This window comes from Vidua macroura, chromosome 2 (assembly GCF_024509145.1).
Source record: "Vidua macroura isolate BioBank_ID:100142 chromosome 2, ASM2450914v1, whole genome shotgun sequence".
NCBI lineage: Eukaryota > Metazoa > Chordata > Aves > Passeriformes > Viduidae > Vidua > Vidua macroura.
The window spans coordinates 114,178,393-114,250,481 of record NC_071572.1 but is presented as its reverse complement, the minus strand read 5'-3'; positions in this window follow the sequence as shown (position 1 = coordinate 114,250,481).

Below are 72,089 nucleotides of genomic sequence, written 5' to 3'. Positions count from 1 at the left end.
TTTGCAAGAAATGTTCTGTCTTTCCAAAAGCCTGGAGTTAGCAAGTTAGTGTGCTGAGGGCAGGAATGTATTGTGGGCCTCAGTGAAATGAGTCTTTTCACTACCAGGATCAGCTTTTACTTAAAATAGCATCATTGTCATTCCATAGGAGGGCGGAAATAACAGCTGAGTCTCAAGAAAAATAAACAGCCATCAGCATGTTCTGCAAACAGAGATGAGAAATGTCCATTATAATCACCGTAAACATCCTGTGCATGTGTAGGGTTGCAATACAAGCAAAACAGTGTAAATGCCAAACCTCAGGTCCAGATGAAAAAAAATCAATCTCATCTTTTCCCCAAGGGTGTATTGCTGTTCTGAGTGCTGTCTCCAGGTGCCTCTCACCTTTCAGAGCTGGTTTGGTGGGGAAAGGCAGATGAGGCCCATCATGGGCTTTAGAGAACACCAGGGATGGGATCTATCCATCTGAGCCAGCTATGGGTAAAAAGGCAGCTCTGGCTTAATGCTTTACAAATCAGTGATAACCACTCACCTGTCTGAAACACTCGTTGGCATTTAGTTTGTTCTCAGGAGGACAGAAAAAGCAAAGTGTGAATAAAACACAGAGAAAGGTGAGTTTAAGAGGGATGCCAGCATGGAGACCAAGGGCACCAAGAGCATCACTGTGCTCCAACCACTGGCATTTTTTTGTACCCTACACACTCTAAATACATGAGATATATCTGATGATGCAGTATTTTACTGGTTGTGCAATATTTCAGCAACTGGCAGACACAAACTGAGCAAAAAATATCAATACACCCCAGAGATAAACACACTTCTGCACACAGAAGGGTTTTTTATCTACCCTCATTAGAATATTAGCCAAGCATAAGGGGCTGTGAGTCCAGTACCAGCACCTCAGGCTTTTACCCATTGTGAACAGGCTTTAAATAAAATCAGATTTAGGCTCCTATTCAGTTTAAAAGGTCTTTTTCCTGTGCAGCTGATGACAGGCTGTAACTGTCTCCCCCTTGGTGGATTGAAGTTGTCTCTTTGCTGCTGTTTGTCCTGTGGGACCACCAGAGAAATCCATTTTTTCCCCAAATCCCAGTCCTTTTTTATGTCCTCTTGTGTGTCCATGTTTAGGTTCCTTCTAACTATGTTCCCCAATTTAGAAACAAAAAGAATGGAAAATATTTTTCAGAAAATATGTTGTCATTGAATGTACAGGACAACTACAATTTTGGTTTCTGTTTTCTTCAATAAGATAAAAAAAAAGCCCGAACCCTAGGACATGTTCTAAGTGCTGAAATTTAGAGAAAAATGTTTCTAGATTATGGTTTTGTTTATTTAAAAGTAACAGAATCACTTTAAAAATAGGTCAAATAGAGGGAAGAAATCATTAAGTCACTTTTAAAATCACTTTATTAAACCACTGAAGAAAAGCTCAGGTACAGTATATGAATTTATATATATACACATACATATGTATATGAATTTATATATATATACATACATATATATATACACATACACATAATACTATGGTCTTTTTCATGTAGAGTTCCTCTATAATGAGTGGGCAGAAACAAACATTTTAGAATGTGATTTTCCTGATCGTTTTCTGCTTCAAGATGAGATGAATCATGTGTTATAAGCACTGATTTCTCCCCACTGAGAAAGGAGTATTTATACTCTCTATGTAGCAAAATAAGGATGAAATATTCAAATACAGATGTCTTCTGTTGGACCATGTAGAGCTAAATAGAATCCTATTCCCACGTGCTGCAAAACTTGGGAAAAAGAAATTCCTGTAGCCATAACGGCAAATTTTTATAAATCCACTAGTGTTGCAAGGCTTGCAAATCTTTTAGCACAAGCAAAAGCTCAATTTGAGTGTCAATTCACTTATTTTATAGTCTGAATGGGAATGACATGCTCCTGAAAACCTGTACCTCTCTGCAGCTGCTGAGCCCACCAGAAAACTTAATTGAGCTGCTGCATGTGACACAACTGAGAGAAATTGCAAAGAACAACTTTAACAGGAGCAGCTGCTTGTGAAGTGCTGGGTTTGCTCTGCATCGTGAGGGGATCACTGATATGAGAGTGGATGTCTTGGCTGAGCTCAACCAGAAACCATCCTTGTGTTAATTTGGATGGACAGGTTCTGCCAAGGTTCACTGTCACAATTTTCAGGACTTTGGGAGGGTTTCAGGCTCGTCCTCAATTGATCATTTTTACTCTATTGAAATCAATGACTCGTCACCACTTGTTCTCTGGTGATACTTTACTTTTTCTCCATCTCTGTAAAAACCTATGATTTCCTCTTGTTCAAAATCACTTCAGAAAGGCTATACAATTTATCTGGTTTTATTATTCAAGAATTTTGCCTCTTTTCTTCATGGAAAAGCCATACTGGAAAAATTCTATCCAAGTGCTCCTTCTGTGAATGTGCTCCATTCTTAAGAGAGGTTTTATACATTGGCCCTTTTTTTAACTGAAGCATTAAACACCAGAATAAAATCAAAGAGCACAGAATGAATAAAACTGTGAAGGACTCATAGCCAAACCAACACAGGGAGGTGGGAATATCAAGATGATGGTGGCCTGGATCTGAAAGTCAATGGCTGCTTGAGATTGCTCATTCCTAACCTTTGACATCTCTATCTGCTTTTCTTCCTGTTCTTGAGAAACTTCTGCAGCACAACAAATCAAAAAGGCATTTTGTATTACAAATTTACTCCAGACTCTGTCTTTCTTCAGGCTGTCTGCATTTCATAAAGTGAAACAAAAGAAACAAACCCCCAAACCCATCCAATTCTGTTTTGATCTTCAGGCACAGGCTCAATTATTATTAAAATGAGGTTGGTTATTAAAAAAACAGCACGCAGTATTTACACTTTTCTTTCTGGTTTGACAGACTTGTCCAATTTCTACTGAAGATTAAGGACATACATATATCTGTCCCATCAGAAATGCTTTCCTTCAAATTTATTTATATGCCACTCGTAAACTAATACTGAAAGTCATTTGAACATTCATTAATATTGTTTTCTAGAGTTTTTGGTTTTTTTTGGTTTTTTTTGTTTTTTTTTTTTTTGTTTACTCATTAAAAGAATTGTGATGCCAGATTTGTAATTTCAGAGATAATAGTCTTGTCTAGATATATTTACATTACAAGCTATAGAATTTAATTTCTCTGTGACAACACCTCAGATATAAGATATTTTTGGTCTGACAGTCACTTTTTTCTCTAATTTCACTCAGAACTTCTCACAGTTGTTTTAAACTAGTCAGTTTACGAGAATCTGAATAAAGGCATTTTAACAACTGTACCTAGGTCAGCCTGTCACTGTTTTTTTTAGCTGTTTTAGCTATTAAACTCAGTAATATTTTCTCTCTGGGTTACTGTGTTTCTCATAGGCAATCTTGGTTTCACTACCTCATTCTTGCTACCTTTTGATAGCAGCTGAAATGTTGTCCTACAACCCTCAAGAAAATATAACCAAGGAGGAAACCTGAAATTTCATTCTCATCTACAATAATTGAATACTGAAAATCCACACTCTGCATCAAAAGAATCACAATGTGCTAATAAGACTCCAAAGGGCCAGACTCCTCTGTTGAAAAAGTGTGGAAATCCTTCCTGTAAATGGTCCCTTCTGCTAATATTTCACTTACTCTTTCAAAATTTTTCACTTCACTGGAATTGGAAATACAGAAATCAGGTAGAAACAGTGGGACTGAAGCTACATTCCTATTTGCTGTAGGAATGAGAAATATTGTCCCCAATGTTTATACTGAATTAATAAAACCTTTGCAGCTGTCTTTAGTAGGAAAGGAACTTTACCTTTATTTCACCACTTTAATGAACAGCTCCAGAATAAAAATTTAGGCAAGATATACTTTTGGTATAAGTATATACCAATTTTGGTATAGGTATATACTGGAGCACTGTGTGAACACTTCTGAATAAGACAAAGTCCATCATATATTTTATCAAAATTCGTTCAACTTCTAATGGCTTAAACCAGTATTATACTTGAATTTTGCAACAGATTATTTTTGCCATTCCAAGAGAAAGTCAGGAGCATGTTCCTTCTACTCTGTTTTCATTAAAATGTTTTAAAGATCTGTTATAGAGAAGAATCACTACCTTAATCTGTATTTGGCTATTAAGGGCACCTAAAAGCATGTGAGAGCATTAGCCACAATCTTACCAAATATAAATGTTTAAAATCATTGGCCTGCATTAGGAACTTTGTGAGATTGCTAAATATGTTCCACTGTCCTGTGACACTTTTGTAAATATTTCTCTGGTTTTCATCTCAAACAGAATTGCTTCTCTATCAAGTTAGAGGCTGTATTCCCACTCACTGTTTTCTTGGGTATTTGTTCCTAACAGTATTTTTTGTTTGCTTCTGATTTATTCTTATTTATTTTGAGCTTGTGGAGCGATCCACAACTGACTTTGCTGTCAGCAGATTTCATTTGTGTGTGAATTCCTCACTCTCCTTTCATAAGCTTGATTTATGGCTTGCCTTTGAACCTATTCATTTCATCTTGTACTTAATGTGAATTTGAGACAGAGCTGTACTAATTTGTCATCTTTTGCTACATAAAGTTTTCTCCTCTGTGCTTCCCCCTTTTCATTCATTTTGAAATGTACAAAATGAATGAAAAGGGGGAAATGAAAGTCTTAGAGTAAGACTGACTAACAACTGACTGATTTCCTCTTAATATTTTTTTAATATTTAAAATTTACTTAGACTATTTGAAAAGCTAAAAATTTGTCCACCCTAAGGCTTTTTCCTGCCACGCACTTAGGAGTTGGACTTGATGAACCTTTTGGGTCCCTTCCAGCTCAGAATACTCTGTGATAATCTGTGATAATTGGGAAAATCAACTGCTAAAAAGTAATTAATACAAAGGCACCTGTTTGGCATAGCCCTGCTTATTATGTGGGAATATAAATGTAGTCAAAAGGAGGTGATTGCTAATTAATTCCATTAGAAAGAAATCTGAGTCTCTGGGCTGTGATGTAAAATACTCTTTATATCCTTGTGATGGGCTGTAGAGGCAGTTTTCTTTCTAAACTGAATTTCTTTCAAGGGTGTATTCCATTGAGTTAACCTCTGCCTTCAGCAGTCCTGAGCAAAATTTTGGCATGATTTATTCTTTAATTACTTATTTGGATGGGTTTTCTGTGAGGCTTCTTACTTGGCTAATAGTTAGATTTGAAGTTAAGTCTTAGCCACACAAGAGATTTGAACTGTAAGACAGAGCAGCCCAGAGTTTCACATTACCTTCAATACATTTAATTTAGTGAGGTTTTACAGAAATGGTTTTTCAGCAATAGAAGTTTTATCATTAAAGAAATAATAATATTTTCTTATAAAAGGCTCATTGATACACCCTTACCTTGTCCCACAAAAGATATTTGCTCAGGTGCTGCCTTCAGAAGCTGTTTTACACTTCGGCATGTGGACCTAAATAATTATTAGATATACCCTGGAGAGTGGAGAATTGCCAAGAAATAGATGAGCAATGAAAAGTAAAAGCAGGGAGAGAAGAATATGAAGTGAAGTCCAAGGTGAGAAATTTTCCAGGACAGAATGCAAGAGGGAAAAAGATTAAAAGAATGAAAATTAGTCATTATATCTTTGAAAGCTTTTGTGGGATAATAAAAGTACATGTAACAGAAAGATATTGAAATTTGAAGAGTTTTTTTTTTTTTTTTTAATTAGGATAATCCTGGTTTTACGTGGCACAGTGTTAATTTTCTTGTTGGTATCTGGTATATGGGCAATTCCATAACCCTGGAAACAAATCTTTCTGAATGGACTCTGCACAGGGAAGAAATATTGTTTCATTCATCTAAAAATTAGATATAATTATCAATATTATAAAACTTTGTACTCTGCTGCAAAACACTTTATAGAAATAGAAGTCCTTGAGAAAGGTTTGCATTGTAAGCAGATAAGCAATTAAGGAAAAAGAGTTTGTTACCATAACAGCTTCTTATTGAACCTTTTATTGAACATAAGAATCTCAGAAGCACCTTATATTTTAATGGTATTTTACAGAGTTATAAAGCAGACAGAAGAAGTGATACAGAAAACTGCTCTTCATATTTAGCTGGAAAAACTACACATTCAGCTTCTGAAAAGCAATTTTCTTTTTGCTGTATTTAATTTCTTCTTTGCCCCTTTAGAAAGCCAGCAAATATAGAGGAAAAAAAAAATTAATAAGTACTTATTTGCAACTTCCTGGCTCTGTTCCAGGTTCTTCCTTCTGTATATGGAGACAGCAAGAAGATGGTCCTGCTACTGGTCAAAAAGATATTGTGAATGTTGTAAGGGCTTCTTGGTGAATTCTTTTGTGCTAATAGGGCTGAAGGGGAGCTCTTTAACAGTTACACCCTTGGCTGGAAGAGGCAGCAGAGCTAAAACCAGAGCAGTGACAGAAAGTTCCTCACAGCAGCATGTCCTTAAAACACCGGGGAGACTGTTCTTGAGCAGCCTTGCCAGGACAGCACTGTGCATGCCCTTTAAAATGCACTGCTTGCTCACCACCTGATTGATGCCAAGGTCTGCTCTTGAAAAGCATGAAGCTCTCTGCTCCTGCATTCAGCAACCACGCACTGTTGTCCCACCACTGCTGAAGACCATGTGAAAAACCCCAAAAAGTGGTCTTTCCTAATTCCTATTAAAGAGTTCAGAACTTTGAAGCAGCCTTCTCTGAAGCCTGACAAGCGTGTGCTTTTGGTGCTCGAGCTGGGAGAGCATTCTGACTGTTTAATTTTGGGTTTTGCCCTGCTCTAGCACAGCAATGTTTGCCCTTTCTTTAGCTGGAATAACTGTGCTGGGTTATTCAGCTGCACCAGGGGAGCCTCTGGGGAGCAAAAACCCGTTTGTGTGTTTGGACAGAAATTTCCGCGAGGTACGGGAACAAAGCTGATGGGATCTGACAGTGCCCACTGGGGACACACTAAACTCATGGACAGAGGCAGGATCTGGAGTTTGGTCACAGCATAAGCAAAGAGTGTCTAAAACCATCCATCTACCACTGTGACAGTCCCCTGGAGCTGCTTCCCTTCACCTTTGTTAATCACATGCAAAGGACCGGGCTGAGACAAGCGGAGAGCTGATCTTTGCTGGCCACAAACTGATGCCTTCAAGGTTTACACTGCAGTAGCTTCAGCAGAAAATCTGTTAAGCTCATTCTCAGATTCCCTTTATTGGCATGTAGTTCATTCCTGCTATCTGTTGGATTAGCCTTTTTTTTTCTTTTTTTTTTTTTTTTTCTGTTTTTTTTTTTTTTTTTCTGTTAAATCAATCATTAACACCCTATGTTGGGTGTGAAGGACAATAGGATATTCTTACAGCCTGCACATTTTAGATATCTGGACAGCACTGATTGTGAGTGGTTCAGGTGCAGATGAGGATTTCTTTTTTTTTCTATTTTAGCTTTTCCCTTTTTTTTAAATTAGGGTCATGTATCTTATGTATGTCTTGTGAATATGTCCTGTCTGTGCCAGTCCTGCTGCAACAGGACCAGAGTAAAAGAGGGTTTAATGGTCACAGCAAAAAGAAAAAGAGATTCTGATCCCTCTGAAAGTTTTACTTTCATTACTGAGAGTGAATAAGAAGAGGAGATAGGTGGGATAAGATCAAATTTGGAGAGGGGAAAGGTTGCAACAAAAGTAGTACAGGAAAAATTCAAGAAAGGCTTTTTTACTGAAGTCCTCCATCTTGTGAAGGGTGGTGCTTGCCTGTTTATATGTAAAATTTCATTTTGCTGAAGAATGAAATATCTCTGGACTGGTTTACCCCTCATGAACCATATTAGGATGGTGGAGACGCACGTGTGTATGCATGCTATATGAATATTAGGTCAGTATATGAAAGAATCTAAATTCTGCCAGCAGTGTGACAACACACAGATAACAAACTTTGTGCTGAATCTTTATTTTTTTCTCTGTTGAACAAATTCCCTTTTCCTGCACTCTCAGTTCTTGATGGCAATGCTCAAAGATGTTCTGAGCTTCTGCTTCCTTTAATTGATTAAGAGGTGACAAATAGCATATCTCCAAGGAAGACCCAATTTAAAGGCCACATTAGTGCAGAGTCTTCAGCTCAGCACAGTATTATAATAAACTTTACTCCTTGTCTCTACTGAGAATACCCACCAGCCTTTTCAAGCTTTTTTTTCACCATCCCAAAATACAAAATTGGTAAGGCTCATGCAAGGCTTAGGACTGTTCTGGCTTGGCTTTAGCAGTTCCATGGATTCTGCTGCTCTCTCACTCCTATCCTGGCTGACAAATCTTTAGTGGTAACAGCAGCTCTCTCTCCTTGACTATTATTTCAGAAGATGATTTAAGAAAGCACTTAATAGCCTTAATGAGGACAGTAAATGATCCCAGTGGAACTGATATGCAAATATTTTTTTAGTGCCCTGCTGAATCAGGTTTGCAAGTCTTATTTCTAACCTCAGTGGCAGAACCACAATTTTCCTGCTGCTAACCACTTTCCCTCACCAAAGAGGGTTCATTTGGGAACAACTAATGCTTTCCCAATAACCTACAAGGCACTCCAGCTGAACATTTCTACACTTAGTAAATATTCAGTTGCTAAGAAGAATAATGAATCCTTAAGCGTACATAAGAATGATTTATTGCATAATGTGAATTTACAGCCCATTACGGGAAATAATTACATTCCACTAATTACAAAACTTAATAGTCACTCCAGCCTAGGAAGCAGCAGTGTGAGCAAGCAGATTTGCAGCCATGCATTCAAAAGAATGAATTACATGAGAAGCAGTTAGCTGAAAATCAGTTTGCCATTTAACCCCAGCTCAATTCAGAGATCTAATTCATGGCAAAGTTGTTTTGAATTCGTTTTTTTTTTTCCCATGGTCAACTTTTCTAAAAACTTGGAGGAAATGGGATCATTAAAGAGAATGAGAGCATATTAAGAAAGTTCATCAGCCTTCAGATTCACCATATTTCTGATAGAGTCCCTCAGGAAAGAAAAAAGACTTTTTTTGCCCTTGGTGTGGGTGGGTTTTGTAATGAGTTTGTAATAATTTACTTTCCTCTATACAGTGCAAACACAGTCCTGTGTCAGGTACTGTTGTGCACACTGGGCAGGCAGTGCAAGGCTTGGTTCTCTCCTTTGGGCTGAGGAAATGATGGGCAACTGCCAGAATCAACCCTGTAAATCTGCACAAGAAAGGGCAACAAGTCTTCCTGGAGATTTCCAGCTGAAATGTAGGCAGTACTTATTTTACTCTTTGAGCATTTATTTCACTCTGTCAGCATCTTGACAAGGCTGCACAGGGTGGTGTGGGCTGCAGGCTCTACAAGTGAGATATGGAATTTAGGAGACAGATTTTAGAGCAGGATCTGTTAAATTAAACAGGAAAATTGCCAAGGACAATTTCAGTTTGATAGAACGGCATCTAACAGGAAATGGAGCATGTTAATTGATATAAAGGTTTTGATGCTCAGTAAAGTGAATGTGATGCAAAAAGAAGAGCCACCCATTATGAGGAGTGGTTTAGCCTTCAGAGTGACTCTTGTGGGTTTTAAGAATAATTTCTTGGCAGATTATTTGTTTTGTCCTGGACTTTGGAAATTAAAACCATCTTTCACTGACCAAAAAAGTTCCAATTTAGCAAGACCCAGACAGGAACAGCAGATTGCCAGCAAATTGTCAATCAGTGTGCAAATTGTGGAGAGTGTATGGCAAAACTGTTGTTTTTGGATGCATGCACATTGCAGAAGAGGCTAAATGATAATATTGTCCAAAACTGATGAATTTTCTTGGAGAATAAGATAACTTTGAGAGGCCATTCAGTTGCCCAAGGCTTATTTAAACACAACTGCAACTTTTGTTTCCATAACTTAACAAATTCTCATCAGTGTGAAACTGGAAAAGCCATGTTTGGGCTACTAATGGGTACCAGATACATTCATGGGTTTGAAAATTCTGCTTTTAATCTTAACAAGACATAGGAGAAATGTGGTGTTTTTGTAAGTATAGAACACACAAAATATTGTTATGTATTTGTAGCCAAAGGCATTGCTTCAAAACATAACTCCCTTGACAAGTTTCAGTGGGTTTGCAAACAGCTGATCAGGGATTGAGATTTTTTTTTCTTAAAAATACTGTAAATTTAAGATTTTACCAAAGGTTGGGGTTCTTTTTTCTCTACCCACATCAAAGGAATATTATTCCAGAATGAAAACATATGTTATTAAATGCCATTTGGCCTCAGCTCTAGCCAAGCTAGTTGATGTAAATGACTTTAATCTCTCTCTCTCATCTGCTGCTTTCCTAACTTGCTTGCCATAAAATTATCAATGAAGTAGGAATGCCAAAAAATACCTACCTTTAATTCTTTGTTAATTAATCCAATTCCATCAGGTGCTAAGAATTCCAGCTCTTTTATGGAAAATGGATTTGTTTTCTTTTCTGCCTGCTAATCCACATGCAGATGGAGATAGCTGCAGTTTTCTTTCTGTGCAATTTTGGTGTTGGCTAATCATTTAAAGGAGCTTTTAAAAATGGGAGAAGCAAAAAAGATGCATCAAAACCAGGAGGGAAATCAGTTAAATGGTGGTAATTGCATGTCTGTTCAGGAAGTTCAAGCCTAACATTATCTTTTCCAGTCCATACATTTCCCAGGATTACAAACACAAGGCTGAAATTGTTCAGTTTTACCTCTGTTTACAATCTGGCTGCAGCAAATTGTAATACACTTGAATAAATATGTTATTGCTGTTGATTTAAATAAATACTTGCAAAACAAGGAGGTCAGATCCCGAGTTTTTCTAAGCAGCTAGAATACAAATGGTTCAGCAGTTCAGGACTATTCACTGATATTCACACTTCCTGTAATGACAAGCAGCCTAAATGTTGTTTCTGTGTCCTAAATGGGTGACTATCACTTACATCAAGGTTTTTTTGGCATAAAAGTTTAAACAGAAAGATTGTTACTACATTAGGTAACCTTGCCACTGACTTTCTTTTCAAACTGAAAAATAGATTTTTCTCCAGCTGCAGCAAAAGCTGCTCACCTCATTGATGGATGCATCCAGTCAACAGCTGGGGAATGATACAGTGAAGGACCATTCAAATGATTTAGCTGATATATGAGCACTGGTCTGAAATTTATGGCTGACAGAGAAAGGACTGACCAGGTTGTGAGACAGCCAGGATTTAAGTCCATGGTTTTTCTGCTGTTATCACTGCAGGATGCTGTTAATGTCAGCCTGCCACTCATGTTCTGCAGCCCTGCTACTCATGTATTTTAGAATATTTGGGCTTGGTTACGTCCTGTGCCATTGGAACTGCAGAGGTCACATGCCTTAAATATAGTATTTATTTATTATGTAGACTCTGTTTCTCCTCAGCAAGGGCTTCTCTTCAGAGTCTTTAACTTGATATCTCCTTAGATTATTAGCAAAAATGGAAAAAGTTTTTTACATAGCAAGTACCCAAGGTGACTACCCAAGGTTAAAATGGAATATTGCTGTGGTAAAGATGGATGTATAATTTACCAATGAAAGAATTGTAGGGGGGCTTGCAGTTAAGCTACCCATAAATTTCTTTGCCCCAAGACCCATCCTGTAGACTCCTTATTTATTAAACAATCAGTATATATTTCAAACTATGCTATTTGCACAACTCAGCAGATTTTTTTTTTACCCTTTCCTAAGGTCACAAACTCAGCAAAACTGAACCTTCAGCAGACCTGAGAAAGATCATTATTGGTTTTCATTCAACCTTAATTTAAGGATGGATGTGAAATTATTAGCTGGTTTCATGTCTGCTGCCAGGCAGGTGGCATCATGTGTGTGTGTGTGTGTGTGGAGGGAACCCACTCCCCTCACTGTGCCACAATAATTTCAGCAGCTTATACAATAAAACAGTTTCTGCAGGCAGTGTGTGCGCAAATGAGGAGTGCAAAGCTCTTTTAAACTTGCTAATGCACCCAGCAGCTAACTATGAATAATGATTTGCCAGGGTAAACATTAATATGCTCTTCACCTCCTGATGAAATGCCTGATGGGGCTTTGCCAGCCAGGCAGGTGTCAGTCAAATGGGGATGTGTCAGTCCCCTCTGCATCTCAGAATAGGCTGCTCCTCTGCTGCTGCTGAATTAACATCTCTGCTGGCTTTCTCTTAAAGTTCTATGTTTTCACAGAAAATTTAAAATTTTCCTCTTGAATTTTGTTTAGCTGCCCTTTCTCACAGGCACTTTTCTCTTGCATCCTGAAATGTTTGTATCCAAGCTATTGATTGTCTCAAAAATCCATTATTACCAGGGAGATCTCAGCAGCATCCCAGCTGAAGCTGACAAGCAGATGATGGATTGTTATCATTAAACACGGATACTCATATTTTAAACAGTGCCCCAAACTTTCAAGGATTCAAAGTTAGGAGAGTGGAAGACTGGAAAGATTAAAGCTTTCCATGGCTCAGAACTATGGCCAGGTAATGACTAAGTCATGAGCTCTTCAGCAGTGTTTATGAAGGCTTTGGGACTCCTTACCTTTGACTATTCTAGAAAGGGAAAGTCTCAGATCCTTTTAGTGTTGTGTAAAGTGTCATTTTTATATGTAACAACAGAGAAACAACTTCTAGTCAGGTTTAAACTTGCAAATTTCCTCCTGTTGTGTATTAAGTTCTCTTATTAGCTGGGTGTTTTAATGTTATATTGGAGTTTTAGTGTAAATATATTCTAAATTATTAACAGTAATTTCTTTAGCATGGGTCAGGAAACTAAATCATTATTTTTATAGAAGAGGAAAAAATGGTTCTAACTCTGAATGTAGCTTTACATGAAGCACTTAAACTAGAACTGTGACTATGCACAACAGTGCCAGGAACTGCATCAAGTATCCTGGTTGCTACTGAAAGAAATGTCAGCATTACATTTGGCATCAGATTTTTCATTTTCTTTTTTAACAACTGATAACCTGAGGGCTTTGAAAAGGCTTAATAATTTTCAGTTTTTATTTTGCCATGGTGATCTGATACCACTTCTTTGCACTTTGCTGCTGCAGTATTCCTAAGGCATGCTGCTAACCCACTGTAGCTGGATTTTGGACAGAGTAAGTTTTAATGAATGTTTATTTTAGGCACAAAGCCTAAAGAGGAAAAGAAAAAAAAGGCAATTTTCTTTCAGACTTTGAAAGAAAATCCACTAACTGGATTTCTCCTTCCCAGTTTTCTGCTGAATTTAGATCTGTGTAAGACATTATGGAACAGTCCTATTTAAAAAACAAGACACTTGGTGCCACTTGCTTGCTGACTTGGTTTGAGAAGCCAGGTGTCTGCTAAGGAAGGCAGGAGCCTCTCTTGAAATGGAAAACGTAAACCCTCTCCCTCTGAATTATTATAATTTTTAAATTAAGGGGCTCTCAGGCAAAGATATGGGAATAGGAATAACAGTTCTCTGCTAGGAAAATTAAAAATACAAATGCAGTAGTAGTAAAAAGAAAACAAACTCCTGCCAGAGTCAGAACAGGAGCTGACACCCTGTGTGTCAGGCTGGTGGCAGCAGTCCCATTCCATAGTGGCTCAGCCCTCCTGCAGTGCCAGCTGTGTTCTGCTGGAGCAGGATCCTGGACAAGGCTGGAATTTTCCTCTGAAGCTCCAGGGCTGCTGGAGATGGGCCTGGGTTCCCTCTGGGAATGCAGTGGGGAAGAAAACTGCTCCTCTGGGAATGCAGTGGAGAGGAAAGCTGCTTCTTTGGGAATGCAGTGGGTAAAGGCTGCTGTGGTGTTCCAGACCTTAGATTATATCCAGGTAGGAATGCTTGGCTCCTCCCCCTGGGTAGAGCATCTCCCAATGAGATGATGGACTTTTATGATATGATTTTATCAGTCATGCTGTGACACTCATGCCCATGAACAGAAGAGATCTCCTGGAGGGAGGATTGGTTGTGGAAGAGATAAAGAAAAAACTGCCCAATGAACAGAAAATAACTGCCCCACCTCTAACTGATGGGGAAAGAATACACACCCCAGCTACATCTTTCAAACTAAGACACTTGCCAAAGGGGCAAATAAGGCTGCTGATGTGGAATGGGAGAGTCTGTGTGCTCTGTGGCAGCAGCTCAGCATTTGCAGTGACACATGCCACGGTCCTGAAGAGAAAGAAACCCCTGCAAATCTGCCAAGGTGTGCGGTGTTCCAGTGGCTGGCTCAGCACCTGCACACAGCCAGCCTGCTGTGCCTGGAGAGCACCTGGGTCAGGGTGGGGCACTCAGTGCCTTAAATTGTTCAAGGATTTTCAGATTCAGTCACTGGCTGAAGTTTCCCCAGTGCGGGTATAAACACGTCCTGATAGCTCTGACTAATGGGGGCATTGACAGCTCCATGTTTAGAACTCAGCACAACCTCTGGCTTTAGCCTCCTGAACACACCCCGTGAAAGATTTTTCATCTGTGTTCCATTACCTGCCAGGCAAGACACTGTGACATTCCTCTTTGTTCCCCTGAGGTCTGTTTTCCTCTTGAAAGGACACGAGGGAAGGGGTTTTGGGGACGTGCTTTAAATGCCACACTTCATAAAGGCATCATGCTTTGATAATCTTTCTCCCAGCACCGTTTTCAAGTGAGGGCTGGTCAGGCTCCTGTCAGAGAGCCCCTGTTCATCACCAGGCGTCCCTCAGCAGGCAGCCCAGCCGTGACACCGAGGAAATAACAGCTTGCCACCTCTTCAGAGGCAGAGTCACCTTGGAGGATCTGTGCTACCTTTATTTTTCTCCCTCAAAAATGCTGTTTAGTGTACCTAAGCCTGTTATGTATTTCCTTTTTTTTTTTTTTTTTTTACTTTTCCCCCTGAGTGACTAGCAAGATGCAATTTGGTTTTGCTTACACTGCTGTCAAAAATGGAAATGGTTTGGATGCAAATTTTAACCTTAAATTGACTTGAAACAAGATGAAACTGTACAAAAGAGGATCAGCAAACACACAAAAAGAAACATAGTTTCTCTTTTTTTTATAGATGACTGCCCTATTATATATGATAAAGAATGTCATTTATTCAGACTACTTATATATTAGTAATATACAATTTATTCAGAGTAGCCATATATTAGTAAATGCTGACTTCCATTTATTTACTAAATTATTCCTTTCCACTTGTGATTTGCATCAAACTTTATCTGAGATCTTGACTTTAATCAGGAAGGCCTAAAAATAGAAATCTAAATTTGCAATTAAAGCTTACAGTCTAACAAGTGTCTGACATTTTTTGTAGGCATGATATTGCTGGAAAAAAAAAAAAAAAAGGAAAAACCAGCAGCTTATTCTAAAAGTGTTATTTTTAATTAATGAGTTATCTTTCCAGGGTCCAAATTATCCTGGATTATGGGACTGCTAGTTCTCACTCCTCATTTAGAGCCATACCTTTTGAGGAAAACAGTCCTGCCAATTTCTCAATACCTCATAAAATTCTCTACTTTAAATTACTCTCTAAACTGGTTTACTTTAATGAACTGACATGGGGAAAAAAAAATCTACCTTCAAAGCAAGCCTGTCTGCCAAGAGGATATGGCTGGAAAAAGCTGGTTTTAAGTCTTCAAACAGTTTAACCTACTCACATTAGAAACCTCTGCTTTTCTGGTTCAAAAATCTGGCAGTGAGTACTACCTCAATTATTTTATTTAAATGCTAGAAAATAGTATGAGTAACAGGTAGAAAAGCAAAGGATTTATTAGTTTTTAAATTATGCTGATATATTTCTCTGATGTCAAATAAATTAAGTTAAATTCAATTAAAATATTAAACAAATGTTATTATATTAATGTTAAATGTTTCCTTAGCAAAGCTTTCCTCAGAAATAGATCCCACGTTGCAATTTCCACATCAATATTATACCTTTGCATGTGCAGTGTCTCCCAGAAACTTCATTATTTTCAGCCCAGAGGCCTCCACTTTGGGAGAATTTTGATTCTGAAGAATGATTGATCTTCCCCATGAGAAGAAATTAGTTTATTGAAAACAAAACCAACCAACCAAACAGAAAAACAAACAAAGCACCCCAAACAGCAGCCTACTACTCTTTTCCTGTGTTTAAATTTAGTCCACATGGAGATCAAGGTACATAAACACCATCTAAGAGGTGCTGAAGCTTTTATTAAAATTTTAGATGAACATTAACAATGCAATAAATATGATAATGATCATGATGATAATAATAATTGTAATAATAATAATAATAGTAGTTGCTGGGAATGGTTTGTGCTGTACCCACGCTGCAGAGATTATTGCAATAAAAGAAGGAGTTGTAGGAATTAGTGAGCTCTTCATTATTATCATTCCAATGGCTCCTCAGTGTGCGCTTGGGAAAAAACCTCAAGCACTGTGAGAAGTTACTGTGAACACACTGCTACCTTTCCCCAAAGGTTAATAATTCATCCCTGCACATGTGAAGTACCAGAAGGCCCTAATCTGTGCTAAACTAAGGAATTTCACTTTAAATCTTCTTTTCTTTCCAGAAAAGCCTCTTGATAAAAGCACACTGGCTAAACTGCAGGCTACATTGTTTTCCCAGCTGAGTCACTGTGGTGAGACAAGGCAGAAGGAAAAATCCTGGAGGAATTCCTCGAAGGGGAAAAATATTCAAAGTGAAAATGACAATCAGAGAAGAAAAGTTTACAAAAAAAGAACCAACTGTCTTTGCCAGCACTGACCACACAACTTTGGCTGTTTGCAAGAAGAGTTTAGGACCTTTCTGAGTTTTTCTGCAAGTTTAATTTAGCAGCTTCTTTTGTAGCTAAGGTGAAGTCAGAAGAGGTCACATGTAAGCTGAGGAAGCTCACTTGCATAAATTCAGCAGCTTTTATGCAGTGACACCCCTTTTGGCATTTTAGCCTCATCATCCCTGAGGCCTGCAGGACACAGGACCATGAGCAAGCTCAAAATAAATGGAATAATTCAATATCCTCAACCTTAACCATTCTAAGATCATGACTTGCCTCCTTCCCCCTATGCTCTCTGCATAAAGCAAATTAAGTTTATTTTTTTTAACGTGGTGATATTTTTTCCCCAGCTAAATATGTGAATCCCTCCATTTGCTTTCAAAGAATGTATTTCAAAAATGTTCTCAGCTTGTTGAGCTGGAAACTTTTTTTTTTTTTTTTAATTTAAAAATGCCAGCAGAGATCCTCACAAGCATGTGAGAATTTCAGAAAACAGAATAGTCTGAACTATGAGACATTGCCACATCATTCCTGGAATGACTTCTACGTATCCTCCACTACATCCTGAAACACCAAAGGCTTTGCCTGGCTTTTATTTTCCCTTTGAATCTGTAAACATCAGGTTAAATGATTCTTATGCTGAATTCCACGTGCCTTTCCCCATTCATGGGAATAGGGAGGAGCATCCATGCCTGGAGATGAGCAGGATTTTGGGGCATAGTCCCTTGGCTATTTCTGTTCAGCCTTAGGATGGACTTTGCAAGAAAAAAAGTTGCTTTTACCAAGAAGTTTAAAGGAATGAGGGAGATTCAACCAGCTAAGCTCAGAAGGGCATGGTTAACAACAGAGCAGCTGGTGGTTATTAAAGGATTTATGACAAGGTTAAGTAGCATAGTAAAGGTGTTCAGCACAAATTTCTGTTTCTTCCTCATCTCTTAGGCCCCCCTAGCCCCAGCAGCAAGCAGGCAATAAGTAGAGTATTTTATCCTTGCAAGGAAATCACACAAACCAGAAAAAAATATTCAGGATGAACAAGGAAAAGAACAATCTAATTTTCTGTAAAAAATATTCCTTCTCCTATAATGAATATTGCACACAATTTTATCAGGCTCTAACTTGGTATACTTAGTTAGTTATAATTTGAAGTATATCAGAAATTGAGCTTTTGTTTTTTGTGGTTTTTTTTTTTTTTTGTTTTGTTTTTTTTTTTTTTTTTTTTTTTGTTTTTTTTTTTTTTTAAGAATCTGTGAAACTTAAAATGACCCAAAATTGTAAAGCTAATACACTCAGGATATGGGAATTACTCAAATCTGCAATCCTCCTTTTGGAATTGCTGAAGCCTGAAGTGACGTCCCTTTTCTAATTAGGTAGTGTCACTTCATGTCACTCCTCAGAGCTGCACTCCTTCTGCAGTATAATCAGAAATACACAAAAAAATTGGGGAATCAGTCAATGAAATCTGTTCAGGTTCTATTATAAATTCAAAACTAATGAAAATTTTCAATCTGCTGGGCAGAACTCAGCAGAGCTGAAACAGAAATCCATACCCTCACTTCATTTCTAAAGAAATTTGATGGCTTGAAGGCTTCAGCTCCTTCCCCTCTGCAAGTGTCTTCTGAAGAATCAAGTCATCCTTTTCTCCTCTCAGGGACTTTTCTATTGCTAGCAATTCCTATTCAAACCTATTCTATTGCTAGAAATTCCTATTCCTATTCCTAATCCTATTTTTGCTTTCCAAAGCTCGTTTCTTTTCCCATCCCTAATTTCTGACTGAAGGTTTGAGTTGTGATTCTTTCATTTTTGGGTTTCGTAGCAATGAGATACTGGTTTGTACATCAAACTCAGTGCTCTGAGAGGTTGGAAGTAGGAAAAGAGGCAGCTCTGCAACCTCCTGATGGAGCTTGGTGAGGTCCATGCTGAAATATGTCTGTAGTAACTGGGCTAATTACCTCTTCTACACAAAACTGCCCCATTTTAGCACCATTTGAAGCCCAGTGAACAAAAGCAGATGCATTGCTTGGAGAAACCTGGCTCTGGCAGGCAGATAAAGAGGATGAACTGATGGATCTTCACAACATCACCAATCCCTGATTCTCTGACTCACAGACCCCTCTTGCTTAATCAGTTTCATTAGTTTCAGCTGGGTTGTTATGAGGTGGCAGTTTTTTGTGCAAAATAAAATCAACAGATGTGGCTGTACTGCACAGCACACAGTATGCAGGAGGAATCCACCAGCAATATAAAATTGTCATTTAAAAATAAAATTTAAAAAGGGAAAGCTGCTAAATTTGTAAAATTAACAAAATATCTGCTGTCCAGCAGGTTAATACTGGAGGACACAAAACCTTGCAGTTCTGCTGTCCAGTGCCTCCAAGTCCTGGCATTACTCTTTGGAGAGAAACTACAGTTGCAAAAATGGATGTGGTATATAGGAAACTAATTGCTGACCACCTCTTTTCAGAAAGGAAAATGAGGCAAGTGTATAAACAACTGTGATTTTAAGGCAGAACAAACTGCTATATAATGTTTCTAATTTACATATATAAAAATTAATAGATAGTGGTTGAGCAAGGTTATTAGTATGGCAATTCTAGTACAGTAATCTAATGTACAATGGCTCTGTTCAGTCCCTGTTTTAATTTCCAGTGGAGAACTTTACTGGGAAAAATGTACTGGTATTTTCTTTAAGAAATGCACTATTTAATCCTTTGGATTTGGAGATTTCTTCAATATTCTAGACTACCTTTTTTTCATTGCATATACAACAGCTCTATTTTTTATGAGTGTTGACAGAACACCTGCATTTTGTTATTTACACAGAAAGGAAAATATAAAGAAATCAGTTTTGTCTGTGGTTTTGGCTGAGAGCTGGTTTCTAGTCTTTTTTTTTTTTTTCCCATGGAACTCTTGTTGTGCTGGGTCTTCTGCACAAGTGATTTTAGTGGCTGCTGCAGGGTGGTGAGTTGCTTGAAAAACACACAGAATGCTTCAATTAAAAAAAAAACAAAACAGATTATTCTGTTACAGTGATCACTATCAGGCTCAGTCACATCACTTAGACCTAATGGTATTATCTGAGCATAGCTCAGTGAATTGCAGGTCATAAATTCTTACTGTGCCATATAACTTGTTTATTGATGCCTGTGTTTAAAAAAGTAATGGGGATAAATAACCCAGCAAACAACATGAAAAGCAAGAAAGAACTCTTTCCTCAGATTACCAATTTTTCTGCTCTTTCTTTTAGGAAGAATTTATTTCACTTATGTTTTAAAAAAGTATTTAGAAAAGTAATCCAGTAAGAACATGAAAAACAAGAAAGCTTTCCTCAGATTACCAATTCTGCTGCTTTTTTTCTTATGAAACATTTATTTTGTTTGCCCATTTGTAAATCAAGATAATGACTGAAATGTGCTTCCAATTTTTTCAAGTTGTTAGAAACATGAAAGTTCATCCTTGCATTCCCATCATATTTAACCTGACACAAGGATTCAAAATATTAAAGGATACAGTCTGTTGGGAGTGTAAGTTATTTGGATGTTACAAACTATCTAATAATTTTTACAATGCTTTTAAGGTGAGAATGGCATCCAATTTGAGCAGTTTTTTGGAGAATGGTGGCAAATTTTGTCTCAGTGACATAAAATACTTTAGCACGAAGAAAAAACAGCACTAATACTGCAAGAGAAAGAGGTAAATTGAGACCTGTAACAACAGAAAAAACGTGAATTCCCTCTCTATTTACTGCAGGTGCTGTTTTTGACAAGCCAGCCACTGGAATATTCTTTCTGAGGTAATCCTTTCCTAACCTTGATCAGGGAAGTGGCATATCCTGCTCTGAATACATACATTTAATTCCACCTGTGTGTCAAGCACAGGCCAGATGCTTTTAATAGAAGACAATTGAGAAACATAAAATGAACCCACATCTTTATACTCTTAAATCTGCTTCTATCAGGCTGCCCTAAAAAAAAAATGAAGGCGCCCTAGATTGAACTGCTGAAGAGTTTTAAGGATCAGAGCAGGCTTTTTGTCCCAATTCCATGGTCATGCATCCTGCCCCAGTGTCTGCTGACAGAGCAGCAGCAGCCCTCTCTTAATGAGGAGCTTTGCCCCATTTCTTTCCTTTTGGTCCCACCCCAGCAGATCCAGCAGATTATGGGAGTGCTCTCTTAATGGGACCTGCACTGGTTTAAATGCTGGACTGAAAAAAGTCTTGCTAATGTTGGCGAATTTTCACTCATCAGCCTAGAGGGGAAAGGGAAGAAAGGGAGGAAGGAAATTCCCCCTTGCTCCAGAACAGGAGGCTGTACTGACCCACAGCAAGGGGCACTCCTAGAGCCCCATTTTACATGAAAATTGTTGTAAATGACAAATATTAAAGTACTGCCTGCGTGCAGCAATCATCACTAGGTTTTCCTGGACCCTTCCCTTCCATTCTGCTTTTAGTAACAGCTGGACAGCTTTTGAAGATGGCAAACCCCACCCCCTCCATGCCCCACCCCCTCCCCTATTTTGGAGCTAAATTGTAGGAGAAAATAAAGACCAAAGAGGTGGAATGACCAAAGCGGCCTAAAGAGATAAAGATAGGTTTAAAAATGAAATTCCCAGAGTCATAGCTCAATATCTTAACCATTCCTTGTTACAGCATTTTTAAATTTTCTTGAATGTACAGTTCCTTTTATTGGGCAGCTTCTATGGAATAAACAAATGTCATTTCCACTGGCATCAAAAACAAGTGTCTAGCCCAAGGAAACATAAAGGAGTTGACAAAAACTATTCTCTGTGTCAGGGACAGAGTTACAGTAGGAAAGTGAGTATTTCACCTCATAATTTGAGGCATTATTTTTGTTCAGTCCAAATTTCCTTAGACTCCTGTAAATTATGAATTCTCAAGTACACTTTAGAGGAACAAAGAACTGTAATTATTTTGAACTATTTCTTTTACTCTTATAGCTAAAAAAGTCAGTTTACATCCACTTGCAATATTTCCAGCTTGTAAGACCTTCTGTTTTATAGAGTTCTCACCGTGTTTTTCACCATGACAGAATGCCAGTATAATTCATGGAATTAATCTGGAAACTTATTTGTCTTTATTTTGTTTCAATATTACAGCTTTGTGTTCTTTTAGTTTGTCAATATTACGTCATTTCTGAAAGTATGGGGGAGTATTTTTAAAGTACTATAGATACTTAATTGTTCTTTCAGTGTGCACTATACATTAATATTTATTATTTATTATATTATTTATATATTATATTATTATACAATAATATTTATTATTATGATTAACTGATTTCTATGATAGGAAACATTTTCCAAAAGGTGCCTTTTCTACTTATCTTTTTAACTTCTTGCAAAAGCAAACTGAAATGAAAATGAAATGCATATGTGAGACACAAATTTCAGTGTAATTTTTTTTTTCTGATCTTTTCTGGTCCATGGTAAGTGGTTGAATTAATTTGCTTTTACAACATAATTTTGAACAATACTTTGGTATGAACAAAATTATCTTGTCTAAACCTGTGTGCTACCATGTTCAAAATACTTGCAGTGTTTACCCAATCTTGTACATCTTTATTTTATACTGCAATTTAAAAGATAGATCATCCTTCTGCCTCACCCAAACAGGAACTTTGCAAGTTCCAGTTGTTTTCCGGAGACATTTCAGTGACACTACTATAAAGAAAAAAGGGAATAAAGGATGTGCACTCATTAAGCAATAGTCAGCTTAAAAATTAAATTTCTGCCTTTTAGAGTTATGTGAAGAAATAAAATTCAAGACTGCAGAGTAAATGAAGAACTTCATCTTATTTTGGCAAACATAGTTCTGCATGCTCATATGAATGTTTTCATTATTATGTAGAGTAACAGAGGAACCACTGGAGAAGTTTCCTGTGCTTACAGTTTCAGTCTTTTTCTAACTTTAGAAGTTTCATAATGTGTGAGCTATAAATTATAGAGAGATGGTAAATTATTCAAAGCAGTTAAGATAATTATTGCTCTTGTGTCATAGAATAGTTAGTAACACCCATCATTAGTTTATTACCAATATCATCCCTGATAATTTTCCCTTTCCTCCTTATAAACTGCTCACATGTATTTCCTTATAAACACTGTCAGCTGATAAGTAACCAAATATCGGCCACATTTTGTGTTCAAGTTTCATTTCCATGAAATTTGACTTCTTATTTATCACGAGGAAAGCGTAATTATGCACATAGGGGACAGCTACATATGCAATATATATACTTATTCAAGCAAGTATGACATGTTTTATTATAGGAAGTCAGACACACAGGCTTTGTACCAAAAATTAATGGACCCCTCTGTTTTGTTTTCTCAGGAAGTTATTTTACCTTCAAGTTCATGGGAACTTGGCATATTTGCACAAAGTGTAAGGGAGGAAGCAAAGAGAAAAAAAAAAAAAAGACTCATTGTATGTGGGCAAAATTTCTTTCCTGCAGCAGAGCTGCTGGGATTCCTCTGCAGCCATTTACCTTCCAGGAGAGGAGATTGGAAATGCTGTCACTGAAGTGAGCAGATGGTGCCAATAATGACTGACACCCCCTGGAGCTACACAAACACAGGCATCCTCCACTCCTGGCAGGCACTGACACTCCTTGTCAGCCACTGACACAACTTACAGAGTGGGAAAGGACCAAGCTGGGTTAGAGGTGGAGTGCATAAAACATGTCCTTGCCTTTCAAACCCTTTATTGTGCCTTGTTTTACAGGAGTGAGGGGGAGAAGCTGGTAGGGAGTGTTGCCAATGCTTTCAATAATGATGTGACACAAAGGTAAATGCTCTAACTGGCCACTTTCTCTGGTTCTTTGAAAATCTTTGAAGACTGACACTCCCAAACCAGTATTGTGCAAGTTAATAAACATAAATTATAAATTAGCATCGCTACTTCATGCTTCTAATCAGTGTCATGCTTCCAATAAACAGGAGGGTACTTAAAACCCACTGATGTTACTTGACCCATCCTCTTTACAGCTCATTTGCCTCATACTCTAAATGTCAGATTTCCATACAGAAATCAAGCAGCCTCTTTTCATGGAAACCTTTCAAGACCATGCAAAGAGTGAATCCATAGAAAGCTGTTCCAGGTGATGTTAATGGGGATTTAGTTCATGCATGTCACTGCAAAAAGTGATATTTAGTACTTATTGAAACTGAACTTAAGCAATGCAGTCATTTGAAAGTAGTTTAGGAGGGGCATCTGCTGAGTGGAATTAATGTAAAAATGGATACACTGAGGATGTTTTTAAATATATTTTCTCATATCCCTCTGATATCCTGAGTGACACACAAGTTCTGACTGCTAAATAAAATCTCCTCCCCTGCCACAAGTTTATAGAAAACCTGCATCCTATTTTGATAAAATTAAATTAATGATGACATGAAAACCTATGAAAAAAATAGAGTTAGTGCACTGATTTCCATTATTAAGACATTCCTCTGGCAGTATCATAGGCCTGCTTTCCCAGCCCCACAAACAGCCTTGCTATTTCAGAAAACTCACCTGTGTCAGCAGGCAGGCCCACAGCTCAGCACAAGATTGGGAGATCCTGAGGCAGAATATAGGACAGTCCCTGTGTGTGTACATGCATCTCCTGAAGCTGTGCTGCAGTCAGTGAGGAAGCTGAGTTCAGGTTTTCATGCAGCAGTAACAGAACAGGACATATCTTGACAGGACAGTTGGAAATGGAGACAGGAATTTATTTGCTGATACCTATTTTTGTACAGTTTAGTGCATTCTATTAATAAGCACCCAGGCCAAGGACCTATGGACTAAATCCTCAAGTATTCTTGGCTTTGTGGAAGTCTAAGAAACAGTGTAAAATTAAATACTATGAAATGGAATGCGATACTTAAGTCCTGGTTCCCATTTTTAAAAGCCATAAATTACTTCATAACAGACCAATGGCATATTTCAGACATTCAGATTAATTTATTTCCATGGTGAACAACTGAAGAAGAGCTGAATTTGACACTGAGGGTTTGTATTCATGCACTTACATAACTATTTTCTCTATTTTGAGTAGGTACAGTGATGGTGTCTGCTGATTGCCAAAATAAATTGATTTATATCAGAAAAAAAAGCATTGCCTGAATTGCAATAAGCAATTGCTTATTGCAAAATACATTTCTATAAAAACCTGCAAAACTGTTCTCCTGTCTTTCCTTTCCTTTACCAATGGTATTATTACAGAATTACAATCTTTTACAGTTACTAGGTTATAAACTCTTTGTGCTATATGAATGTATATGAATATTTAATGTTATTTGTTTTTATTTGACAGAACACAAGACAATTCTCAAATTATAAAATCTTTCAAGCTACTTGAATGATATGCTGCTCTGGAAATAAAAAAAAAAATCATTCATTAATAACTCAAATAACAAAAATGGGATTTGAGAATGATCAGTTCCATCCCTGTTTCCATCTATATCTACTGGTTGCATGAATTAGGTTTTATGTAGAAATAAGTATTCTTTACTTTTTATAGTAATTGAAGAATTAAATAGGGGAAATTTTGACAATGAAATCTCAAAAAAAGAAAAAGTCTTGAGTAAATTCTCATGGATATCTCTTAAAGATTTCAGAAAATATAAATTTGGGTTAGTAAACATTAGAAAATGTAAGGATATATTATGCAGATCTCATCAGTAATTCAACAGTCTTTGAGGAATAAGTAGAATTATCATTTTCCAGTTAAAATAACACAGCAGATCATTGCAGTAATGACATAAAGGACTGAGGCAAAGAAAAATTGTTGAGTTCCTAAATATATATAATATAATAGTATATACACAAGCTGCAGGTATGATACAGTGATCCACTATGCTCTAGGGAAAGACAAGGAAGTTGGGTAACAAGGCCCTGCTGTAGATTAGATTGGATTGGATTGGATTAGATTAGATTAGATTAGATTAGATTAGATTAGATATGGTGTAAAATGGTGCTTTAGCAATCTGGATCATCTCAATCCTCCGCACAAAATGGTTTTGGATCAGTGAAATTGATGAGGAATCAAAGAACTTCCCCACTGAGATGCTCTTTTCTACTTGCAGCAAGTGGTGCACAGGTAAGTGAAAATTATAAACTCTAGGTTCATAATCCCTTGAAACTAATTAAATATTCATCCTAGAAAAGATTCATTACATGTGACAGCCTCTGGCTGAGATGAAGTGTTTCTCCTCTTCCCTTTGCTGTCAGGCAAAAAGCTGGCATGGAAGGAATTCCTCCCTTTGGCTAAGATCTTCCCACCCATTACTTTTCTCTCCATTTCTTGTCTTTGAGATTGCCAAAAGCTGCCCTAGCAGGGATTCTGGGGTAGCAGGTATTAAATATGTCTCACTTTTCTCCTGGCTTTCGAGGTTTTTCTGTTCCCTGTTTGTCACCTTCAGCTCTGGGAGTGGTGACATAACCCAGAGCTGTCCTCATGCACTGCCATTTCCCTCCTCCCACCCCTCTCCTGATTAACATTTGGGTTTATATATGCCCCTGGAAATGAGTTCACTGTGATCATTAGACTGCAGTTGATCTGATGCATAGTAAATATTTCTTAGAGCTTTCTTTGTTTTAACACAGGGGTTTGATCTATTTTATTTATTTCCCTCCAAACTTTTCACTGTGCACACGTGCTCTCCTCAGTCCGGAATTTTGAAGTACAGAGCTTTCATGTTTCATAAGAGCTTCCCGAGTTTTATTTTGAACCTTGTTGTTTTGATAGTTCTTTATTCTGTCAGCAATGACTGTAATAGGATGGTACTCAGGGGAGAGGGAGGTTTTTGCTGCAAAAAAGTCAGTATTTTTTTCTGAGATCCCTTATGCTGGGGTTATGTCTGACTCTAAAAAGATTTGTCTAACCACACATTCTGTCAATCATCCAAAAGAGAATATCTATATTCAGTCTGCATTCAGTCCCTAGGAGAAATCTGACAAGACATCCCAACAAAATAAATGTAGGAACTGGCCTGAAAAATATGGGAAATCCATAGATTCCAATTGTTTTTCTTCTTCTGTAGAGCTGGGCCTTCTGTATGCAATAAGATAGATACTTACAGCTTTTCCACTGGTATATGGAGACAAACATGGAATGATTGTGTCCCACCATCCCTTAAAAAAGGTAGAAGCATCCCAAAACGAGATTATAGTGAGGAATTTGGAGTGGATGGTAAACATAAAATTGCAAAGATTAACTTCCATCACGAAATAGAAAAGGAATCATCGGTGCCCCGGAGGATGGACAGCAAGGCTGGTTCACTGAAGGCAGTGGTGGAGTCACTTTTGTTTATCTCTGTTCACTCTACACTGAGTACAGCAGGCACAGGGATTTTATGGCATCCAGTCCTACACAGTGAAGGACTTCTTCAGCCACACATACACCAGGCCAAGGTGCTCCATAGCTTGGCATTCCAGAAAATCCAACAGATCCACTCAGTTCTTGTGTTTTAACCCCTGACAAATTAGTACTTTATTGTGTTGCCTCCACACACATGCAGAGCACCTCTTTCTTCCTAAAACACAGGTCATTCAGCTAATATTCATCATTAATTAATGTATTAGCAAAATAAAATTTAACCACAGCATAAAAAGAGTAACATTCCCCAGGTGGCCACAGCTGACCCAAATCCATCCAGGATCTGAGTGACTTCAAATTAGATGTATGAATCAGCTCCAGCTTTCTAAATGCCTGAGCTGAGAAAGACTGAAATAAGGTGAGTGAAGACACTGGAGAAAGGAAGTGCCTGAAGGCTGCAAACTGAGGGGAAAGGATGTAGCTTGGTAAACTTTTGAAAATCTACCTCAAAGTGGAATAACCATTACAGGAACCAGCAACAAGCACAGCAGATCATATTCCCATCATCATTTTCTGTGCACTGAGCAGGTAATACCTTTTTAAAGTGATCTCTGAGTGGGCTTGTAGTTGCCAGAGGACACTGAAGTTATTGCTTTGGTCATGTTTGACTGGGGCTGCTTTTTCCTTTATTCTTTCTGGAGGGTCTCACAGGTTTATTCTGTAAAACTGCTTTTCTTTAAGGCCTTCCAGGGGAGGACTGGGGTCTTCTGCTCATTGTCTTTCTGTCTGAACCTCTCTTCTTGAAGATTTCTCTCTATGAAAAGCATATCACTAGCTGTCATATTATTTCTACATCTAATTAATTTTAGGCCGGTACTCATGGATCCATGCTTTCTCACTAGAAGATAAATGGCAAAATCACTGAGCTAGCAAAACAGTCAGGAGCTGAAAGGGAGTAGAAAACAAACAAACAAACAAATACAAACCAAATTTCAGTTGAGATAGAAGTGATCTGTGGATTAAAAAGAAGAAATAAAGTGCACATTTTCAAATAGTATGTTGAAATCAAAAGCCATGGACTGTCATCTATGGAGATTGCATTACTCAGCAATGGGCTCAGCAAATCATCCCAGTTTATCTTCAATCTGTAAACTGAATAGAATAAAATTTCATTGTCTTTAAAACAGATGGCTTCCAACCATTTCAAACTATAAGCACAGGGGTAGCAGGCTAACCTTTTAAAATTCAGAGGTGCTAAATATGTTCTGTAGGGAGTGATGGATGTTTACGTGTTGATTTTCTGGGGTTTTTTTTTCAGTTTACATATTGACAAGTTTCAGAACACAAAATAAAGACATGTTGTATATTTAGCCAGACTTGTTTTAGCCCCTGGCTGTCTGTGTACATGATCCCCATTTAAGGCAATCTCATTTTTCTTAGCTGCTCCCTCCTCCAGAACTTCAGGCCTGCTTTAACAGGGCTGCTAATCCCTGCCTCCTGTAAAAACAGCATCTCCCAAGGGAATTTGAATTACAGGAAGAAGCAAATACTGCTGCTTGGCAAACTGTGCAGAGACACAGAGTGATTTTTAAAATGATTACTGGTGATACCAAGGGTTGAATAACTGCACTGCTTATCACCTAAATTACTTTTAGCTCATACTCCAGATCATTCACAAAGTCTAAATCTAATACTGCTTTGTCTTTTGTGTCTCAAACAACTTCAAGAACGTGGTGCTTTGATTGGTCTCATCTGTTCTGCCTGGTGGAAGAAACAGCTTTATCATAGGGGGTGAGCTTCTTAAAAAGCAAACCAGTATTTTGGTCCTTAGACATTCATGCCACCTTTTAACCCAAATGCCATGACGCTATGGGCCTGCAATTAGACATGCTCAAACTGTCTAAACTCTCTGATTCTCACAATTTCCAGTTCCCAGACATGACCTTCATCAAGGTGAATGTGAATGGAACACAGTTCTCTGTGTATTACTCATATCAAACAGGCACAAGTTTTCTGCTTGTTGGAGATATAATACCCCACATACCTTTCTGTTCCAGAGGAGGTCACTCAATCAGCTCTGTTTGGTCACACTTTGAACTGAAGGAAATCACATTTTTTCAGACAAAGTCTTTCTCTGACATTTTTACATTTTTGAAGTGGTGGGTTCTTCTGAGTTTATTATCTTTTCACTATTTATGGTTGTTTACTTCTCCCTACCTTTTAAGAACAACCAGAATAGAACTGTTCTACTTTTGATTGCAGCTGGTGCCTCAAACAACTGCACTATCAGGTTCTCACAGAAGGCACCAACCAGGCCTTTTTTCTGTGTTTAAGTTAGTTACTAGCAAAGTTTTTATCCTTTTTTAGTGGTTTTAAACAGCAGAGAGTGATGGAGACAGACAGAAACATTGCAAAACAGCAAAAGACCATCTTGCCCTCCAAAGTGACCTTCACATGTAGACTGGATGGATAATTTGGCTGCACAGTACTGGGAAATTTCCTATTTCCAAGCTCCCTAAGCAAGACTACTCTGCAGTGTTTTATTAGTAAAAAGGATTGATAATCAGATTTGATCTCAGAATGTGACATGATTTTTTGTGTGCACTGCACAATGCTTCAGTACCCTGAAAATAAAAGCTGACAAAAATAGAGGGCTGTGGGCCTGGCTGTGGGACCTCACACTCTGCAGGGTGTTTCAGGTCTGATGCCTTCCTTCCACTACACTGAGAAAATCCTATGAGGACAGAGGGGGGGAAAAAGAAAATTTAAAAAAGGTGAAAGGGATTTCAGGCAAAAGGGGTGGGTGTGACTGCAAAGTTCTGTGGGTTATTCAGACCTGCCAGGGTAAGTTAATCTGCTTTCCCTGTGTGTAGATCCTTCTTGCCCTTCAGCTAAAGATGCAGCACAAGGTGTCCAGTGCTGGTGAGACCATCACCATTAGTTATAGTGTGTAGAGAACACAGATTGTCTCAATTATGCACAAGTTTTGGCACCAGTTCCGTGACTTCTGTACCATGTGCAACCCCTGAAAATGTTCAAATGTTCAAATGTCCACTGACTATGCTACCTCTATGCTTAAACATAAAGTATAGACTTTATGCAAGGGTCATGGTTATTAAAGGTGGATGATCAGTAATTTTTTCTAACTAGAGAGTGAAGTGACTGCTGGGCCCAGTGATTAAAAGTTCCTTTTCTGTAAATTAAGAATTACCATCACTGATTTGTATGACAGCCATTTGTGTTTTTCTCTGTCATTTACCCAAATATATTTTAAAATAATCACCCTTTTTATAAGCTTGTAAGGGTACACAAATTTTAACTCAAATTGCTGTAATTACATCTAATCACGTCAAATTCATTTTTATTAAAGTTCACACTGTGAGACTAATGAACCTAAAGCACTGAAATCATCTCATTACACATAGTTAGATCTATTTACTGAAACTGCATTGTTTCATGCCCAGAAGGTGAAAGTAAAAACCCACACCACCAAGATGCAGAGCACATCTTCTCAATCATCTCCCCTACATGAAACAGTTCAAACCAACTGTGTTCTAACAGACAGGGGCATGTGAGCAGTGTTTCCCTCACTGGGTTTTAATGTGAAAAAATGGTTGACCGATGAAGGGTGCTTTAAAGGATAATGAAACTGGAAGGAGAAACCTCAGCTGCTGGTGATGGGCAGGGAGATGATGCAGACAGCTGACACACTCCTGGAATTGCTGTTTCCAGAAGCTAAAGAAAAGATACAGTCATTCTAGCTGACACACAACTGTCCTTTCATATGATTTCCCCAAACCCTGTAGGCAGGGAATTATGTTCTAAAAAACCACTCACAAGGTCACTCTTTCCCTGTTCACCCAATTCCCCCCTCAGACATGTGCTCCCACTGGCCAGCAAGCAGTAAAGAGGCTGAGGGAGCTGCACTGGTGATGCACATGCAGCAAGGAAAATGGGTGTATTTCCATCTGCACTGGCCTTCACAACATAGTAAATCTATACTTTGAAGGACTGACAGATATATTACTAAGCAAAGCAAAATAAAATCACAGGTTTTTTTTTTTTTTTTCCCAACACATGAGTTTCATCATGATCTTTTTGCTCAAAAGCCCAAGGAAATAGATCTTCCTGTGTGATTGTGAAGAAACGTTTTGAGGTTCAGGAAACAGCTTTGCTTTTCCCTCCAAAGAAAACAAAGGTAGACAGGATTGCAGAAATGAAAACCTCTGTTAAATTTCCTAAATTTCACCAGCCAGTTCCCCAAGCAGGGATTACCTATTTACCTCACTTCACTTACAGAGCTCTCTCTTGAGAAAGGGGCACAAACAGGATGCAAAGGGCCAAAATTTCCAAATAAAAGCTTCTCCACAGGTAACAAAACCTTATTTTGCCACATATCAATGAGAAGTGTCCTGTGCTAATGACATTTCTGCACCTGGCAAAGAAATACCACTTCTCATTCTGTCCTCTTGGTGCCTCCAATGCAATATCCAATTTTTCCATGGCTTTACATTCATGAGAAGAGCTATCAAAATAGATTATCTCCTCACCTGCCTGAAGGGAATGGCTTTTATATATCATATTTTGTGTTGGGCAAAATACAGAATTACTCTTTTCTCCATCAACATTTTCATTGACTTTTTTGTGGTAGTTTTTCAGTCATTTTTAGCCACTGATAATTATGGATTATCTGACACAAATCCATCAATAAAGCATTGCAGATAACTCCTCAGTAATGAGAATACATAAATTCCTCACTCAATAGGTTATGCAATCAGTTCACTGCTTAATAAGAAAACCAAACCAAAGATACTGCAATCTCTACAACAATTCATTTAAAATGGAATTTATTAATGTTGGATGAGATCCTTGACTGCAATAAATCAACAAAGTTTCCATGAATCAATGGGCTGACACTGAATTGAACTAGGTGATAGTCAGTCTGCAGATTTTTGTAAATAAAGGTTCCTTTGCTATCATGACAATCATTCCAAACTTATTTAAATACTTTGTTTTTCTAAAGAAAAGTTTACTTTATTTGAAATGGCAAAATATTGCATCTCCATTTGCAGAACATAAAAAAAAGTAATTTTCTTTTGCTTACGTGGCTGGCTTTATTCAGTTTCCCTCTCCCATTTGGCTAGCAATGGACAAGACAATCCTGGCTCTGCTAAACTGAAGCTGTGGCCCTGTGATATCCCAGACAGGGGACTCTGTCACCCGGGACTTGCTTCCAACATTCCTGCTGGATTCCCTTTCCATGGAAACTGTGGTGGAGGAGAAGAGTAGAGGGTCTTCTACAGAGTCAGAAGACTGATTCCAGCTGTGGAGCTGAGGAGACTTGCAGGTTTTAAGGCTTATTTTTGATCTTTATGATGTGCTTGGCCTTTTTCCCCTTCTGCCAGTTATTGCCCCCAGAGTCACTTGACTTTACTGCCTCGTTAATGGCCTCATTTTGGGGAGTTATGTGGCAATTTTGTAGCAGGCAGCACATTTTATGTGTTACACACATTCCAGAGCTGCAAAGATATAATTTCACAAAGTCCCAAAACATGTTAAAACCATTAATCTAGGATTAATGGGGGAAGGGTGAGGAAAAAAAGGAATAATTTAGTGAAGACACTTTAATTTCTTATGTTCTGTGATTAAACCTTAGAAAGATGTTAGGCAAAAGAAGGAGCCTAGACTGATGTCTCTCAGGTTTTTGCCTCTAGAATGAGCAGCCTGGAACAAGAACCTGCCCAGGTAAGAAAAAAACGTGGTGAATGTTTGATTTTGGCATTTTTTGCAAACATCCTGGTTTCAGCTCAAATCCTCAAATATATCACAGCATACATAGTGTAAAAAATTAACAACATCGTGCTCTCTTTTTTAGCCCTCTATGTTCAGAAGGCTACAAAATTATCTCGTGTATGTTTGCTTTCAATTAAAATTTTGAATTTCCAGGTCCAGTGCTTTTTTTTTTTCCCACAAGTACAGGAGACAGCCAAAAGCAGGGAGAGAAGCCTCCATGGAGCTGGACCTCTGTACTCATTATGAGCTGGTTAGCAAGCACCTGCTATTCAGCAGCTTAGAAAACAATTTGAAATTCAAGTAAGTCTCAGCAAGAACCTAAAAGAGAACATCAGGCAGCCAGGCAGCCAGCCAATTTCATATGCCTCATCATTCAAAGATTTTTGCTCTGATGCTCTCCCTCAGCACCACACACCAATTTTTCCCCCTTGCTTTTCTTTCTATATTTGAAGTGGAAATATGTTACTGTTTTAAATGTCTCCTAACTGGAGATTTTAATGCCCTGCAATGATAAAAATGATTTATCAAGATATGACTTAGGAATAAAAGAACATGCTTCCAAAGAGTAAAATGTTAGTGAAAAGTCTGCTTGGGCCAAATTAGGTTGAAAACCTGGCACATGGTATACGAGAACTCTAAGCACATAATTCACAGCTTTGTACAGGTATTTATTGTACTAACAATGTAAAATTAACTTCAATTTTGTAGCAATTTGAGAGGTGCTTTATGGTGAGGGTGATCCATTCCACATTTCTGATTTAGACTCTTTTAAATCAGTATTGAGGTCTCGTGACATCCCCAGACACATAAAACCAAATCTTTTCAGGCTCAGCAGAGCCTTTCCTCATTCCTAGGGGTGAAATGCCCACAGTTCCAAACTTTTGAACTTCTCATCCTAAACCATGTGATCTGATATGAACCTGGAAGCAGGAAAAAGAGTTTCTGTAGTTGGTGTTTGGTTTTCACACCTTTAGGTTTGGCTTAAATATCCTCTGGTTAGGGATGTTTTGAAATTCTTCATTTTTGACTCAGAGCTTACCTGCTACAGGGCTGTGTTGGCTCTAGGGTCATAAAGAATAGAAATACATTAAATTTTTCAACTTATTTACCTAAATGTTGCAACTCCTTAATGCTTTTGGGCAGCCTCCACTTTTTGGCTTTGACCTTCTTCTACCAGAATCACAACCATGTGACTATCTATTAAATAGGAGGTCTAAGGAAATATAATGAAGACACACACAAGAAGAAAAAAAAAAAATCTGATACTTTGAGTTTTATGTGTAGATGGAAAGGCAGTGGGAAGTTTTGACTTCATATGTGTACTGATGTGGTAAATTAAATTGGTCAGGGTAGCTCCAGGGAGCTAGCAATATTTTTCCTTAAGGGCATATAAAATGTCATATTTTCATTCAGAAATGCTAATACTTTTCTACTCTTTCAGCATTTTGTATGTAGTATTAACTGCAATTCATTGCAGGCAAAAAAAAAAGAAAGCTGATTTGTTTTACTCAAAAAAAGTGTGCAGAAAATTAAATTCTGTGTCTGTATCTGAAGAGAAAGGACAACTGAACCTCCTTATTGACTGAACTCCTGGAGCTACTCCAAATAATCTGCATTTTTCTAGCCTTGCACCCCCTCACTATAAGGACAGCAGATAACAATTATAACAAAACAGTAGGACTGCACTTCACATGTGTGTGGTGCAGGGTTTCAGGAGGGGACAAATGCAGATACAAACCAGAAACTAATTGGTTTTTTTAATCCTCTAAATTACTGTTTGTGGTCTCAGGGTGCAGGGTTTACTTTAGCCTGACACATCTGTGCCATGTTCAGCCACACAAGACCAAAACCGGCCAGATTTGAGGATGGCAGAGAATTCCAACTCCTTGTAAGTTTGGCAGCAAACATTGACCCCCCCTGGATAGGTATAGTCCTTTTCTGCTTTTTAGGGGCATTCAGGGTGGTTTCATTAATGTGCTCTGCCAGGAGCACAGAGGAATCATCATCCTTCCTCTTTTTCTGAAGCACATGGCATCCGAAAGTTTGTTCTTTTACTACACATGGAATGGATGTTTGAGAAGTGCTCTGTGACTTGCAGCGTGCCTTTGTGTGTGAAAAGGCTCCTGAATTATATATTATATAAATATATCTATATCTCCTGGTGTGTGCAGGAGACAGGAGTTAATGATACTGGTCAAGGAATAGTTTCCAATCCCATGTTCTCCAGTATCCAGAAGTTTAAAACAGCTGGCAAATGAAGAATGAATGGTATTTATCTGGACAAAAGCAGCCCTGCACACTGCAAGTGAGTGCCTTTATTTTAACCACTCTATGATCCCATGAGCCAACATGAACAAGCACTTCTGAGGAACAGTTCCAACAACTAATTTAAAGTTTAGAGGTAAAAACCTCAGATGTGTCATACCCCAAAGTCAGGACATTCACTTTAAAGGAACTTAAGGACTCTCTGGGTCAGGTGTCGACAGCTACAGCATAAAGTTGGATGACATTATTTCAGCCAGTGATACTTGGAATATAAATAAGAAATGTCAATTAATTCCCTTGCTGTTCACTGGCAGGACACCAACTGGAAGGCTTCATCCAGTTTTTTGACATTACACTTCAGGGAAGTTGTGGACTGATTTAAAAAAGTCTACAGGTGAGCAAGAAATATTAAAGTTCTTGTAAGCCAAGAACTACACAGAAGAGCTAATGAAGGCTAAATACAGGTTAAATTTTAAAAGGCTAGGGAAGGAGAAGTAGGAGAAAGTGTATGGAAAGTGTATGGAAAGTTCTTAAAGAGGCTGTGGATACAACAAGAAACATGGATTTACCTCGCTGCAGCAAAGAATGAAGAAAGATGAAGGCTTGACCAGGGCTTTGCCCACAGTGCAGCCAAAGAGAGCATCTCCAGAAGATCAGTTTTCCCCAGGGCTTCTCGGTGCTGAAAGCAGGGAGCTCAGCTGTGTCAAATCTCTGCTTATTTCAATGTCTGCTGGCAGAGGACAGGGAGCAGCTAAAGTGTGCCCATCCTTACCCTGTTCTCCCACGTCTCCCAGTCCCATCTCTCACCCTGGGCCCTCTCCATGCTGTTGAGACATTTTCCCTCCTGCTTCAGCAACAGACAAAATTTTGGCCTCCAAATGCAAACAGAAACCATGCTCAGGACTGTGAGACCCCAGCAGAGGCTCTGCCACACCAGGGAAACAGAAGCACATATGAGCCCACGAGTTAATAGGAGAATAGAAGTGCTCTGCATTCTAACTAAACCAGAGATCTATGGATGTTTTGCACAGTCCCCACAGCAGTCTCAAGGAATGATGAAACTGCTCACTTCCTCTGCTGTTTCTCAAGCTTTTCTGGTGCCACAGCAACTGCTTATGTTGAATATTTAACCACCTTACTTTTACAGATCCCAATTTACTGATGTTCTGGCAACTTTCCTTTATCTCTCATCCTTTTATCACTCAAGGTGTGGGGAAAAAAAGTCTGTCAGCGTGCATTATGAGCCCACAGAAATGCAGAATGAAAGAGGAGGAAAAACATGCAAATAACTAGGTTTGACTCCTTGCTGCTCACACACAAGCCAGAGTGAAAACAGCCAGAAGCTCCCTAAACAGGATAAAAGAATATGTGTGAGGAGTGTGGCTGATTAACTGAATGACAGGCATTTAGTGAAGCTTTAACTAGTTAACCTTATTTTGTGAAAACTCCTGCATATTTTTAAGGCCTATTTTTCATTCCTGCATTCTGGATATATAATTGTTTGTATTTTGAACAGTTGGCTGAAGTTTTGTGATGAGTTTCAGCAGACATGAGTTCTTTCCTTGATGCTTTCCAGTTCTTTTAGCCTAAAAAATTTCTTTGCAGACAGATTAATGAACCACACATTGGATTAAAAAAGAATGCCCCTTTAAGACTAAAGAAAGCATACTTTCATTTTTTTCTGTTCTCACATGTACATGTGGAAAATGGAAGCCCTAGGAAGGTGCTGTTTCTTCTTAACTAGAGAATGGCTTTAAGAGAAAGGACCTTGAGCCCATGTTTCATTGAAGTCAGCAATTAAATATCTCAGTTTTGCTTTCTCTGGCTGCAATACTGACATAAATTTCCAGTTTCTGAATTCTTCTACCCATCTGGTTCAGGCATGTCTTCTATAGCTCTTCTTCATTGCCCTAAGATTAAAAAGGAAAGTAGCACTTTTTAAATTCATATAGAATAATGAATGAGAAAAGCATCTTGTCATTCATTTTAAAGAAGATTGAGGTGGTTATAGCACATAATTACTAAATTTAATGAAGTAATTACTTTTCAAATTGATTTCTAATTTCCTACCAAAAACCAAAAGTTCCCATGCTTATTAATGGAACAGGAATAATTAACAGTACCTACAAATTAAAATTACCCATGCTGTATTGCATACTTGGAGGAGCTGGATAATAACTTTGGTGTGTTCTTTGCATGGAAATGGATCCTAGTTTGAATAAACCTCAAACCACTCACTCCTTTCTGTTGATTCAGTGAGTTTACAACAGCACTTTATGCTGTCTCTTGCCTTGAGTTTCAGTATTCTCCCTGCTGCCACTCTGGAAAAAGACCTGTGGGTAGCACACACATCTGGTGACATGGACAGTGATGAGAAAAGCAAGGAAAAACATTAGTTCTCAGTAAGGTCAGAAAAGACAGCTGGAAATATTCAGGGATCACAGTCAGTTCAGTGATGTATTGTCAAAGCTGTCTTGATTCTCTCTGTCAAAACACAGCTGTCACACTGAGGATTGTTTTGTTGGAGAGATGTCAGATACCTCAGGATATGGCCTGACTTTATAAAATCTAAAATTTGCAGTTTGGGGAAACAGTAGTGTCTTCACTTAATGCCAGTGACAGAATTAGGAAAATGAATAAGTTTGTGGGCTCCTGCAGTGGCTTTAGCTAATTGTACAAAGATTTTTTTTCCTTTAATGTTTGTGCTTAAAGAAAAATTACAGACTATAAGAATTAATGTTAACATTAATGAGAACATTTTAGGGAGCTTTTCTTTTCTTGTTGTAAAAAGCTTTTAGACTAAGAGAGCACAGGTGCATTTCAAAAGACTGAAAAGCAACCAGCCTTGTTCAAAAAGTACCAGGACAACCAACAGAAGTATTTTAAATCATTGCAATGCATTCCTCAGTTTTAGCTGCCATAAACACTGCAGACATTTTTGAAATTACAGAAGTAAAAGGCATTTATAGAGCTAAAAGACATCCATTTTTACACTGCCATTGTGAAAAGAATATGGCAGGGCAAGTGTTTAGCATGTAAACCCATCCCTTTCCCTGTTCAGGGTAGACTTCCTATTTATTCCTTAAATTGCTTGCAGCCAAAATCTCTGTGCTTTCCTCTTGCATGCCTGATGCTGATGACTGACCTAGGGAGTCTGATGTGTGATAGAAAATCCTCTGAAGATTGTTTCATTCTTCTGGTTTGACTGGGCAAGCACAGATGCAGCCAATTGACAGGAGACCAGCCTGCATTTCCATCTGAGCTGCATTTCCAGCTGGGTGGCTTCCTCTTCCCCATCAAGCAGAGACCTTTCTGCCTGTTTCATCTAGAGTATTCCACAGCACAAGAAAGTCATTCAGGGGCAGTTATTTGCCTGATTATGTTGCTTTGTAATAATACTAGTTCAATACTGAAAGCACATTTATTGGACTTAGAACCTGAAGTCTGGGGAAAAAGTGTTTATTTGTTTTGTTTTGTTTTTTTTTTTTTTTTCTCTCAGACAGAATGCTATGTCAATGGCAAGTTGGGTGCTCTGCAGGACACAACTGTTTCTGTTTCTTTAGGAGGCACCACGGTCGTTTTCAGCATCCTTACAATTCCACAGCTTTGTTTTACCTCTCCAGCTTCTGTCTGTATGAGGACTCAACTTTTCCCACTGGCTGACTTTATCTTACCTATCTTATTTGTGTCCTGGTGTCATTTCCTGCCAGCTGAATTACAGCTTTGAGCCTTCTTGTCAAACCATAATATCCAATTCATGTAGGCTCCCCACAATCCTATTTCTCTTCCCACAGTAAGACATGTTCCTCAATTATATAAAAATCACCCCAATACCCGGAATGGCATGTTATGATCTTAACTTGAAAACTGACTTTTCTTTAAATCCTCATTTTCAAAATTTAAATTTAAAACCAAGGGTGTCCTAAGGGTTTGGATTATTAAAAAATTATTTAAAAATACAATTACTATTTTCAAATGTCAAGAAGTTTCAAAATTATGTTAAAATGCTTCTATTTGGCAACAGTGCAAAAAAGTGGATTTTTTCTGCACATCTTGATTAGAAAGCAACCCATTTGAAATCTCCTTCCAATTTTTTCTTTTTTTCTCTGGCAAAAAGAGTCACTGGGTCAGTTTCCTTCATTGGTATATCATATAATAACATTTCAATGAACTAAACATGTTCTAATTAATCACTTCAGGGTTACTTGATTGACCACACAGTCCATTCCTTGAACAAATCAGTGCAGGGGTTAGGAAGTATTTCAAGTTAAAGCTTTTTTTGGACTATGGGTAGGAATTCAGAGAAAAGGAAGAAGGCACTGCACTAGAAGGAACAACTGCATTGCCCTTTGCCTGCAAATTCAATGCTTGATATTGCAGATTTTTCTACCTTTTGACCTTAACATGACCATTTTTGGGAAAAACCACTTGTTCTGTAGTAAGCATCATTGTCATTTCCAGTGTTTTGCACCACAGCACCTCGTTAGCTGTAATCCATGGAAATGGAAATAGGAAATCTTTCCTAAAGTGAAAGTTCTGCTGCAGTCTTGTGCCCTGGTTTAGCATGGGAGGCACTGATGGCATTTGGCTGTTCAGTCCAGAGCAGGTTTAAACAGGTCCAAAGAAAAAGAAAAACCACAGCCCAGGGAGCTTCTCTCCCTAAGTGAACTGAAGAAAAACTATTCTAGAGAAGGTAAACTGACTGAAGTTTTAGGTTTTGTTTCTTTACATTGTCATTGGGAAAGACAAGGTTGTAGGGGGAGGAGAAGTGCCCTAAAGGTTTTCTTTTGATTCTTATTACTTTTTTATTTTAATTAGTGTTAATAAATTTCTCTTCATACCCTTTTAAAGTTCTGAGGCTACTTTGCCTTTCTCCTAACCCTACCTCAACCCACCACACATTGGTGCATTGGCCAGGAAATCTCAAATTGGCAAACCAAAACCACTACATTTTGATACATTTCTGTGTTCTTACCTCAAAAATCTTGACAGCCCAAGCACAGCCACAGCTGTGAGACTGGACACAGCTCTTCAGCCAGGCTCTGGCCAATGCTCTGATTTCTGACTGTGTTTTCTTTGCTCACTGTGCTGACCTGAACCAGCTCTGACAGCAGCCCCATGGCAAGATCCTGGTGTGGGGCAGAATCTCAGTCACCTTGTGACAGTGGTTTATGGGGAAGCTTGGGGTTGTATTAAAGCAAGGAACCACAAGGCTGAACTCTTCCTCAGCTTCTTTTTATCTCCTGCTCTGAGATGGAATTGTGAACCAATTCAGAGCCTACCTCTAGTTTGTGAGGGGAAAAGGTGATTTTTTATCAAGGTACCTCAGAGCTTCCCATCAAGGAGGAAAAGTGGTGTCTAAAGGAGGCTTTTGCCCTCCTTTCAGCTTCACAGCAGTTTCTGAGACAAAGTTACTCAAGTGGCAGCATTAAATCATGTCACTTCATTTAAAGAAACATAATATTTTGGCAATGATTAGTCTCTCAGGTAAGTAGGTAAATATCCAGTCATTTCCCCTTCCTGCTTGCACTTGGCTCCTGTATTTATTTATTCAGGTATGACTCTGGGTGCTTGTTCTGGCTTCTTCCATCAACAAACAGTGTTCTCTTTCCTTTTTTTAGAAACTAATTATGCCTTTTGAAAAACTAGGAAAATACATTTTAAAAGTAAACATGGATAAAAGAGCAAACAGAGTTTATGCCTAAGAATGCTCTGTGGCTTGCAGATTTGTAAAATCTCTGAGAAATAAAGGGCAACAAAACCATTTTGCTTTTCTGCCTTCCTGTGTCAGATTCTGGATCCCTTTGGAGGCTCCTAAATTCCAGAGCAAGGTATAAAACTGCTTGTTTCAATTTCCTGTAGTCAGAGGAGAGTTCCTGTGCTTATTCCTTCTCTATCCTGGTACTGAGAAGGGCAGAGGAGCCACAGCCAAGCTCACACTCCCTGGCATCACTGGGAATTTTCAGCTTTCTTGGTGTTTTATTCATTTTCCAAAGATGGATTACATCAGTTCTTTTGAAAAGGAGAATGCCCATGGAAAGTGCACATCCAAGGTGGTGGATATGGGGCAGGCAAAGGGGAAGAGAAATGTGCATTTTTTACACAAAAATGTTAGAGTAGCTGCTGAAACTAAGTCGGCTTTTTTAGGTCCCCCTTTAAAGTGTGGATACAGAATAATTTAAACATGTTCAGAATTCAAATAAATGTTTATTTCCTACAAAATTTGGACATCTTAAGGAATTTGAGACTCATTCTCGGTGAATTTTACATTGTTTGAGGAAAAACTTGTTTCTTTGCCACACAAATGTAGTTTTATCAAATACTTTATAGAAAAGATGTGTGTGTCTGTCTGCATTGTGGGTAATATCTGCAGTTCTTAGGGAACTGCCTGAATTACTCTAATTCAGCTATTTCAGGCACTTTTTAAATGCTTTATGAAAAGGATTTCTGCAGTTCCAAGACATTGGATAGACAGATAATCATGTGCAGCAGTATGAGGGGTAATAATTGTCTAAAAATCTCTGAATTTGTCAGTTTTTCTACCAGGTTACATCAGAGAAACATCATTTGTAAGAGAAACTTAAAGCAAGGGCCCATCAGTGATTAATTATTAAAGTGCAGATTGTTAGGGTGGATTTCTAACAGCTTCAATTTGCAGCCATCTGTCTGACAAAGTTTTTCCTGTCATTGAGTTCCTTCTAAAAATGATGTTGATATTCTGCAGAATGCAGATAAAGTGATAAGCTGGTGGGGTGGAAGGGGAGCAGTGTGCAATGAAGGCTTTGGGTATCTCCTCAGCATGTTCTGTGAGGACACAAAGATGGGAGGAGGGCTTGGTATCCCACAGAGCTCTGCAGCCCTTCAGAGGGACCTGGACAGGTTGGAGAGATGGCCAGAGAGGAATAATCTGAAATTCAACAAATGGAAATGCAGAGTCCTGCACCTGGGGAGAAATAACCAGTGCAGGCTGGGGGCCAAACTGCTGGGAAGCAGCTCTGTGGAGAAGGATCTGGGTGACCAAGAGATTGCTCCTGAACCTCAGAAGCAGTGGCTGAAATAGTCTCTCATTCACAAAAAAAAATCAAACCAAACCAAAGCAAAAAACAAAACAAAACAAAACAAAACAAAGCAAAAACCAAAAAAAACCAAAAAACACAAAAACAAACAAACAAACAAAAAAAAAAACCCTAAAAAAAAACAAAAAAAACACCCAAAAAACCTTCAAAACAACAACAGCAACAAAATCCCCACCCAAACCAAAAGAAATTCAGGCTTCTGAAAACTCTCAAGGTCAGGCCCTATGACGCTCCCCTGTTGAGAGATGTTTGAGTCAGATGTCTTGAATAGGAAAATGTTGGAAGCCTATCAACAGTAGACCTCTAAATTGCTTTCCCAGTGAGAGTTATAAAATCCAAAGGGCAGTTTAGACTGAATTTAGAGATGACTTGGAAATCAAATCAAAATTTAGCAATTTGTAAGCAAGGTGAATGGCTTTTCTCTCCTAACTGAAGATCAAAATTAAAAACCTGATTCTTAAGTCTGAACTTTGTCAATTGTCTAAATTGAGGCATTGAGGCATTTCATTTTCTCTGCAGGCTGTTTTCCCCCCCACCAGAAGCAACTCCCTAAGTCTTTTAGACCAGAATTAAAACAAGCACTTTAAGCATCTCCCAGTGAGTTGAAAAGCATTGATTTCAGGTTTGTTGTTTTTTTTTTTTTCCAAGAGCCTTAATTCCAGACAGCTGCTTTCAAAGCACTGTGAGTAGGAGTCTGGTCCAGGCTAGCTGCACTCTGCATTTGGGGCTTTAGTTCCACCTACCAATAATTCTATTGAGTCTACTCCAAAAATCTGTTGCATGATGACAGAGAGCTATATTAATCTTTGTAATGCTGAAAGGTGTGCAGTGGTGTTTTCAGATTTGTTTATGTTTCTAAAAAAGCTGTGTTTTTCACATGGTTAACATGAAAGTCACCTCAGTGGCTGTGAACCCACACTGACTAGAACACTTAAAGCCATGGTGGTATTAATAAAACATGTGTGTGAGATCATTGGTTCCTTCCTGATCACCACCCCATGCAGAAGCAGGATTTTCACACTGAATAGATAGCAATAATCTGCACCACATCATGCCAGTCACAGTTTCCAGTTTCTTTCCTGAGATGTTTTATGGTGGAGAATAGTAAAGAAAAGAAAAAAAAAAAAAAGTCAGGGAATGACATAATCAGTTCTCCCCCCAGCTGCACTCCATATTTGGTGCAGCCAGCTCAGAGAGTCTGCAGAGACTCCACACCAAAAAAAACCCAACCAAATACAGGGAAAAAACAATGAAATAAAAATATATAAATTAAAAACCCAAACACTGAGTGGGAGGAGAACAGGGTAAAATTCTGAGCTGGACACAGCTGGGTGGAGCTAATGCCAGGTTTGGGGGTTTGGGCTACAGACCTGCATGAGAGAGAGACCAAGCAAAGCGAGACCTGCAACATCCTCACAAATATCTGTGTGGAAATGTCACTATTCCACTCACTAGTAGTGCTTTAAAAAATTCTGACCCTCTGCTGTGTGGTACTGCTGCCAGCACGGGCTCACTGGCTCTGTGTTTCATTCTTAATTGGGAAACTCCCTTGGGTGTCAAGTTTGCAAAATCTTTCCTCCCTATAAATCCAGCTAAAAAATGCTTCATAATTCTCCTCTCCTGTATCACACAAAACCAGAGCTGGTGATTCTGCTAAGTTTAATTTTCCATTGCTCTACACACAATTTTTTGGTTTGTGACTTGTTGCATAGGCACAACTCTTCCTGCTGCCTCTTGGAACCTTTCACTTTTTGTTTTCTTTTTTAAAGCTTTCCTACAAAGAGGCTGCCTGATTGGCACTAAAATGTTTCAGGCAGCTGACAATTTGAACTGCTGTGAGCACAGGCTTCTGGCCAGCTCGTAGAACAGACAGCTGTTCCTCCATTGCTCTTTACTTTGTATTTTTTGCTTATTCAAAATGAAAGCATGGAACAAGCTCTGGTGGGCCACAAGGGATGACAAAAAAGGTGCACAGATATCGTGGGGCAGTGGCGTGGCAGAGGAACAAGAAGAATTTCTCTGCCTCATTGATTTTTAGTAGACTCACATGCAATAAGTACAGGACACACAAGGGCAAAAGGAAGATATTGCAATATGTGGGAATCAATAGCTGGAGCACTGAAAATAGAGTGGCAAAGAGTTATTTTGAACTCTTTTTAACAGGAGAAACAAATGGGGAATCAGATCTGACACTGCCAGGCTGACTGAGCATTGCTATTTTCCCATAATTATGTATTTCCTTTGGGAACACCCCCAAAAAAGAGTAATTTGCACAACCTGATGCTACATGCTGTATCTGGATTAAAGTTTTTCTTTTTCCCCTGATGTTTGGGATTTTATTAGAGTGTCCTCCCACCAAGTAATGTATTCTTCCTTTCAGAAAGTGTCATATGTGATGCTTCAAAGATCCAGTGCTCATTCATATTAAAGTAACTTCAACACTGTTACCCAGCTTTGGTAATAAATGTGATTTGGACCATCATATTTTTCTCCCTAGTGAAAAATTACAGACAAGGTTGCAAAGATGACAGCATCCAATTTATGGAGTTCCCTTTACAGGGTCCTTGAACCACTCCATTAATACTTATGTAAATACAAATAACTTCTAGTGTCATTGTCAGCACATCATGTTCCTATTAGCTCAGGGTAAATATTTGGAACCCAAAAGGTTTGATAAGGTTAGGCCTTCAATGTGCTTAATGATGCATGCATGAGCTCAACATTTGCTTAGATGCATATTCAATTGTGGGTATAAAATATTTTCTGGATTAGCACTGAAAGCATTTGCAAACTCAAGGTAAATATCATGCATCTGTGTACAAGTAAATGCATGCAAATACATGCAAACATAACATACAAGTCACATCTGAACACATATTCATTTTCATAGTTAATATTTTAAACAATAGGAATATTAATGTTAAGACAGTCTTCAATAATTAATATATGTATGAGTTATATGGTCCTTACCCACAGAAGGCTGATTTAATTGGGCCAAATTTTATTCCAGAAATGTTTATTCCAAGTATTTTATGCCAAAGAAAACCTCTATGGGAGAAAAACTTAAAAATAATGAAGAGTTTTTAGGGTTGGGCTAGCTGGGGAGGTAGAAATGAAACAGTGCTGGTTAATAAAAGACTTTTATTTTTTAAATCAGGTTATTGTCATAGCTGGTTCTCCAGTGTCCGTATCACTAACGCCTCATTCAAAAATGGAAAACCACCTTAAATATTTGTTTTTGCAAGATTTGCACCTCATAACTGCAGGCAAGATGTGCCAGGTTTTGAGCATTTGGGCTGTGACTTGGGTTTCTGTTCTTTCAGGGTGACACTTGCACCCAGGGGAAGGGCCAACATCACACATAGGAAATATCACTCTCAGTCCTGCTCAGAACCTTTTGTAACAGAATCAGACACTCCCATTGTGAATGATCATACACATGGAGTGATAACTGAACTGCAAGGAACACAAATTTCCTTTCCTTTACTCCCAAATTCACTCACCTGGTTACCACTGGAGGCTGTGATGAAGCTTTGAGCTGACTCTAATGCCATCTCATGTGCTGGCACAATATCTTGTTTGCAGCAGAAATTCTCTTGGAAAAAACTCTTCTGGCACTTTGCAGAGCAAATTAGACTACTTGTCTCTAAAAGCATTCCATTTAGCATGAAATACAAATAAATCTTACCCCAAAAAAATCAACAATAGGACTGTGTTTCAAGATAAAGTAGATGGTGAAGGCTTAGGAGGACACATAAAAATATTTCAACAAATCCTATCAGAAGAAAACTCATTCCTGCATTAGGAATGTGATTCATTAAAATTTTGTTTCTAAAATTCAAACTGTGATGCTTCAGGATGTTCCCAAAGGATATGTGTAATGCTAAGATCAGTTTTTAAAGCTGATGATTTCCACTCACTCTGAAAAATAATTCTACTTTTCTTTTCTCTTCTTTGTTTTTTTTTTTTCCTTTTGTATTGCCAGTAATAGCTCTCAATATAAGTTCTCCAGAATCCATCTCAAACAAGATGATTGTATCCTATGAGCCATGAAAAGTTGATATGGGATAAAAGAGACACAGGAGAAGGTATTTTATTTTTCATTGGCTTGGGATTTTTTTAATAAAGAGGATCACTTATTTTCCAGTATATCAAAGATGAAAATGTGCTTACTGAAAGATGACTCTATAAGTAGAAACTTTTACTTTAGGTTTCAACACTGCCATTTCATTTTAATCTAAAAATTTGCCTTACATTAGGCTGGAAGCCAGGAAAAAAAGTATTATTTTTATCTTTCCAATGCTTTTGTCACAGGCTGTAGATTAATAAAGATTACAGTAATGGCAGAATTGCACAGCCTCACTAACAAGAGATATCACTCAGTCATGGTTTCACTATGGAGGATGGCAATACTGTGTGCAAAATAAGCTATTTTAATTTAAATTAAATTATTAATTTAAAGTAATTTAAAAAAAAAGGTTAATTATTGAATTCTTGATCTCTTTTAAATACATAATATGTATAATATTATACAAGTATTTATAATACTTTACCCTGCAATAAAACGTCCATAAGCATGGTGAAACTGCTCTCAGTGTAATTCTGTTTTTATTTCCAAACTGCTCATTTGCAAGGCAGAGATGAAAGGAATGCAGTCATGTTCAAATGTCAGCACAGCAATATGCTGGTGACCCAGCACTAATTTTCATGCTTCCCTGAATTGCAAATAATGTACATAGCTATCACATCACTGGTTTAATTCCTATTAAATTGGCAGGCGTTTGACCCAGAAATTTGCCATTTAGCACCAAAAACAAAAAAAAAAAAAAAAAAAAAAATTCCTTCATTACAGGATCTCATAGAGGATTTTTTTTTTTTTTTGCATTTCTCCCAAACAATCAAATGATGCAGAAAGTTGTAAGTTTTAAATGGCGAGTTGTATTGTACTTGCTGTATCTGAGGTTTCCTTCATTGCAAGACTCATGCTGCACATCGTAGGTGCATTATAAACATTAAAAATGGCATTGCAATGATCTGGTTTGGAGTGAGTTTAAAGAAACTTTTTTCCCCTGTTTCCCTCCCCAGACAAAAACAAGCAAGCAAACAAACAAACAAGCAAAACAAAAAAAACCCAAAAATTGTGTCTTATGAAGGAAACCACCATCTTACTGCTGTTGCAAACTCAGTAGTCTAAATTGGTCAGGCTGACACTGGGATAAATTTGCAAAATTTACGAATTTGTGTAAAAATGTTCAGCCTATCTTTTGTTTAAGTAACCATAATCACAGAGCTATGTCTAACACATTGTTCAAATGCATAATGTTCCAAGAGATTGTGGAATTCTCTCCCTTTTGTTTGGCAACATCAACAAAATTTAGGTCACCCTTGAGACACCTGATGATGTTTTGCTCTTAAATATCTCAAAGGGTGGAGACTCAGCCTTTTCCCTAGGCAAGCTATTCTGGTTTTTTCATTATTTTTACCACTGGAAAGCATTTTGTTCTTTCTTCTGAATGCTTGAATCTCCCTTGTCACCACTTACTTTTCTTCTGCCTCCCACAATTAGAGAGAAGGGTCTTTTGTCTCCTTTCTAATAACACTTTTTACCTGTAGAAAACAAAACTGAATGGTCTGATGTCTCAGAAGTGCCAACAATCCACTCTTTTCACTGGAGTCAGGGGAGTCTGAAACTGCTTTTGCTGTTTACCTCAAGTTACTTTATTGGATGACCTAATTAGAACTTTGGACTTTAACAATTAAAAAAGTTCACCCAAACCAGTCCTGTGTAGTGGCATAAACTTGCTAACAAAGCCCCTGAACGTTTCAAAGCATCCTTTAGTCCCTGTTTCACTCACCAACAAGATGAGCCCCTAAAAGCACCCTGAAACACAGAAAGACTACAGATATATTTTTTTTTAAATCCTCACAGAGCTGTCAGTCCCTAAGAAAGCAAACTAGGGAACAAGAAATTTGCCAAGGCATTGCTGGTAGTATGAAAAAGCTGAGAATGGCCATAGCATAGGTCTGTGCAAGGACCTAAGGCAGTATCTTGGTTGTGTCCAGCAGCCAGTGCAGCAAAGCTGCTTAAAACTGTGCTTTAAAATAACCTATGATGAATTTTTGAAATTTAAAATAAAATAATAAAAATAAAATAATAATAATAATAATAATAATAATAATAATAATAAAACACACAAAAAGAAAACCCCAAACATTTTCTTATTCTGCCTTAACACAGAAGAGCAAAGACCAGGAAAGGAATCAATTTACTTCAGGTCAAAGGAAAAACAAGCAGGAAGAATTAAAACTCCCACAATTGCTGCTGCCCCATAGCCTTTTCTCTTTCAACATCAACAAAATTCCTCATGGGTCTGTTTGTCCCAATATTTTGAGGCAAGTGATCATTTTAATTAAATTATGCCTCCCTTCTGTATTCTCTGACTCCTCACACATCTGCCAAGCATCAAGAAAGCTCCTACTTGCTCTGAGCACTCTTTAAATCAAAGATGAATAACATGATGAGTAGGTGAGAGGCTTTTATTTTTATGTTATTTTTGCTTCATGTCAGGCTTGGAAGCAAATTCACTCTCCCAAGGGTGTCTCAGGAGGAGTTAGAGGAAGAAAACAAAATGCCTATGGTGTTTTAGAGGCAATATCCAGGGCAAACAGAATAAAATATGTCACAAATATGTGTTAGAGGAGTGGTCACTGCAGGAAGTGCCAGGAGGGTTAATATCTGTGCCACTTTCACCATTGTCACCAGTGCCATTCTGAGAGTATCTCAGAAGTCACTGGGAGCTGAAAATTCAATTAGAGCGATATTTTACACCAAGATTACATTTTTTTGTAGGCTGGAGTATTGTAAACTTTTTATTCCACCATAAAACATTTTCAAATTAAGTAATCAAGGCTCAACACTCTAAAACTCATGCCTTCTGCATGTATTTAATTACATGTGGTGTAACAGTGATTAAAATTTAGGAGGCAGAAGGGAAAGGTGCCTGCCTGCAGCAATTACATGTGGGATAAAAGCAGTTTAATACCAGTCAAATTTCACATCAATGACTTTGTAAAAATTCATGGAAAACTGCTGGAGCAAGTAGTTATTACTGCTATTACAGTGCAACATTAAACAGTGGTCAAGGAAAAGAAGTTTTTGACATAAAAATAATCTGTATAATATGGGCCAACAGGGTTTAATTCAGCTGCCTGTTTTCTACTCTACAGAATAGGGTGATAGAATGAAATCTATCAGAATTGGCTATAACTTATTAGCAGGTAAGTGTCCCAAAAATATTGAAATAAATAGTAGACTAAGTCAAATAATACATCTTTTCTTAGTGCTTCTATTGGTTTGTCATGCTGAACTGATGTTGGTTTGTGTTCTCTGCAGAAAATAGATTAATGTGTTAAAGGATACAGAGGAAAACAGAATTAACTCCAAATTTGTGGGCTGAACTTTACCTGCATGAAGGACAATTGATGACACCACATTTGCCAGGCCGAGACTGCAAGAAGACTCTTCCAACAAGCAAGAGTTCACAGCAGGAAGGACAGAAGCTGCTTGGAAGCTCCAAAAAAAAGGCAAATTGCCAAAAAACAAGTTCAGCCTTTAGTTCTGACCTGACAAAAAAAGGCTCCTCACTGCACACTGTTCTGATGGGGCTTCTGTAATGAAGCTAAGGACTGGTAAAGTGATGGTGAAGCTCCTCATACTCGTGCCACCCCAATTTGATGGATTCAATATCAAATAGACACTTCCATTATTCAACAGAGGGATAAAACTTTGCTGCTCCCAGAGCACAGACACTCCATCAGTGCTCCTGTTTCCTGGAAGCACCAGCCTCACTTAACACAGTGTAATTGCACATTATAAAACCACAGCTGGGCCTCCAGTGGAGTAATCTGAGAACAATTTACCAGTAACATGAGAATAATTCTTCCAGCTCTGCTTTGTGTTAATGGTTGTAGGTCATAGTGGTGTGGGTGCTCAGCTATGGCCAGCACAGTCCAACAAGAGCACCAGGCTGCTCAGAGATTTCCAGGAAAAAAAAAAATAAAAAAAATCTATAATTTACACTGTTTTCCATTCTTTGCTCCCTTTTGCCTTCTTTTGCAAGTGCTCTGAAAAAAAAGCAGAGAGGGTATGATTGTTGTCAATGCATTTTGATGTTTCAGCTTTCCAATTTTCTCTGTTGTATGGAACACATTTTTCAGGTGAGACTGTTCAGCAGGGCTCCAATATTCACACCACATTTTGCACACTTTTTCTCCCTTTTCTTGAAGCATGTGGATGCACGCTCTGCAAAGGCCAAAACTGCTCTGAAAATGATATTTTGTGACCTCTTAAACTAAAGCTCTTTCCAAAAATTTTAAAAAAAAAAGGTCAAAGGTCAAAGGATTTGCAGTTCTCAAGATCCCAAGATCAGTTTGAACTGGAGGACTCCAAGTTTTAATCCCAGGTATTCCCCAAATCGCTCTTAAGTCACAAGGCAGAAAACCTTTGCTTGTAACAAGGGCAGGATTAGATTTTAACTCACCTGTCCTAGATCCTCATTGCCTCCTGCAGATTAGAAGCCAGATTTTCCACAAAATGCTAGCCTAATACTCTCTTTTATATCCAGCAATTTTTTCAGCACTCCTGCTGCTGTTTGTTGTAGATAGTTTAGTATTCGACACCCAGAGCAATAAAACAAATTACCTTAAAGAGCAAAGCTCCTCTGGTAAGGCTCTTCCTGAGCTGCGTGGTCCTAAGGTCCCAAATTCTAATTTGGCTCCCCAAATTCTAAATATGGCTAAATATTTGCCTAAATATGGCTTTATAGAAAGATACAGCAGTACCTCTCTTCAGGCTCCCTCCAAACCCAACCTTTGTTTCATCATGCAGCATGAACAGCTCTCACACCTTTAGGACATCACCTGGAAAACACTGAGGCTTAACCTGCAAATCTGGGATGAAATTCTATCCCCTGTTGAGTTCTCAAGAGCACATGAACATTGGCTGGTTCTGGTGTGACATGGTCACAACATATAAATTCAGATAGTTGCTACCAAGGAATTTATTCTGCCTTCAACACACAAAACTGATCCCAGGAAAGAATAACAGAGTATAAGAATGGCAGAATTTGTAGCAGATCTGGGCTGAAACAAATTTGAGGATAACAGGTGAAAGAACTGATGGAAATTGGATATGACTACATGAGTTCCCCTATATATTTTATTTCCCTACAGTAGAATGTGCATTCAAACTATGTTAGATAACTCCCTGAAAAGATTACACTGTGGAGGAAAAAGAATTAATTTAAGATAAATGAATCACACTGTGAGGTATGTCTTTTAAAATCTCACTCTAACAAATAAATGTGCTACAATCAGCTTTCTACTTAATTCTTAATAGACAGTGGGAATTCCATATTGGAATCAAATATTTGACTCAATTTTACTGCTGTCAGAAAACATAAAACACCTTTCCACGGGCTCTTTTGAAATAAAAATCAACAGTAGAAGGAAGTTTACTGTATTTTTCAGTGGCATGAAGAAATAGCACATGTTTCTTCATGGGAATTGTGAAGTGCAAATGTGTGAGCAATATTATTACTCACTAGAATATATATATTTTATATATATATTAATATTAATACTGGTAGCTCAAGCCCTATAGGCCAGATCCCCTTACTTTTTACTATGCTTTCATTATTTTCTTTTTGTCACTGCAATCTTGTCTTCAGGAACTGAAAGCAGAGAAAATACATTTTCTGTTCTACCTCTTGAAGACTTCTCAGTTGGTCAATTTTCACCAGGGCACACCAACCAGGAGGAGACAGGATGGACCAAGCATCTCTCAATCACATTTCTTCAAAGCAGGATGCTTGCACAATGCTCTATACATGGTAGGGAAATAATTTATTTTCTTGAGTGTTGAAGTATTGGCATTTGTCACCTTGAAAGATACTTTTCTCATTGCTCAGTGTAGAGGAAAATGTTCTGTTTTTTTTTTCTCCTGTAAAGGCAACACAATTTAAAATCACAAGATGCATAAATTACATGCAAATCCTCCCTTCCTTTTAAACATATGGTGCTCATGGTTCTCCAAAAATATGGATTTTGTAAGTGGCAGAAATCAGAAACTTGATTACAAGGCAGGAATAATGGGGATTATTCAGCATCCTGTACCACATTATTCAGGTATTTCTTCAAAAGCATAAAGTCCTGGAAAAAGTCTCAGGAAAAGGCAGGTTTGGGAAACCTCAATAAAGCTCACCACGTAGAAGTGGATCACACTGGGTAAAATGCATCTGTGGGCAAATTTGCCTTCATAATAGCAGGGAGCACTTCTGAAAGCATAATTGGGACCTGAGAGCTGCAGTAAGCCTTGCACTGCTCCTGCATGCAGGGACCAGGTCCACTCATCTCACACAGCTTGATCACAGGAGCGTGGAGGGGAGTTTTCTTGTAGCTTAATATGAATCTCCCAGCAAATCTGAAGCAGCAAAATGCTATTTTCTCTTTAATGGAAGGCAGTTCAAAGAAATGGCTCAGGAAAGAGACAGAGCAGCCCACTTGGAGAAAGGCATTTGCTGTCCTTGCTGCAGCACGAGATCACAGGCAAGCAAAACTGCAGTGGCTTTCTGCACCTCTCATTGATCTCTAAAATGCACCCCGAGACATAAAAATAGATCCCAACAGAAAGGGGGGTTTGCAGTGTTTTTTCCACCTTAGAAGGCACAGTTGGACTGAAGGCTCTGGAATATACCTCAGTGTGTTAATTGAATTTAAATGTACTCAGAGAGGGGAACAGGATCACACAGAAATCTGCACTCCAGTGATTTTATGGGTGGATTTTTTTTAGTTGTTTGTCTTCCGCATTCCACAATTCAGCATGTTTTATAAGGGTTTTTATTATACGTAAATTATATATATAGTCCTATAAATTATCTTCGTACAAAGGCTATTTGATCATTCCTTCTCTGTGTATTTGTTCACAAAATGATGGCATGGAAAAAAATGAGGGAAAAAAACTTTCCTGGCTCCACTAGAGTCCAGAAGCTAATTTTATGCCATCTTTAACAAGCACAGAAATTTGGGGCATGAGAAGGAGGGAAAGATATGAGAAAGAAAAATTCCTGTACATGGGAGCAGAAGTTACCAAAGCTTAGAACATTCCACTGAAATACACAACGGTTACAGGGAAAACCTCCGCAGTTTGGGTGGTTTAAATCAAATCAAGATCAGAAGTTTTATTGATTTATTAACAGCTCATAAATAACTGGCAACCTGTGGCCTGGATATTCAGGGTGAATACCAGCAGTAGAAGAGATTCAGCACAACACTGGACACTTGTAAAATGTAAATAAGCACATGAAGGTGCTCCACACCTTCCCATGCCACCTCCAAGGCACACAAACCCCAAAACCCTCCCCAGATACCTGGCCCCAAAAACGCTCCATGCTGCTTTGTGGCTCCTTCTCAAGTTGGCTCCAGATTCTTTCCAAAGTTTCTTTTTAATCCCTAGTTACTCTTTACTCAAGCTGATGGTCATATTCCTCAGTTTCTCCACCAGTTTTGGGCAGCTTTTGCGGGGTTTGAGTCCCTGGGTTTATCATCACTTTTCTAGGTTTGCAGCTCATGTTATCCAGGCCATCCGATCAGGAGGAGAGGTAGTGCAGGGTGGGCACTGCAGCTCTCCCCTCATGTGTTCCAAAGACAGGAAATGACAAATTTTTTGGGAGCAGCATGTCACCCTTTAGCCCCTGGAAGATATTTTTGACATTAAAGTCCAGCTCACCTCAGCAGGAGCACCTCAGCTTTTCATTTGTGTCAATCAAAATCTTGCTTGTGTCAGGAAAACTCTTTATAATTAGGCTCAAGCAACTATCTCAAAAGCCAGAGTGTGCCACGACGTGTAATTTGTTCCAAAAACCATTTTCTGTGCACCACAATGAGCAGCAATCCTGAGAGCTTTATATATATAAAACCTACTATAAAGGCAGCTACAAACATGTTCACCACTTACATTGTGGTAACAAAAATGTGAGTTAAATTGGAGCTGTGAAAAAAAAAAATATATAAATGAGTGCATGACACAAATTATTACTTTTACAATTAGATTTTGAATCTTCTATTATGTCTATCCCTTAAAAATAGTACATTTTTAAAATTACTTTGGTGGGGAAGGAAATGCATGCAGTTTAGTTATTAAAACATTTTTTACACTAGTCACTTCATATTGTAGCAGTCAAAACATCTTACCTAGATGCATTTCTCCCTAAGTATTGTATTTTTGTTAAAAATTTGCATTGTGTTGAGAATTAATGTGAAATCCCTCACAATATCTATTCTTTACATCTCAAAATAACAGCTGTCTTTCTAATGGTACAAAGTCAAGTTCATTAAGGCAGATTGTAGATTGGGGGGTATTTTAAGATTTAGTTGATTCTATAATTTTTATAAATTTCAGGTTTTCTTTTAAGAAAAATGATGTAAAGCATTATTTTAATGTAAATTTTAGTGTAACCAACTGACTGATTTCACAAAATTTGCATTAGAGATGCTGGGGGTTTTGGCCTTCATTCTTTTGAAGCTGCATGCTCAGGTTCAGTCAGACATTCACTATAATTAAAGAATAAAGCAGAGATTATAGCTGAGATTGGGCACTTTTTTCCTCACACCTCATTTATTACACACTGTTGTCAATCAGACAACAAAACCAAGGTACTGCCTTTTCTGCCCACCTGGAAATGGTTATAACATCATGACCTAAATATTCTCAAAAGCTCCATTAATATTTACTTTTACTTCATCCTGACTCTTTTCAAGGTGTCATGGGCTCATACACTCTTACTTCAAACCAACAGAATAAAATGGATAAGTGATAGGTAATTAATTACTGGGGAAGTAGAGCTTCACTGTATTTATCTTTGCTCTCACTAGTTTTTATTAAAGTTCCCCTATAAAACACCCAGAGAGACTGGGTCATCCCTGGAATTCAGGCTTATACATTTGGTAAAAGGAAAAAAAGCTACACACAGGACCTTGCTTCTGCCCACATTAATATTTATGCATGCACTTAATTCTCCTCACCTGAGTGCAATTAAGGACTTGCATACACCTTTGCAGAACTGGGGCCAAAATAATTACAGTTTACACAAGACTGTGACAGGGAAATATTTCATTACCACAATTAATCCTTTAGAGCATTACAAAATGGCCAGTTTCTCAGAATAAAGCAGAATATTTGTTGCTAATCAAATGTAAAGTTTATGTAATGGTAATAGATGACATTTAATAGCACAGGGATATATAATATTTAACAGCTCCATAATCCATGGTAATTTTAATTTCACTAATATTTACTGCAAATGGGAGAGAAAGAATGAGAAAGCCTTCCCTTATAGTATCAGAGACACTTGGGTTACATTTTTACATTAGGTGGCACTAATTCCCTATTAACTGGAATTAATGTAATATGCAAAAACCACTTCAATTTCATGGTGCTAATGTATAACTTTAGAGCTGCTACACTTACAAACCATATAGCACAGCACTAAATGCAGGCTTGTCTGCTCCTTGCACAAGTTATAATAACCTTCAGATGTTCTTCAGCACCAGACAAGTCAGATCACCTTTTGAGGTGCTGGACAATTTCAGAACCCTGGACCAGTCTCAGATATACAGCACGTGTTCCTGTCAGCTGCCAGCATAAGGAATTGGTGTTAAATCAGATAATTAACCAGTCTTCAGGGGGATAGCCAGTAGAAAATAATTACCAAGAGAACTGAGCATTTACATTCGATTAGAAAAGAACTCTGTTTTTCAGGTATCAAAATTTCCTATTAATTAAAAGGTACAAAATGATGTAGAGAGCAAAGTGGCACGCAAACAGCACGTCAGATGTAAAACCTCAGCATGCTTTACTACAGACTTCACTGCTTGAGGGTCCAGTTGATTTTTCCAGTGCAGCACAGACCCCGCCAAGCCCAGTCACGGAGCCTGAGGAGCCACAGCTTTGGGACAAACCTGTTGATTCCACAGAGGTCACGCTGGCGTGGGAGCAAGGGGGAAGCAAGATACAGTTGTTTAACAAGATGCAGGAAGAGATGAGCACATGTAATGCAAGACGGGCAAAATGAACCCTTGTGGGACAAGCTCCTGACCCTGAGTACATAAAATGTCACCTTAGTGTGGCCTGCAGCAGCTCAGGCCCATCGTGTTCCCGGCGAGCTCCCGGAGAAAAGCCCAGGCTGGGCACAGTGGTGAGGACGGGGCATAAAACCACTCGTGTGAAAAGGAGCGTTGGGCTCCAAGCAGCGCAGCTTTGAGCACAAACGCCACTTTTTCCACGCGAGGATTTCTGTAAAACAGCTGCCATTGAAAAGGCCCCGCTGATCCGCGCGGTTTTACGGAACTCAGTCGTGTTACAGACTCTCTGCTCTTCCCTGTTTAAATACACACGCAGAGGCAATGCTGCTTTTCCACCAGAGCACGGGAAGACAGGAGATGGAGCTATCTAACCCCATTCCTTAAGCGTGTCACCTGCCCAGGGTTCAGAGGAGCCAGCTGGGCCTGCCTTTTCCCAATTCCGTGTCCCTTATCCGCCGTGCACCGTCCGTGGCCGCCCCGCTCGCGGCTCCGGCGCGTTTTGTTCCAGTGCACAGCGTTTGCCATTGATAACTGCCAGGTTAATTAGTCAGGAGAGCCACAAGTCCTCCTTGCCAGCCCCGATCATTGACACAGCGGTGTCAATTTTCCTTTTCAAAGGAAAGCCTTTTAATGGGTTCGTGAATCAGGAGCGGGAAGTCTCCAGAAGGAGCAGTGAATTAACAGGTGATGCAGATCGAGGGAAATGGCTTTTCTGGAGGGTTGGAAGTACATCTCATAGAATGTGCAAGATTAATTAGAATTTAGAAAAATCATGAAGGAAAGAGAATGTGGAATTTTTTATCAACATCCGTGCAATATAATCCTAAAGAAAAATAGAAAAATAAATCAAGGTAAATGTCTTTAAATCACACACTTTAAATGTGTGATTAATTTATTGTTAGATTAGCTATATTTTTGCTCAGTTTTACAGAGCAAAGAACATCCTTCAGCCAAGCCTAGCTCCCTATTGGAAGTAGTAGTCAGACCACATGGGTATGTTCCACAGGATTCTTCTTTTCTCTTAGTATTTTAATAATTTTCTTTTCAATTGCCTATGCGATTTCAAGCACTATTTAATTTGCTGATGGGTAGACAGATCTTTTACAGTATATTAGAAACTCTGTAGGTGACAACTACATTTACAGAGTTAGATTTGTTTTAGATCTACAGTGATTTCCATCTTAAAGTTCCTGACCTGAAAGAAAATTACTTAGCATTATTTCAAAACAAGTTGTACAAAACAAGTATGTTCATCTATTTTCCAATAATTTGCTAGGTGCTTTCTGAGAATATTCTGATAAAATTAACTGTAAGATTTTATGTGACCGCGACAGTATTAGCAGGATCCTCTCCCAAAGACAAACTCATACAGATTTAAACAAGGTTACCCTACAAAATTTACAGAGTGCAATGCAGAGTGAGGAATAAAACCAAAATTATTTTTTAAGTGCTTGGAGATTGAAAATATTTAATGTAAGATAAAATATGGTATAATCAGTTCTACCTGAGGATTGGTATTGATTTTTGCCTTTATATCAAAGGCAAAAAAAAAGATCAATCTAAACCTTGTACTCTTTATGTGAAACTCACTTGTGTTGGGGTCTGGTGGGAGCAAGACCCCCAAATCAAAGCACTTTTTTTCCTGTTTTGTGCTTTACTACCATTTAAAAATTAATGTCTATATTGAAATGTCAGAACAATAAAGGGGTGTTTTATTTTCACAGTTGGTATTTTTAAGTGAGCTGTTTATTGTCATGGAAATGATTTAGTGTGGCTGGCCTAAGGAAAGAAAAATTTGGGGCAGGCTGGGAGGAGGCTGTGACAAGATATTCTATTCACAGCTCTTTGCAAATTAAGGTTAATCCTAAACCAAAAGCCTAGATCTGAAATTTAGGTTATCTTTAAATCCCAGAGCTTTGAAGAATAGCTAAAAATTCCTATATAAATCATCCTAAACTCTCCTTAGGGTGTTATAGAACTCTGCTGATCCATCCAGGTGAGATCTTACCTAGAGTGTGAGAAAGGCAGCTGAACTCTGAGGTGCCTGTGGCTGCTGAGCCAAGCAGGAATTTCAGCAGTGGAACATTCCCAGCCCCACAGCTGTGGGAGCACCACTTTGGAAACTGCTGGGTGCACTTCCTGCACCTTTTGTGGTGTTTAATTTGCAATAAAATGAAAGAGGAACAGGGATTCAGCACAGCCTTTCTGCAGCTGTGACATTAAAAAATGTTTCAAATAAAACAGTGTTAAAAAGTAGAAAATTTTTCAGAATCAATGAAAAAGCAACGATGTCCCTTTCAATTTTCTTGCTTTTCATTTCTGCTGGAAAGCAGAAAAGTAGATTATTGCAATGATTAAGACACTGGCCATCAACTCACACTCAGTTCCCTGCTCCTGCATGCTTTTCTCACCATTTCAGCAGCATAAAGGGCACAGAAGTGGATGATAATGTACTGGCAGAGTGACATTAAGGAAAATTAGATTTTTGTATAGTGGGAAAAGTGAGTATGAAAAGCACTTGTAGTGACTGGCCATTTTGCACTCACAGCTGGGGTGATGCCTGGTCATCTTTCAAAGTGGAACAAAGCCCACTGTAGAGAAATATTCAGCATTTCTGCATCCACACTTCATGATTCCTGTCCTTAGGAATGAGGATCACGGAGTAGCTCCTACATGATGCACTTATGCCCTAAAACACAAATTCTTAGGTTGCCCTGTCCTAATACCCACACTGCTGAGCCTTCAGAGTGCCTGGAAGAGCTGTCCTCAGCAAGTGGGGATGGGAGGATGGGACAGAGAAGGAACCCAGCATCGCACACACAAAACACAGTATTGCACTCGAATCACTGCTGCTGACCTAAAAACATAGACCCTCAAGGACTCAAACTGGACCCAAATTTTGTGTTGCAATTGTGCTGAAAACAAGCTGGAATTTGAATGCCATTCCAGGTATGAAAATTAATTTGACAGGAGAAGTGCCAATATATAATTATTTTTATTATGAAAATGCTTAGTTTTTATATTTGCTCTAGAAGGCAGGAAAAGCGGTTTCAGATCCCAAGGCAAACACAATATTTGCTTCTCTTCTGTCATCTGATCTCTTTCCCTCCCCTTCCATGTGTCATCTCTCCCTCTTCCTACCTCTGGCCTCTCTCCTCCTTACACTGACCAAGTGATGGAAGTTAATGAGATAAGGGAAGGTCTCTGGCCTCCCTTAATGTTGTCAGGCCACTGCAGACCTGCCCCAGTGCCCTCCTGTGCTGGCAGCTCTGATGCTTTGTCAGGGGGGTGCTGTGCTAAAAAGGCCTGCACTGCTGCATTAAAATTCAGTGTCCAGCTCACCTTTGGATTCCCAGCGGTGCTGATCTCAGAGCAGCGCCTGAACCAGCCAAAACGAGCCAAAACACATCAAATCCAGGAGCCCCCTCCGTGCCCACAGGGCAAAAAGCACATGTTAAAATCCACGTGGGCAGAGCAGTTCATTCCTCATCTTCTCCTGCTGGGGACTTCTCCTGTAGGGAACAGCAGATCTGAATATTGATGAAGTGTTTGTGTTTGGAGAGGAGCACCATTGAGGAGTGCAGCTTCACCTTCTTTACTGCCACAGCAAATGCAGGAACCCCTGCCTTTCCTGCAGGTTAGCAGTGCCAAATCAATATTCCCCTGGCACAGATCTCACTGACAGGCTTAGTAACAATCTTTTTGTTTTTCTTATTATTTCTTCCTTTTAATCTCTCCAAGGGATGGAAATTATATGTGTGCAACAATCTGGACAGTATCAGCCTTGAATCAAAAATTTCTGCTCTCTGTCCTTATTTAATGCACAAAGTTTTATTTGGCATTTATGTCCGTGTTTCAGGATAGCTTTGGTGAACTAAGTTACAGGTTAAATTTATTTTTGGACTAATAGCAAAGAATATGGCTAAGAGCTATAAGAACAGTCAATAGCTGTGGCAGCTAAGAGACAGTGTTGTGCCCCAGAAAAAACAAAATATTTGGGATCTACACTTACTGATTTAGGTGGGGACATGAAGGATTTTCTCCAGGTCTCTGGGTCTCATATGCTGAGGGCAATGGACCCATAAAAGGTGCAGCACTTATGCATTTTCAAGTGGATAAAAAATGCAGAAATATTTACTTTAAAATATGGAGAAGGATTATATATCTTGAATTGCTATTGCGTCATCAAGAAAACAGATATAGTCATCATTTCCTAGAGTGTCTGCAAGGTCTATACGCATTTTGGGAGTAGCACCTGGCTCAAATACAGATATATCTGAGGTGGATTCATGTATGACAGCAATTTCATACTGCATACCATTTGAGAAAAATGTGTTTTAACAGAAAAAAAAAAAAAAAAAAAAAAAAAAAAAAAAGGAAAAAAGCTGTAAAATAATTGAAACTACAAAGGTAATGCTGGCAGGGAAAAATTAATTACCCAGTTTAGAACCTGAGCAGGGCAGCTCTGATTAATAGGATTCTCTGGTGAAACCTGCTGTGGGAAAGTTAATCAGTGTTAGGGGCAGTGTCTGGGTGTGTCACACTCTGACAGCCCAAAATACCCAAACTGAATTTCAGGGATAAGTTGCAGCACTGATTTGGGCTATGAAGGTGGAGGGAATGACAACACCAATTAGTGATCCATAAATCCCACTTCCTACAAATGTGATGGGTGTCCCTCATCAGTTCTACTAACAGGGTAAAGGCTGGCTTGGCTTGGAAATCATGATGAGATCATAACTCGAGGAGATATGACAGCAGGTTGCCATTTTATGTATTTTTTTATATGTTTTTGGATCCTTCTTCAGTCTGTGCTCATCTCTGCCAATACAGCTACACCAGTTGCTGAAAGGAATGCCTCTTTATAAAGTTGGATACATTTCCCTTATACTGCTGTGCTGGCTCTGGAACATTGGATATTTGTTGCACTTTAATTAGGGACATAATCTTTAACCTACATGTCAGACAAAGAGTATCCCAAAAATGCAACTTTCCCTAAAGACACTGATAAGAGTCTATGTGTGTTTGTATGTTTGTGTGCTCTTTTCTGCTTTCTGCTGAAAGAGTACAAACCTACTTCCTACCCCAGCAAAAATAATAACGCTACTGAGTGATTTTCTGTTTTGATGGGATTTGTCCCCTCCAAACAAGCAGGTGAAAAAAGCCACTTCCAATGAAGTGGGAACTTGTTGGCTCTTTCTGATTAGGATGGCTCTGCTGGGATGCTGTGCTCTCTTCTCTGGAAGGAAGAGACTTGCAGGAAGAGCAGGGATAAATCCTCTTTTCCCTTCAGGGCATGAGTACTCACACCAGACCCAGGGCCAGGTAATTGCTGCCACAGTTCCTGGATCTGGAGAAGGATCTGCTTTGAAAGAAAAGAAATCTCTTCATGGCTGGATCTGAAATAGAAGAGCTGTGTCCTCCTCCTGCAACAATCTTGTGCAGCAAGTGTGCCTAAAAGAAATAAAAACCACAAAAACCAAAACATTAGTACAAAACCTCAGTTCATTTTCCATGAAGGACATGGGAATGGAGCCAGTGATGTCATCACAGAAATTTGCTGAAATATGACTCTAAATTGAGACTCTGGTAAGGAGGGCTAGGCAGGATGAAACACAAGAGGATGAAGGCATTGCTATGGGGGCTCAGGCTACAGAGAATGTTGGTTTTAAAATATTAACTATCCCACAGAAAATACAGCAAGATGATAGCCACAAGAACTTTTCAGTGGAAGGTCTTTCCTAGACCCAGATTTTGACTTTTGTCTGGCTTAATTTCATTTCAGAGAAAGTATTGGTGGACTTTTTTAGGAAGACACAGGGGCATCAGCTCTCTGGCTGAGATATTTTTAGAAAACAGACCAAAACAGTGACAAGAGCTGCATGAGATGGAAAATGGGAGGGGGAAAAAAGCAATAAAAAAAGGCTTTGTGACCATCAAGATGAATAACTCACCCATCCACCCACAAGTGAGGGACAATGACTTCAGGGCCATCCATGCCAAGGGAAACAATTAATTCCCATGAATAAAAACATTAATGAAGATATAAAATAAAATAAAAAGTACAGCCCTCTCAAATTCTGTATTAAAACATAAGTGTCATATGTTCCACCAAGCTTAGAGTTTAAGTCAGTAGTCTTTTATCCAGTCTACCTCAATAATGTCAATATAATGGGAAATACTATTTTTTCCTTCCCTATGTTATAGTTCACATACATCTACAATCCTGTGGTAAATTATAGCTGGAGGAAATGGAGTAAGAAATCACCTCTCAGTCTCTCTGACATTATAAAGTACATTCAGCAGGGAGACTAACACATACACACAAAAAAAAAATCCTATGCCCAAAAAAATACTAAAAGCTATCCACATTTTTTTTTCAGAAATAATATTTTGCTAGAAGAAAAATTATGTCAGCAAGGTAGTGTAAACTAAGCAAATATTTAATGAATTGCCTATTCTGTCATGAAGGCTTGGTAACAACAATAAAAAAATAATATGAAGTTTACTATATGAGGGTTTTTTAGTTTTTAGGCAACCTTTATTTCAGCCTCTTCCCCAGACTTGTGGTATTGCTGGTTTTCCGCACAAACACTTTGCAGCCTTACCTTGGGTACTCCCTGATTTGAGAGGAGAGCAAAGACAGTAAAAAAAACCCAAAAAAACCCAAAAAAAAAAAAAACAAACCAAAACCCAAAAAAAACCAACCAACCAACCAACCAACCAACCAAAAAACCACCCCAAAGAAAACATAAGGACAGTAATACCAGTCAGGACAGGGTCAGGAGAGGGGTAAGAGGAATAGTACAGATGTATATTAATCCTCTGTTTTAATCTTGAACATGTCAGTGAGGCACACTTGAATACAAAGAAGGCCAATTCATTTTCACTTGCAAAATCACTTTAATTTTAGCTTTTAACTGACAGCCTGTGGGACAGCCTTGGGACCAATACCAACCTCACTTGCCAATGACCTTTTATCCTTACACAGAGCAGAAAGAGCTGCTTAACCAGCAGCTGTTGTGATGCAGCTTCACCAAATGCACACGGAAATTTGCCTTGCCCAGTTTGTCAGTGAGTGTGAAAGAATTCCCCACCTTGTGCACTCCAATAAAGATACACTGGGTTTTACATCAGTGGGCTGGAAAATATTCCCTAAGAAAGCAGTGTCCCCTTTTCCCCTTTCCTTGCAACTGAAGCCTTACCTCTTTACACATCTTTTCATGACAAAGAGTTTTCTCCTGGTGCAGCTCCCTGGAAATCACAGATTTCCTCTTTCATTTCCTGAATGAAGGTCTAGGAGTGGGTAGCGTGTATGGTCTTTCCCTCATGGGTGTAATCCAAGGGTATGGCCCAGAGGATGCTCCCATATAAAATATCAAATTTCAATGGACCCTCTTGTTTCTTGAAAGAAACCCTCTCTTCACCAAAAAACACCTAAAAGCTATCCACATTTTTTTTTTTTTTTTCAGAAATAATGTTGTTTCTCCACTGCCTCAATCTTTGACTGCAGGAAAAGGTGTCCTGCTAAGTCCCTTCCCTGGGATGTGATCACTTACATAATTACAGCTGACAGCACTGGGAGTTTAAAAAACAAATATAAATATAAGAATTACAGAGGAACCTGACACTTTAATGGACATTAAAATTATTAAAAATAGTAATGGCAGACTGGGTGAATTCCGTGTTAGTCAGTGTTGCCACGCTGGCAAATTTTGAAGTCAGTGGGAATTTTGCATGCCTTAACATTTCCCCAAGAAGTTATGATTTCTTTACTTCTGAAGGAAATTTCATATTTTTGCCATTTAATAAAAAATGTCTTGTTAGAAAAGCAATTTTAGTTAGTACCATATTGAAGTGCAATTAAAGATTTACAGTCTAATTCAAAGATAATGCTTTAGTTAATCCTTAATAATAACACATTTCATAAAAGTTCAGTGTTACACACAAAGCTGAGAAGTTGATGCCTCCTGCAAAATATTTGCTGGATTTTCCAAGAGTCAGCAGAGTGCACTGCTACAGCTCTCCTTCAAATAATCTATACAGTGTATACCACTGTGGAAGTGGCCCAGAAAACTCTAAATATTCCTGTTTTTTTATGCCCTATATTTATGTCTATTTTTCCATCTTGATTTTGAAGGATTAGCACGCAGATAACCCCACTTCATTTCATATAGCTTTTTTTGAGGTGAGAGAGTTATCAGATTACCACACAGTGACTTGTTTAATTGTGGAATGAATGGAATTATAGCACTCAAAATAAAAAGGAGAATAAATCAATTCTAATATAATGCATGAACCAGGGGGAAAAAAACCCAACAATATCCCGTAAAAATAGTACAGTTGTAACTTTAGTAAATTTAAATGAGACAATTAAATCTACCAGAAGCCTTAGACTGAACAACAATAAGTGTTGGGTTCCATTTCTGTTATCATATTCCACATACCATTGAATGTGTTAGAAATTCTGTGATGCAAGACAAATTATGGATGCAACTGAAATTTGCTGAATTATCTATTTACACACATTTTTAGGAAAAAAATAACTCTGTGGGCCATATATGAATTCAAAGCTCAAGCAATGTGGAAGCTACAAACGTTCCACAGATTTAGTTGATGCAAATACTGCAGATTTTTTTTAAATAAAAAAATATGGTTATGCTAATTTGTTTTGACCATTATTCTACAAACAACAAGCCCTTAGAGTGCAGAAAGGGAAGGAACTGTTGCATTTTGTTCAGCTCCAGAAAAGGTGGTGACCAAAGCCAATGCTAAATTGTGGTGGTAACAAAATTCGTGAGCTTACCTTTGTGTAACATCTTAACATTTTCCCGTGCTTCAGGACACCTCATACACAACAAATAATTCATAAACCACTTCTCTCTCTTTGCATTTTGGTTGTAAATGCAGTGGTCAGTGTGACTTTTCTGTCTGCAGCTGGGTTTAGGGAGGTGAGGGAGTTTCTTGCTTATCTACCCCAAATGTAGCCAAGGCAACCACAGGAACATGAAGAGCCTTTGGTTTTGGTTAATTTGGTTTTTCTCCCTAAATAAAGCTCCCATTTTCTGCATCCATCCCTTGAAGATTTTCTGCTCTCTGTTTTAGTGTGGGAAAACAGAATTGCTCCCACGGCTGGTCCACCCTGGGAAGTGATGCTAGGAAGGGATATGAGATTTTCCAGGATTACCTACAGGGAATTTTGGACTGTGCCCTCAGTGTCCATCCCGTTTTATCCACACAGGTACAGCAGAATGTGCTGCTTGCTTCATATCCCTCCTGAGTCTCAGTCCAGCCATTTTTGCCCTGAGGTAAGAGAGAGGAGAGATTGCTCCCTGGCTGTGTTTCATCTCACACAGTGGGACACAGGAGCTGAGAGTCACTTAAAACCAAATGGACACTCTTAGGGGCCATACAAATAAGGTGTGTGCCCAGGAACTCAATTGGTTGGGTTTCTTTCCCCAGCTTACACTCATTATTTGCTGTCTCTTCTGAGCAAAAGTGATGCTAAAGTGGTATCTTAACTGAGGTAAGGAATACTGACAGCTCCAGCGTGGTGTTTCCTTCATCCTCTGGACTATGATTTCCAGAGAGACTAAATGCTGCTCTGAAGCAAGAGGAGATGCAGCAGGTTTGGTTTTTTACCCAGCTCAGGCTCTCCTGTCCCAGCAGGGCTCCCCACATTGTCCTCTGGAGGCACTTCAGGCATGGATAGCACCTGTAGTAAAAACAGGCTTAGTGCAGTTGAGTCAGTGCCTAATTCAGTGCCAAAATAAGTATATTTTATAAGGAAACGTTTGCAAATACTTTAGGCTCTCTGTTTTTCTCAGAAGCCAGATTTGTTTCCTTCTCTGCAGTAATTTTTTATCCGTTTTGTTTCCTGCTTATCTGTGGAAAGCAATGCTTTCTTCTGAGGTGTTCAAGCATTGCTTGATGATACTCCCAAGAAGCATTTGGAAAGAAAAATCAGATCTAATTAGCATTTTAGCTTAAGGTAATTGGTCCAGAGCAAAGGCCCGACATGATATTTGACAGTTTAAAGATTATTATGCCTTCTCAAGCTCCTTAAAAATAGCCCTCCCCTAAAATTGCTGCATCAGGTGTGTCAAAATTGTCTCAGAATTCAGGTGGATACTTGTGTGGATAAAACAGTATCTAAAATAACTGAAACACTGAACATGAGATTGGTGCTTACACCTTAACTTGCAGTAAATAGGAACCTTTTCATAAAGCCTTGACTCCATCTCATACCATCTCTAAAATAAAGGCCTGAGATGTGTCTTCGGAGGGAAACACGAGAAAACAAACTCTTTTTCAAGCATTTTTTTCATCTTGGGTAATTCTTCTGTCTTCATTTCTACAGTGCACAAATGCCCACCTAATTCACTTGTGAAATGTTAAAATCTTAGTCCACAGGAACTAGGTTATTGCCTGCAATTCCACATTATTGCAGGCTAATTATTTTTTTTCACATGAAATAATAATTCCTTTTGACAAATTTAAATTGTTGCTTTCAATTTAATTATGTATGCTTATGTATTATTATTATAAAATGGAAGTAAAATTACATTTCCTGTAAGTCCTTTGTTTTTTTCCTCTTTTCTTAGTGGCTTGATTTATATGTCTTTTTATTGTTTTTAATGGAAAATTAATATCAGTGTGAACGGACATGACCAGAACTGCACTCTGCAACATAGTACCATTAGAAAATAATATAGATTGATATAGATATTTCATATATTGATTATTAAATAATCCTGTATTGTGGAGGTTTTGGAAATCCTTCTCAGTCTTCTCTTCTATGCAATTTTCAAATGTTGCAAACACATCACTCCATTTTCCACAGCCCTTAAAGATTATGACAACTGTGGGAATCACTTTCTGAATGGAAAATATTTGCAATAATGAAATGTTGGCAACTGATTCCCATTTAGATAGCTTTTTATTAATTTTTTTAATGTCAAAATCTCTTTAAGCTTGAGATGAAAATAATGCTTCAAAATTCCAATCTGTTAATCATCTTGCTTTTGCAGTGCAGAAACCACCAGACCACTCCCTTGATACTAAATACATTTAATTTAGCTGTGCACATTTTTTTTCAGTGTATCTGTAGCAAACACAAAAGAAAAAAAAAAATCCACAGTTGAAATACTAGTTTTCTAAGCTCACAAAATAAAGTGACTTTATAAATCACCCAGAACTACTGAACAAGTAATGTTGGAAACGACCTCTCAAAATTTATCAGTCCATGCTCCCTAATAAATCAGAGATTACCTACTTTAATAGAAACTTCAGGTTTGCTTGTTCTGGTTGAGGTTAGGAAATGGCTGACCCCAGTTTCTCATTAGCAGCTAGTTCAGAGTTCAGGTAAAAGAATCAGCCAGAAGTTGAAATATTCACCTCAGAACCTGGAGTAATTATTTTTCTGAAAATATCATTTTCTTGAAGGAGTTTCATTTTCTGCTTCTCTGTTTTTTTTTTTTTTGAGTTTTTTTTGTTTGTTTTTTTTTTTTTTGTTTTTTTTTTGAGTTTTTTTAACTCTTCCTCTCTCTAATCTGAGCTAGCAACGAAAACCCTTTGAAGTAAAATAAAAACAGGAAAGAAGTAGAACATTTCAACAGAGATTGAACTGGAAACACTTTTGATGACTACCCTTAAAGGAAAATTCCTTATACCTTAATTATATTAACAATATTAGCAAAATCTCATTAAGGATAAAAAATAAAGCAAATCAGTGACCTATTTAATTATAGGATTATCAATAGTAGGGATGGTATTAGCTTGTGGTCCTAGATCTCTTCCAGGTTGAATATTAGGTGAATAACTCCATTTGCCAGGACACACAGACACATCCACACCTCTGTATCTGCAACTGAGCATCGTGGATTGGATTTGAACCAATTATCCCAAAAGCAAAAGATCAATCCTTGATTCCATCAATAATTATAATCTTGGTTAAATATTTGGAACTTTCAACAAATTTCCTCCTTGAATTCTTTCAGATTCTGGCCTCTTCTTGTCCATTAGCACCTCGAGAACTGTTGTAGATGAAAAAAAAAGAAAAAATAAATTTTATATAGGCAGGGTTCATGTAAATAAAACTCACTGAGGTCTTTTAAATCCTTTCCGAAACAGGTGATTAATTTATTAACACACAGCACTGGGAATCTGTGTCCAGAACTAAAAAGCCTGGCTGTCTAGGTGTGAATGTAATAGGAAAGAATCCTTATCTTCTAAATGTTGTCCATAATTTTTTTTATTTTATCATTTTTTATTTTATTTGTTTTTAATTTGCAAATCAGAGCGAGGTCTAAGGAAATTGTGTTTTAGTACACTACACACATTAAAAAGCCTCAAGGACTCAGTGAGTGATATCTCAAAAGGATAAAGATTCTCAATTCTTAGGGCAGCTTAGAAAAATCTTATTATTGAACATTTTTAGAAAAAGGAAGACAAGAATAAATCTGCAGCAAATTCTATCTAAAATGAATAATCACTTTACAGCTTGTCCTGAAACAAGATATTTTCAAGTTGATTCAGACTGACACGTTCTCATGTTTAATGTCCCCCCTCATGCTATTGATAAGGTGCCAATATCCCTGACTGCTCACATCCATCACAGCTGAGGATGTGCTGAGCAGCCTGGCTCTGTTTGAAATCAGCACTGAGAGGCAAAGTCAGTGTGCAATGTCTCTTTTATCATCAAGCTGGGGGCTGGAGGTTTACTATCTTGTTTAATAAGCAGACCAATGTCCTTAAAACACCCCATGCTCCACCCAAAAATCCTGAAGCAGAGCAGTGACCTTCCTGCTGTTTCCATCCTCTGTAAACAGTGGCTCAGCTGCACTTAGAGCTTCCAGTAGCACTTTTCCTGCTGGAAGGAATAAGATGAACGTGTCTTTACAAACAGACCATGAGGATCTGCTTGCAGACAGGGCCAGGGACTTACAGATAGGGGAGTAACAGCAGAAACCATCAGTTTTAGAAAATGTTACTAATTGACATGGACTGGTGCTCAGACAAAGCCATGTCAAATTCCTGAACTTGGAGAAAAAGAAAAAAAGGCTTCATAGAATTATGAATAGTGTTTTGTTATAAAAGACAGGGAAAAAAAGGGAGTGCATATTAGAGAGAGGCATAGAGTAGGCAATTTGGGAAGTCTGTACCTTCTGAGTACCTCAGCCAGTGGGGGACGGAAGAGGGTGATGCAGCTGGGAAACAGGGATAAAAGGGGGCTGCATCCCCCCACAGTTTGAGAGACCCCATGGCCTCTCCCTTTATTTGAATAAAGTTCCAGAACAACTCTGTCTCCTTTTTGGACACAAACCTCTGGGGCTGCGAATTTCTCCACACACTGCCATGAAAGGGATTTTGAATGCCCAGCTTCACACACCACAGAGATTCCTGATTTGCAGAAATGACAGGCAGAGCTTGCCTGTGATCTGACACCTGCCTGATGCTCATTCCCTGGCACAGCAGCCTTGGGAAAACCCCAGGAAGGGAGGCACGGTTCTGAAATCCTTTTGCCGTGTCTGAGCAGACCTTTCTGCTTCCTCCCAGATGCTCATTCCCAGCAGAGAAGCCCTCCTGGATGAACAGCACGTGGAGGATGGTTGGTGGATCTGGTTCTGCAAAAGAGTTGTTAAAAAATTTTAGAACTTATAAGGCTTTATTTAAACTCATTTGCAGCGTTGCCTGCATCTCCCCCCTCTCATTCCTTCTGACACTTCCATACAGCTCCACCAGAGAAGAGTGACAGGACAATCCCTGTGCTGTCAGCCAGGGCCTGATACCCCCTGAGATGGATGCATTCCCACTTGGAATCCTCCAGCACTGCTCAGAAATATTGTCCCTGGGAAATGACAAGGGCCATGGCAGCGTTCCTGTTTCCAAATTACAGGGTAAATTAAAAAGATGATTATTAATATTTAATTGAGAGTAACTGGGCACCCAAAAGAGATAAAAGAGAATGAAATAGGATGCAAGGTAGAATTAATGATGTACTGGAAATAAGGAGTGAAATGAATTGCCTATAAGGAGATAGAAGCTTGAAAATAAGGTCTATAATTCTTGTTCAATAACGTTAATGAAAATTATTAACATTGATGAAAACCTCCATCATGTCAAGCAGTTACTTTTTTTTACTTCAGCCACCTTCTTTCCCATTTTATCTTTAAGCTTTCAAGCCTCCTGGCAGGATTGAACCACACAGTTCAATTTCTGCCCAGCCTGTGAACTCCATGTAAGTGTCACCATGCTGCTGGGGTTATGACACTTCATTTGGAAGCTGCTGAGACTTGATTCTGGCAGCTTTACTTCAAAATGGGTTAAACTAGAGGTGAGGAAACTCTTTAGGGTGTTTTCCGTTTAGCTGAAGACTAGATAAAGTTCATAACACTGAGTAATGTTAAAAACTGTATTTTCAAGAAAATCCAGCTTTGTCATAAAACAGAAAGGTGGAAGAAGAGTTTTGACCTGCGTGGACTTTGTAGAGGAAGAGGAAAACTCAATATTAAGTCCTGCCATGTTGTCTCGGTGTTTTTTGTAGCAGCAAACTACCAATAAAATAAAATGAATACAAAATTCCCTAAATATCTCAACATCCTCTCTTGGTTTCCTTTTAATAAATATATGATGAATATATTTTTGGAATACATAATGCAATTCTCCACTACTGACTTGATAAAATTGTATTTTCCATTTTCAGAAAAGAAAGAGACAATTTGCCAACACTGAGGGCAAGACATTATTATTACATAATAGTAATAAAAAGTCCTTTGTTTTCTGAGGCTTGAAATACCTGACTGAACTGAGATAATCAGGTTTTCTTTAGCTGCCCCAAGAACCAAGAATCTTTATCCTTTGTGACGTAGCTCTCACCAAGTCCATGAAGCTTTTTAATGTGCTCCTTGTTTCTCTCTTTTCTAGGGTTTGCTACAGGTGTTTCTTCTTTCTTTTCCTTTTCCCACTCCTGTTCACTCCAGAGCTCTTAGATCTCTGATAGGTTTTATTTTGTACATATGACACTTGTGCCTAATTTCCAGTCTTGGATTTCAGAAAAGTGCAGCACCAGCTTGTACTTTCAAAATAAATACAGTGGCAGCCAGCCACTGTAATCAAATGAATATTTTTACTAGCAGGGTACATTACAATTCAGCTCTAGAACGTTTCTCTCATTGAACTCGAGAATTGGTTGGAGCTGAATATATGAAACTGTTAAAAGCCGATTTCAATAAAACATTGGCAGGGGTCCCAAGCCAAAGCCCAGGGATGTCAATGAGGGACGTTTTCTTGGCTTTAGTGCACTGCATGGTTGGCTTTAGAGAAACAGAGGTTTTTTTTCCAATTATATTAAAGCAATTCTGGGATGGCCGTTTACTTTTCAATAAAATCAGTCTTCCATGGCTGGTAACAAAGCTCACAGGTAAGTGCATGACCACCCACAGGTTGCAAGAGAAAACAAAGGCCACATCAGGCTAATAATGAGCAAAGTACATGTCACGATTCATTAAAGATCCATTATTTATAAAGTTAAAAATTAAGTAAAAAAACAAACAAACAAACAAAAAAAAAAAAAAAACAACAAAAAAAAAAAAAAAAAAAAAAAAACACAAAAAAACCCAAAAAAAACCACAAAAAAAACCACAAAAAAAACCCAGAAACAAACCAGTAAAAAGATTGCATGTCAGAAACTACTTCCAGAGTACACATTAATTATGGCAATTACAGGAGATGCTTAAATGGAAATGGTGGAGAAATTATGTATTTTCAATCTTTCAATCTTCTTTCTAGCACATTAG